At 43.9% G+C, this 72,089-nt stretch overlaps 1 protein-coding gene across 1 annotated transcript; it reads left to right on the top strand.

Moving 5' to 3' along the window:
* Positions 1 to 13,478: 13,478 nt before the first annotated feature.
* LOC147448197 (uncharacterized) lies at positions 13,479 to 62,641 on the top strand. Its single transcript, XM_086524074.1, has 6 exons — positions 13,479 to 13,989; positions 28,771 to 28,852; positions 60,783 to 60,917; positions 61,010 to 61,197; positions 61,278 to 61,426; positions 61,493 to 62,641. Exons 1-6 carry the CDS (start codon positions 13,742 to 13,744, stop codon positions 62,353 to 62,355), a joined length of 1,665 nt encoding a protein of 554 aa, XP_086380200.1. The 5' UTR covers positions 13,479 to 13,741; the 3' UTR covers positions 62,356 to 62,641.
* Positions 62,642 to 72,089: the final 9,448 nt, after the last annotated feature.

The following is a 72,089-nucleotide window of genomic DNA, read 5'->3' as shown; positions in this document are numbered from 1 at the left end:
GTAGGCAGTGACGGTAGAGAATTGACCAACAAACATGGATTGGTGCACTCATCCATAGTGTTTTAGATACGTCTAATTGGTTTCATTCCAGATGCATGTGCCTTGAACTCCGACCTACAGGTTCAAACACCGATAACTTGAACTCCAACACAAGGGTCCAAATTAATTACAAGGAGCACTGTTTGCCCCTCTCTGCCACTCACAAGCCTCTCTCTGGCTGAAGCTTATGGCGACACTGATCTCCATGTGACTAGAAGGCGGGAGATGTTTCCAATGTAGTCACCACCACACCAGTAGCCTCTTTGATGTCCTTCCTTGAGTCTACATCACTGCTTTTCGCTTGATGCTTGCTTTTACCTTTGTCCTTTGTAAAATCTCTATCTTTGCCTTTGGATCTGCAATCCTCGGCCAATGACCATGCTTTCCACAATTGTAACAACGGTTCTTGGTCCTCTTTTTGGAATCCAAAGTAGCAAGTGCTTCCCCATCTCTCTCAAAAATCTGAATTTTGCCTTGAGTTATCATCAGGGCTTCCTCATCAATGGGAAAAGAGTTGAGATCATCAAATTTAAGCTTTTCCTTCATGACTTGTAGTCGAAGTGTCCTAGACACCGTTTCATACTCCTTACTTAGGCAATTTCGTGAGAACCAAAGCAGCTAGTTGAGGACTCGTTAGTGTTGTTCCTCTCTTAGGCTCCAAATTCCACCTCTTTGTCTCCCAAGCCGCACCACAAAACTTCGTCTGCCTCACTCATTACTTCCCTTCAAGCCACTAGGGCAGTCCGACTTGTCCCTCTATGAGGCACATAGATGCCCTATCCACCTCAACCCACATCATTTTAAGGGGGTGTTGGGGGGGGGGGGGGGGGGGGGGTGTCTTTGTAGGGAATAAAAACATTGTGGCCGACAACATTCTAAAATGCAGTGCAGGATTGGTCGCTGGCAGTAAGGGAAGGGGGCACGAGCGCTTCAAATGTTGTTAGGCGTGAGTCACCAAGGCACCACTCTAGGGGCATCACCAATGGAGTTTCACAACGCTTAGGAGCAGTGGGGGGAGACTGAAACCTAGGAGGGGCGATGATGCGGAAGCGAAGAGAGAGAGAGAGAGAGAGAGAGAGAGAGAGAGAGAGAGAGAGAGAGAGAGAGAGAGAGAGAGAGAAAGAGAGAGAGAGAGAGAGAGACTCCTGAACCAATCAACCTTGGCAATGAATAATTGAATGTGTAATACAATGGAGGCAAGGGGTTGCTTATATAGAAATCTCAATAAATTGCCCTACCCAGACTTTGAAAAATAAGTAAAATACATACCTAAAAGCCAAAATAAATAGTGGGATCATATTGGGCAGTTCACTTGAGATGCCAAAACTCTAACATACGCATATACAACTTGAAGTGGTGATTTTCATGTGGATGAATGAGGAGTGTTGTTGTATGCAAATTGAAGCAAGTGAATGTATGTGTGCCAAGTTCCTTGCCTTTAATGAGTGTACATTCATAAAAGATCTAGAATGGTTGATTGATCGCATTGGTTTGTCCATCAGGTTTTGGATGAAATGTAGAAGTAAAGTCTATTTGAGTGCCTAAATTTGTGAAAAGTGTCACCCAAAAAGCAATGCAATAACTTCTATCGTGATCAAATATGATAGATTTAGGCATTCCATGCAAAACAAAAATATGCTTCAAAAACTTTAGAGCCGCTTGCTTAGCTGAGAGAGTCTTCTTACATGGGAGAAAGTAAGCTTGTTTTTTAAATCTATCTATGATGGTCCAAATCATATCATTTTGTGCACGAGCAAGTGGCAATTCAGGAGAGTCAGGATTAGGTAGAAGCATCAAGAAATCATATTGCTTACCATGTTGGCGTTTCATTCTTTGACAAACAAAACATTATGCAACATATGTAACTACTATGTGAGATTTTACTATGTGAATAGTTGTGGTAATACCACAATGGCTTATATAAGGTGATTCATGGCACTCTTTAAGGGCAAGTTGACAAAATGTAATGGTTACACTTAATCGCTTTTCAAAGAATAAATGAGGAACAAATATCCATCATGGAAAGAGTATTGTGCATGAACAAAAGATGTATGGTTACAAAAGTAAGCATAAATGTAAACAAAGTTAAAGTCATGAGTATAAGTATTAATCATTCAAAAAGTTTTCAACAAACACAACAAATTTTTTATTAATTGATGGCATTCAACATATTACATTTGCAACCTGATTGATATTGAATGAGTGAATGAAAAGTTTTAATCAATGATGCCCACTTAATGTGACGATCAAAGATAGTTGGTTGTGAAAGCAAATGATGAATGCTTTGTTGATTAGTTTTGATCGAGAATTCAGATCCCATCAAGTAATGTTTCCATAATTTCAAAGCATGCACAACAAGTAGCAATTCTTCGTCATAAGTGCTATAATTGAGATCATTGGGTTTTAATTTTCTACTTTCATATGCAATGGGATGATTATCATGCATTAATATACCACCAATACCATGCCCAATAGCATTTGTTGTAACAAAAAAGAGCGGTCTTTTGAAATCAAGAATTTGTAAATCAAGGACGAGCGAGAGTGCATATTCGAGTGTCTGAAAAGAATTTTGATGTTGATCTTTTCAAGTAAAATATGTGTTCGTTTTCAAAAGGTTTGTGAGTGCTAAAGCCAAGTATGAAATTTTTTGAATGAATTATTTGTAATAACTACATAAACCAAGAACAGAGCAAATCTCATCAATAGATTGAGGTCTATGCCATTCCTTGATGCATTGAGTCTTCTTAGGATCCACACAGATTCCTTCATAAGAGACAATGTTACCTAAGTATTCAATCTTAGTTTAGAAGAATGAGCTTTTCTCATGATGCAAATAAAGTTGGTTTTCGTGCAACAATTCAAAAACTAAATACAAATGGCAACACAATCTTGATGCTTCAAAAAGATGCAATTCATCATGCGTGAAAATGTACCAGGTACATTTGTTAAACCAAAAGGCATTACAACGAACTCATAATGACCAAATTGTGTTTGAAATGTCGTTTTATGAACATCACTTTCCATCATTGCCACTGGATGATATCCAGATTTAAGATCTATCTTACTAAAAATGGATGCACCACTTAATTTATCAAGTAAGTCATCAACATGAGGAATAAGAAAACAATTCTTTATCATAAATTTATTAAGTGCTCTATAGTCAATGCACAAACAATAAGCACCATTTTATTTTTATTTACTAAGAGAATTGTTGCACCAAAAGGTGAACTACTTGGCTTAATTTAATAATTCCTCAACTTGATGTTGAATATCTCTTTGTTCAATCTGATTTTGACGATATGGTGCGCGGCAAGGTGGTGCACTCACTAGAATAAAAAATCTATTGTGTGGTCTTCTATTCTAGAAGGAGGTAGCCTTGACAGTGAATCTTTAGAACAAATTTCTTTATATTTTATTTTTAAAAATCTTGAGAAGGAGACATTGGTTTTTGTTTGTTTTAATTTCATTGATTGAACCATAAAATTGTGTTTTTTTTAAAGCTAGCCTTTTAATCTGAGTGTGATTAAGAAGAGGTTCTAGTTCTAGCTTTTGATTAGCTTATAATATGAAAGATTTTTTTCATTATATATGACTGAGTGTATGCTTACCATAATCAATCTTTGGATTAAAATGATGTCTCCAAGGTATCCCAAAAATTAAATTTGTGTCTTGCAATGTTTTGCAATGGTGCCACTAAGAAATCTTATGATTCAACAAAGTCTCTTGATTGGTATTGCAAATCTTTTACCATAAACAAACAATTTATTTTGTTCCTTGGAAATCTACTTTTACTTTAAAATTCATGGGAGTCGTATGTAGTTTCAACTTTCAGGAAACACATGTAGAAATGAAATCATGTATGCTCCAGTCATCATGTAATAATTTAAAAGCATCATCATCAATTTTAACTCGCATACGTTAAAGACCATGTAGCTGAGAACTAGGAGTACCTGGGTGATCTTGGTAGTCTAGTTACCTTGAGGTTCTTGATTGCTATCTTCAAAAATGTTGGCAATGTTGACAACCATCTCCATGTTGTGCACTTGGTGGTCACTATCTTCTTCAATCCCCTCAATAAAGTGTGAGGAAAGTGCTGAATTTCTTTCATGACACCTGTTAGCTATATGTCCCATCTTATGACAAGCGTAGCAAACAACAGTCGACTTTTCTATCATTCTTGTTGCCGTTATTGTTGTTGGTGTAACTATGGAGCTTTGTTCTATGACTTCAAGAAAGAAAAAGATGAAGATTTAAAATCATTATTTAAACCATTGTTATTTACCTCCATTTGTCCAAAACCATTTTGCTTGAAATTGCTTGACTGTGGTCGATATTGATTGTGATGTTGCGTCCATCTTTGTCCATTGTTGCCGTTGGTCCTTGGTCAAGTTAACAAACCTTGTATGCTGTGGTGGTGGAAGAGAAGAATAACTCTTTCTAATTGGTTTCCCTTTTGGGGCTGGATGTTTACCTTTCACAGCTTTAGCATCATGAGGAAGAGATAGCTCTTTTCAATATATGAGGTGAAATTTATTGACCTCAACACACAAAGTGTCGTTTGAAAGTAGAGTGAGAAATTTTTTCTACATTTTGAAGAGCAAGTGAAATTTGTGAAAATCTATCAGTGCATTGTGTGACAGTTTTCCATGTCCTAGATTGAAGACTATTCCATGCATGTTTAGCTTTCTCTTTGTATTGAGAAGAAATAAATTACTTCATTACCATTCTTTGAAATTTCTTCCAACTTCGTCATCGTTTGTGTCGTTTGCAAGTCACATTCCATCAAAGAGAAGCACATCCCGTCGTTTGGTTTGCTGCACACTTGATTTTATCTCATTTGCTAAACTTTTCTCCTTGAAAGTAGTTATCCAAGGATGATAACCAAGAGATAAGCATAGTTGCATCCTTGAAAGTAGTCATCCAAGAATGATAACCAAGAGAAAAGCATACTTGCATCCTTTCTTGCAACATACTTTACAAAAATAAATACCTTTTTAGAGATTTTATTTCTTTTTTTCTTTGTTTGAGCATCCAAAGTATGCTTAATCACTTTAATAAGACGCTTGTCTTCATTGTGATCTTCATGATTTCACTTGTGGGAACTTTGCGTTCGTAACTTCTCAAGCTTTTGTTGAAGGAGAGTATGTGCAACTTGTTCCTTTTCAAGCTCTTAAAAAATAACATCAATCTTTTGATCCATAACAAGAGAATCTTGGGTGGTCATAGTTGATTAACTAAAGCAAAAGAAAAGTTAAAATTTAGATGTAAATCCAAAATATATTCAGGAATTAAATTGCAAATAGAGATTAAAACGAATATAAGAAAGCGAATAAGATGATATATGTGTATGTTGAACGGGCTTGAAAATTTCCAAGAAGACCTCCAGTGAATATGCAAAGCCTTTGAACAAAAACAATGGATAGAAGAAGTCAGGAGACCGTCTTCTTGTTTCGTTCATGAATGTAGGCACTTTGATCAATTTTGAGATTGATTTTCAACACTTCGTAATTGTTCCTTGAGAGTGTAAGCGATGCATGAATTGTCTGTGCTTCTTTCCTTCAATTGTTTGTATCATTTTTCTTTGAAATAGGTTGTTTGTATTTGTGATTGAAACTATTGAGATGAGGAAGCTTGTTGTTCTTGCATCTTTAGCAAAGAGAGAGCCTTCCAAATGCTATCTTCTTCAGAGTCATCATGCCAAAATTTATTTGATTTGCCCACAAGTAGCACTCTTCTTTGCTTCTACACACTGTTTGGAGCGTTTTCAAAGCTCTGATATCATTGTTAGCTTCCTAAAATCTTTTCAACACTTTCAATACAACCTTGATTAAATCAAAATAAATTCAACAAAACGATTGATTGAATAATCACAACACATAAAGAGATAAACAAGAATCAAAACACAAGACACCATACTAGGTACCAACCATCCCCTCAATCAATCAAGATGATTGAGTATTTTTCTTGCGCCTCTTTATTTATCTAATGGAGCATGAATTACAATATTATAAATATATGAAAGATAAGAGAGCAAGAGCTACACAATTAAGAGAGTGTATGCCATGATTAAGAGAGAACATTAGCATAAAAGAGGACAAAAGTGTATTTTCTATAGCTTTGCTCTGATGGAGATTCTAATGGCTCCATTGGCTTTGAAAGGGTGGTAAAACAGCAGGTCACTTGTAGGTCACCTGATGAGGATACTCTCGGAGTGCTCGTCTTCCTCGTTTTAAGAGTCAAGAAGTCGATACCTGCTGCTAAAAAAGTGCGATGTGCAAAGATGCTTTTGGGATTCTCTTTCTCTCTTCATGCATACACCCAAAAATAAAAGTGATTACTTTTCACTTAAACTCTCATAATATTAGGTAAATGAGAGTTCTATTTACATTGCTCATAAGCAAAATTGATAAATGTTTAAAAGTAAGAAAAGTGATAATAAATGAGCTCTACATTCTAGCTTCCCAACTCACAAGCTTGGAGGTGCTCATGAGCTTAACGATCCATACGCTCTCCAATGTTGAAAGTTTGTAGGGAAATTATGCCTTCGAGTCCTTACGATTGGATCTACTGTCTAGCCTCGACTACAAGATGGAGTTAAAAAATTCCCATTCTAATTGTTCGTTACCTGCAGCTAAGGGCATTGCCAACAAATAAAAAGTCACCATTATAGAAAGGTAAACATATATACATCCAAAAAAGACAATAAGAGAAAAGGTTATTTTCTCACCAAAGAAGCCAAAAAATTATGTGTTAAGTTTTAGGTCCCGTCGCCGATTATGGCCGGGTGCCCGTCCACTTACTCTTATTCATTTGGTTATAATGTCAATAAGGAATCGAGAGGCATTACTCTCAAAATCTCCACTAAGTACTGTGTGTTCTTGTCCTCCCCCCCTTCTCTCCTTCCCTCTCTTGCACACTCCGCATCTACTCGCACAAGTGGTATGAGAGCCCAAGTGTCTCACCCCGAGCCCCAGCTACCCTATGTGTGCAGCTAGCCTGAACAAGAGGGAATCTTGGGAGCTTTGGAAGCTTAGCAGACAGAGAGTCGGGAGCGAGATCCGAGAAAGAGAATCTTGGCAGAAGGCATCAAATGCAAGTGGAGCAAGACAATACAGAGAAGCATGGAACGTGCCGGCTTGGAAGGCAACGCTGGAGCAAATTCGGATCAGTGAAGCAAATCGGACAGGTGAGCAGGGCTGTAAATCGGCAGCGTTGTGGGAGTAAACCAAGGCAGCTTTGGAAGAGTGTGTGAATGTGCACACACACACACACACACACACAATCAATTGTGCAAATTGGCAGCAGATCCAACGTTGTTGAGAGCAACTGAAATTGAGCATCAAAGCCATTTGGGAGCTGAGGCAGCACGAGCTAGGATTGTGGCAATGCTATGTACGTAGAGGAGATGAGAGAGAGAGAGAGAGAGAGAGAGAGAGAGAGAGAGAGAGAGAGAGAGAGAGAGAGAGAGAGACACTTTGTCTACAGAAGATTGCCGACCGACCACACCTTCCATCCCCACTGCTCGTCTGATCCATCCTGCACATTTTGACAATCAAACAGAAATCAACCAAAAAAAAAACTTTGACTCACACTTTTTCAATGTGTGCAAGGGCTTGCTCCCACAAAGTCCTTGACACCCCGACTCCGAAAAGCTTGAGAGAGAGCAAAGCAGTGAGAGAAAGAGCGAGCGAATGAGAGAACAAGGCTTTGACGCCATTCTCAAACATCAAGAGAGTGCGCCGCTCATCTCAGCATTGGAGACTCCCGTCCGACGGCAAGAAGCGTCCTCGACATCGGCGATTCGCCGTTCCTACACCGACTTCACAGACATCATCTCGACCTCGACATCGACATCAACATCAACATCAGTGTTCTTCTCAACACGTCTCATTATGCTGTGGATTTTTGACATCTGACTCCGACACGAGCGTTCCCACGGACAAGCGATTTCCCGCGGACGACTGTGCTTGCGACATGCGTGTGTGAGGTACCTCTATCATATAGGAGTGACACTCGGCATTGGCATCGAGCGCACCGATCACACTTTACGACACCGTTTTCAACTTCGACTTCTTTGGCGACTATTCGATCAGTGCATTTTCGTCTAGCGACGGAAATCGGCACCGGCATTCCCATTCTGCACCGACACGCAGGTACACAAGGGGTTTATTTGAGCCCACCTATCATAGAAACTAATATCTAATACTCCCAAATGATTTTCTCATGTTAAAATGATCATTTAATATGGGGAAGTACCAGGGGAGTAAAAGCTAGAATATTGGTAAGGCTGCCAGGTCTTTCTTAGGGATCCAAAGGAGGGAAAATAGGGATCCAAAGGGGGACAACCTGCAAAAGAGAAATGTGCTTCAATGGGGCTTAAAAGACCTAAGGTTAAGCTCCATTGAGACTTCCATAGGCTAAGGTTCCAAAAATTAAATCTTTTATCCAATGGCCAAAGCAAGGGGAAATTGGATGGTCATGGGAAGACTAAAAACTCTTCCCACATCCCTAGCAAGGAGGGGGACGAGCCCATATTGTAAGAGATGAGAGAAGGGGATGCATTCTACTCTAACACAATGCTACACACACACACACACACACAACTCATGTGTGCAAGAAGAACTCCATCTCCTTCTCCAAGCATTGAGAAGTAGAGGCCTACATCAACAACTCTTGGCTATGGAATGCAAATCCAACCAAGAGCCAAGCTTCAATGGCATGCTCATCTCCTCTACCATGCTAATTACTAAGCTAAGCTATGCTATTGGAGTGATTATGTGAGGAGAATACTTCTTTCTCGTAAGATACCTCTCAATCTATCCTCATTCTCTGCTAGCTCTCAACATTTTTGAAGGTGTGTGAGGTCTTGAGACTGAGGCTAGGGTCACTAGGTGTGATTTTCAAGCATAATTTGGTGCATAAAGCTTACATCTTCATTGCAACAACGAGTTTTGTCAAGGAACACAAGAATTGTATTGTACAAAAGTCTCCTTTGATGGGAGAAGCTATAATACAAAGCCTTTAGGGAGGGGGGACCGGCTCCATGTAAATATAGTCCTCGTGGAGAGAGCTAGCAGGGAATGAGGGTAGGGAAGAGGAAGAAGAATCATTCATAGGAGAAAGAAATAGTTCCTCACTTATCATCACTCTTCTTGCTTAACATAGTAATGAAGATGAAGAAGATGGCAAGCTTAAGCATTGAAGCATGACTCTTGGTTGGATTTGCATTCCATAGCCAAGATTGTTGGTGTAGGCTCTCCACTTCTCAACAAGCTTGGAGAAGGAGATGGAGCTCTTCCACTTTGCACTCTACACAATGAGAGAATGTGTGTGTGTGTGTGTGTGTGTAAGAGAGTATACCCCCATCTCATGCTTGCTCTCTCTCTCTCTCTCTCTCTCTCTCTCTCTCTCTCTCTCTCTCTCTCTCGTTCTCGTAATATTGAGTTATATATCATTTGGGACATGTGTCCTCTTTTTCCTCTTTGAGAGAAAGAACTTAATTATTTATTTTTAGGCATCTAAATTCTCATTGAACCCCTTAAAGCCTATCCAATAGAATTCAAGCACATCATGAAAGCCACATGTGGAGAATTTTTTGAACATGTGTCTTTTATGCTTCTTAAGTCATTTGGTTTGAATTGATTACTTCAAGGACTTAGTCAATCAAGCATGTGCCTTTTATGATTTTTAAGTCATTTGGTTTGAATCGAACACTTCAAGCACTTAGTCAATTAAGCATGGAAAACGTTCATGCCTCTTGAGAGTTTATCTTTTAATTTAACACTTCAAGGACCTAGTCATTTAAGCATAAAAATCACCTCAAACTTTGGGCAAGGTTTCCGCAACCACTTTAAGTATCTTAGAATCTCATGCTTGGCTAGGATTCCCACTTCAAGGTTAGCCCTAGCTTGCCTAAGGTCATAGGAATTTTTAATACTAACTTTTGGAGGTCTTTAATGAAGTTAACCCTAAAGAATTTAAGCTCCATTAGATGCATGTTGCTCTTTGATAGACTACCTCCTTTTGGACCCCTATTGAGATGTAACCATCTCTCCTCTTGGTCCCTTGCTGAGGTAAATCTAGAAGCACTTACATCCCATGCTTCACATAGAGCATCCCATAAATCTTTGGCGTTAATCTTATCCATTATGGTAAAGTAAATGGATTCACCAAGGTGCAGGTGAATGGTCGTCATGGCATGCTCATTCAAGTCTTCCCACTATTCACTAGTTTACGCATTTTCTTTTCTTTCACGCAAGGGTGCTATCATGCCTTCGTTGATCAAAACATCTTGCATACGCTGCCGCCAAATAGCAAAGTTTGTGCCATCAAACTTTTTTATATAGTACTCCTCTCTTTCGGAAGCACTACTTACAGCCATGACTTAAGAGAATGTGGCCAAAAACTTATGGCAAAATTTTTGGGATAATTTTGGCAAAGTTTTCTCTATAATAGGAGCAGAAATGCAAACCAAAAGTAGTAAAATCATTGTGTAGGAACAGCCAAATCTGCCAAAAACGCATAAAATGGACTCACGGAAACAATCCGACAAAGTCTCCTTTATACAGGGAGCAAACTCTTAAACCCGAAAAAACAAAAGTATGCATATAAACTACTCAAAACGGTTCCACTTGGCATAAACTGATCAAAACCAATTGTCGTGTGACCACCAACTCGGTGTCAAAAGCAAAAGAAATAATCCATATACATATCCTATGGTGAGGATACCGTAAGAGGGGAAATGCAGCTACGTATATCACCAAAGGTATCTCAACATTCGAGAATACCTCAGCTCAAAGAAAACCTCATGCAACGACCCTCCAAGGGATAAAGCAGACTCAAAACGACTAGCTACAATCTCAGAAAGGGCTCTTCCGGTCTGAGTCCCAGAAACGGTTGGAAAAATTGCCAAAGTATCACACCAAATCGGTGCCACAAACAACGTACATAGACAGTGACCGCAACTCAACGTACATGAGTGACTGCCCATGAACAAGCGCGAAGAACTGTTGCGTGCAGTAAAAAGGATCCCTGCAGGGGATATCTGCTCTCAAAAGAGCTCAATAGCACTATGCGTGCTCAAACAAACATGCATCTGTCAACGCATATGTCCGTAGAGAAACTGCTATCAAAATGACTGCCAAGATCACCTGAAAGGCACTTTGCCTGTAAGTGTCTAAAAACTTGGAGAAAATGGTATAGGTGGTGTAACATTTAATGCACTAATAACTTGTGTGTAGCAAAAATTGATAACATAGTGAGCATTTCATTAAGAACAAGTTTCTAATGAGCATAGAGAGAGTACTTAATTGAGAAAGCAACATAGAAATTTACACCTAGCTAATTGACAATACTTGAAAAGAGAGAGAAATAGAACAATTGACAACAATTGATAGCCATCGAGGAATTGGTCCGAATGGATGTGAAGACAACGTTCTTCATGGGGATATTGAAGAGGATGTCTACATGAAATAGCTCGAAGGTTTTGCGCTAAAGCTTGAGAAGCCAACACGGACAGAACTGGTGCTCAAAAAAGATTTGTATGGATTAAAGCAAGGCTCAAGGCAATGGTACATCAAGTTCGATAAGTACATTCAGTTGTAGGGTTACTTATGGAGCCAAGAGGATCACTGCTTGTACATAAGGAGGTTGAACGATGGTTCCCTCATCATTTTGATTTTGAACGTGGATGATATGATCATAGCCGGCAAGTCAAAAGATGAGATTGCACTTCTCAAGGATGTCTTAAGCAAGGAGTTTTCTATGAAACATTTGGGCGATGCACATCACTTTCTTGGTATGCGTATCAAGAAAGATCGCAAACGTGGTATACTGAACTTTTGCAGGAAGAGTATGTTCACAAGGTCTTGCAACGTTTTAATATATACAAGGGGGGAAAGCATTGAGAACCCCAATGGCTGCATACGAAAAACTTAGCAAGCATGATTGTCCCAAATCGATGCTAAAAAGGCAGAGATGCAAAGGTGCTGTACTCTTCGGTAGTTGGCAGTCTCATGTTCGCCATGGTTAGCACACGACCAAACATTGCATATGCAGTGGGAGTGGTCAACATATATATGGCAAATCCAGGCAGAAAGCATTGGGAAGCACTGAAGCACATCTTGAGATCCCCCCCGCCTCTCTCTCTCTCTCTCTCTCTCTCTCTCTCTCCATCCAACGTCGTTTTTTCTCTCTCTTTCTCTCTTGTGCGCAACGTTCTGCAAACCCCCCCCCCCCCCCCCCCCCCCCGCTCTCTCTTTGTGCGCATGGATTATAGGTTGTGAGCATGAGGGTGAGGCTCCCTTCAGGGTCTTTGTGTTTGGGGTTGTGGGGTAGAGGACACAAGTGGTCTTTAAGGTGGGGGCCATGTAAGGCACATGTATGGAGAGGTGAAGGTAGTGTTGGGAGCGGCTCAGCTGCATGCGACATGCTCTCTCTCTCTCTCTCTCGTGTGCGCAAGGAAAGTAGAGGAGGAGACGAGCGTGAGTTGGTTCAGACACAACCGATGCATGTGCGAAGAAGAGGAGGGCAGTGGGGGCGCCGGGAATATTTGGGGGATCCTCATAGAAATATAATTTCTTTTGAGAGGAGTATGTGGTACCCATTGTAAAAGATGAAATTGTGTTGGAATCTTTGGAGATACACTCTCACTCTCTCGTATCCCAACGGTGGTGGCGGTAACAACGTCTCAGGCGCATGCAAACATGAGATTGTGAGGCAATGGGATGTTGTAGGAACGAGACCCCCCCCCCCCCCCCCCCCCCTCTCTCTCTCTCTCCCCCTCTCTCGCTCTCGTGAGCACTATTGTTGTAAAAATGAGGCTCTCTCTCTCTCTCTCTCTCTCTAGCTTCCTCAGGGGCTCTTGGAGGATGGGATGGGGATGCACATGCGTGGGTGTAGAGGACAACCGGGTGGAGGGATGCAAGTGCAGTGCACGACCATGTTGGCGGGATGAAGCGTAGAGAATTGGGGAGGGATGCAAGGGAAGAGAAGAACGATGCCTGGGGAAAGAGGATGGGAGAAGGGAATCTTCGTATTTAACTACTAAATTTAATAAAAGTGAAGTGCAAAGAACAAGTAAGTAGGTAGTATTGGTAATACGTGCCTACGTAAAAAAAAAAGAAAAGTAGACGAATCAAATGCGGATTTTGCGTGCAATGAAAAAACTAAAATGAAAAGGAGGGATCTAGTAGGGCGAAGAGGTCGGCAGGATGCAACACCCGCCTGCCTCAAGCATGGACAATGGTACCCTACAAGGAATCACATGGTGATTTTTTTCCAGAATAATATTGCAGGCACCATCACTGGACACCATCAAGGTAATTATTATAGGCAGGGGGGTATATCATAAAAGTCCATATCCAAAATGACCTACAGGGGTCTTATACATTTTCAAAATCATTAATCGAAAAGGTTTTGTGTAAAACGCTACCCATTCTAGTTATTAGTGTCCCTCCAACTTATTGTTGCTGCTGATTCGTGACTGACAGTTTGGAAGGACGCTGGATGCTGGGTTCGCTACTTAGATCATGGCGTTCGTTTTCCTGCACACGCTACTTCTGCTCTTTCGGAAGGTGCTCGGCAGAGCGAGTTTGGTTAGCTTGCCCTTTTGAGCGCTTTTGGGCACTCACAAATTCTGGTCGAAGAGAGAGAGAGAGAGAGAGAGAGAGAGAGAGAGAGAGAGAGAGAGAGAGAGAGAGAGATGCTGGACAGTCGGCTACAAGACGGAGATACTACCATTCATGTTGACCATGAGATGCTGGACAGTAGACAACAAGGTGGAGATACTACCGCTTGTATAGACCGGAGCTCAAGTTGCTGGCATTTTTGTGCAGCGCAGGTGGACCAGTGCTCTTCGTGCGGAGAAAATGGCATTTCACCCGTACATGAAGCTGCTCTCCGCAAATCCTATTGTATTTTCATGCAAAAGCTTGGCAGGCAGTTGAAACTGTAAGTTCTAAAAGCCCTACTTCCACAATGAGAGGAGGAAGTTTATTCGAAGTCTTGGGTAATAGCATGGAGCGGAGAGTGGTGTTTGTTCATATCTTGGGTTTATGGTTGCTATCAAACATGATTATTCGGATTATTGGTTACTTCTACTTGTAACACGAGAGTAAATTCTCAACTGTGCAGTGTTTGCAACTTTGCATTGTGCTTTCTTTCCCATTTTTCTTTTTCTTTTACTAACTAAGTCATCATTCTCTATTTGGATTTTGATATTGCCAACATTTGGCTAGATGTTGATTGGAGGGATTATTTACTTAGTGTTACATTCTTATTTATTTGATCTGGCATTTTTTGAGCTTCTTTTCTCTGACTATTTTCTCAAATGAAAACCATGGTGATGCTTACTTTTAGCAAAAAAAACAGTAAAGGGCTTGATAGAGGTTCTCCTATAGAAGTTCTAGATCATGTGTAAGTGCATTGAGTGTTATCAGATGTGGATAGGACGTTTGAGTTTTCTTTGTTAGAATAACAAGAAAATTTCATTCTCTATTAAAGAGGGCAAGGCAGCCATGAATTGGGAAATGTGTGCACTCCAAAAGATGTGGATTTGACACAAGAGGCTATCGAGTTTATTTGTTTTCTAAGGTTTTTATAGTTTCCTGTGAACCACACGGTAGGTTTACCATTTTGCATCAAGCTCAAAATTCCTCTTTCAATCTATGTAGGTACTATGGAAGCAAGGATTGAGCCTTTCGTTCCTCTTGAAACTCGCCTCCACTTTTCAAGGGTTTGTCCTTTGAAAAGTGCCAAGAGATTAACAATGTATGTGCAAGGTTGCAATCGTGGTACTTCTGTAAGACGTAGATCGTACCTTGGGTGTGAAGGTTGTCACAACCTCTTTTCCATTGCGGAATCCTTATATGGTCGTAATCCATAGCAGCATATGCCATAGACCCTCATGAGATTAGGAGCATCATGGGACGGCATATCTAGTGCATGTGTACCTCTTCCCACTCCCAAACCCATGGAGATTATGAATCGATGGTGGAGATCATGGATCAGCAAGAGGAGTCTGGGCCCAAAGGTATGGAGATTCGCGAGGAACATACTAGAGGAGATTATGAATCAGTGGTGGAGATGATGGATCAGCAAGAGGAGTCTTGTCCCAAAGGTATGGAGATTCTAGAGGCTCGCGAGGAACATACTCTTTATCGCACAGATGGGGATCCCACAGGATCAGATATCTTTGGAGCGGGAGTTTACTCTTCTCGACTCTCGAGATTGGATTATTAAGGGTGGTGTTGTTAGGCACATGATTTATTCTCATGATTTGATGCACGATCTAAGGCAGTATGAAGATGCATTTTTATTCATAGCAGCTATAATACGCGTACTTTATTTATAAGACGGGACGTCCCATATTGAAACGTACAGTACGTCTCATAACGTTTTCTATTCTAGCGTTTTTTTACTCAAAACATATTCTATTCTAATGTCTTTTGCTAGTTGATCAAGTGTGTTTAGAGCTTCACGGTGTTTTTGTATGCTATGATTAAACATTGAAGAGTCATTGAGGAGGTGCATGACCCGCTTCATTTGTCCTTATTAAAATTATTATATGTAAAAAGTTGATGTATTCTATTTTTGATCCTCAAAAATACGTCTAGTACGCATATTGTATACTGCGTATTAAACGTCTCGTCTCGTACCGTGGCTACTAAGGTTTTGTTTGGAGACAGATCAGAGGCTCTTGTACAAAGTGGGGGGCTATGGAGCTTATTTCACACTATGTCCAAGGATCCCCATTCGTGAACTATGAACACATCACGTCCAAAATACTCCAAGATAATGAACTATGGAACACACCCTGTCCAGATGCATATGCCTTGAACTCGGACCCAGGGGTTCAAACACCAATAACTTGAACTCCAACACAAGAGAGGGGCAAGAAGTGCTACGTATAATTAATTAGGACCCTGCCACTCAGAAGCCTCTCTCTGGCTGAAGCTAGTGGCGGCAGTTGCCCTCTTGACTAGAAATTTGGTGTCGTGGCCCTTGTGGTCGCCACGACATGTGCCATGCCGATGTAACAAACTTGGACACCCCAAGTCAAGATTCTACCGCGACACAGCAGAGATTCACTTCAAATTAGTTCATAGTTCACAAGAGAGACGACATGGCCCGACGTAGTTCCGCGCCAAGAGGTATTGGCCCTAAAGATTGGCGCCCCTTTTCGTATGTATTTTTATATTAATCTTTGAGTAAAGTACAATTGAGCCTGCGGGTGCTCACTCTCAGACTTTGCGTCCAGATGCTCTGAGAAGTGAGCCCCTAAGGCCACTTATAAACATTACAAGGGATGCTAAAAGCAAAGCCCCAAAAGCTTTTAAAAATAAAAAGAAATTGTCCCAAAATAAACCGATTAAAAATCTGCCAACAAAAGCTGTCAGCACAATCTACGGAAATCCATACGCTCTGCCACGTCAACAAGTCAACGCAAAAAGCGGGATTCCATACGTTGCTGGCACATCGGCCAGCCTGCAAGGTGTGTTTGTGTCTGGGTGGCTCTGCCACGTCACCAATTTGTGACATACCCCCCTCTTGAAAGAATTGTAATCGCCCTCAATTACGTCTGCGAAACAGACAGAGCCATATACTGTCTTAGTAGACACTGACTGTTAGTATTGAGGTACTAGACACGACACAGCTAGCACTTGCACCAAACGACAGTCACCTCACAGGACATCACATGACAAATCACAGAAAAATTCATTCCAAAACTCAGACCATGACCATCGGCAACGTGTTTAGTAATCGCATCTAGATCCGTTCCGGACCTCACTGATGCCCGATTAACTAATCCTTATTGCAATCATGTCTATAGAGATTTATGAGACCGAAATGTTGTAGTCATTTCGTCTTTCAGTTCCTGCACTCAAACAAGTCAAGTACAAATCAATCATATTCTTTTTCGGGAATTCCTGTCATAAAGTCATACAACAGAATACTAGTCAGGCCATTAGTATCCTTGAAACTCAAAGAAGACATCAGTGACCTTATTCAAAAATCGGGGTAATCTGTTGACAAAGGAGCGGAGTAACTCCCCTCTTGTGCAAACCCGCTGCACTAGATTCACCCTCGCTGAATTTGGGATTCTAAGTCGTCCTCCATCCACTTCGCATCCAATGCAGGATAGTTCTTGAATTTAACCAAGAACCGCCGAATCACTTTACCTTTCATCTTTCTTTCCTTGTGTGCCAAAATGTGTTCTGGAACGAGTATCTCCTCGCTTTCCTCCACTTTTGGTTGCTCATCAGGCTCCCCATCAACTGGCACATGCCTTTAAAAGGCTTCAATAGACTCACATGGAATGCATTGTGAATCTTCCAAGTATTGGGCGGCTTGAGTCTAAAGGAGACATCATTTATCTTTTCTTTTATCTGGACAGGGCCATAATACCTCATGCTTGTCAAAGTCGACGATGCGGAAGCGTAGAGACTAGGCACACACACAGAGAGAGAGAGAGAGAGAGAGAGAGAGAGAGAGAGAGAGAGAGAGAGAGAGAGAGAGAGAGAGAGAGAGAGAGTCACCTGAACCAATCAACCTTGGCAATGAATAACTGAATGTGTGTACAATGGAGGCAAGGGGTTGCTTATATAGAAAGCCTAGTAAATTGCGCTACCCAAGACTTTGACAATTAAGTAAATTAAAAGCCAAACTAAATAATGGGATCACATTGGGCAGTTCACTTGCGATGCCTAAACTTTAACACCCTCTCTGCAACTCATAGTGGACATAAATAGTGAGACCAAGTCGATGAAGAAGCTACCATGGACACCCCAGCACTGGTCGGGATAGTGGATACACCTCGGTGTTTCTCTCCTTAACTTTGTACCTGAAAGTAATGCCATCTTGAGCATTGGTTGTCTTTGTAGAAACTTTGAACTGTAGACCATACTACGTCCAGTAATCCCCATTCGTGAACTGTGAACACATCACGTCCAAAATATAAAACTCCAGGCTAATGAATTGTTGGAACACATCTTGTCCATAATTTGACCAACAACAATGAATTGGCTAGCCCATCCATAGTGTTTTAGACGTCTGATTGGTTCCCTGCCAGACGCATGTGCATTGAACTATGACCTACGTGTCCAAACACCAATAACTTGAACTCCAACACAAGGGTCCAAATTACTTATGGGGAGCTTGTGATTACCCCTCGCTACCACTCACAAGCCTCTCTCTAGCTGAAGCTAGTGGTGACACTTGTCATTTGACTAGAAATATGATGTCGAGGCCATTGTGGACACCGCCACGTGTGCCATGTCGATCTCCTTTGTCAAATCTTTACTACGGTAATCTCTGTCCAGTTGCCTTTGTCCTTGTCTGTCTGTGAGTTCTTGCTTTTGCCTTTGGCTTCAAACTCCCAAGCCAAACAAAGTGTCGAATCACAATCATGACTAGTGTGATTGTACCTCTCGGGTATCGAGGCAGCTAGTTGAGTACTGGTACTGCCATCGGTGTCCAACTGACCTTTGCTGTTGTCCTCTAGCGAACTCCTCTATTTGCTTTTGATTTCATAAACTCCAGCCAAACAAATTGCCGGGTTCCTTGAGAACTGTGTTGGTGTACAAGCAGCTAAATGGATGGTTGACGATCCGTTATCCATAGCTTTTAGTTGGTTGTCGGGTGTCCACACATTCCTTTGCTGCTCTTCCCAAGCCGCTCCAACAAAACTCCTTTGCCGTGCCACCAATTCCTCTCTGTCGCCTGTCACGCCCTCTCACTAGACAATAATATCCATTGAAGCACCGGTCCCACTGAAGGTTCGGACAACAGACTTGCCAATCTGTGCATGCATCGTTGCATGTGCATTTTCACTACCAACACTCCCCAAAACCGTCATTGTTTTAGGAGGTCAAGCCTATGCCAAAACAAATCCTCAATACTTCCTTTCTTTATGTAGCGTTTCAAAACGCAAATCAGGAGGGGGGGCTCGGCTTTGTTTACTGCAGTGTTTTTCAACACGCTAGGGTCAAGGGGAGCGAGACTGGCTGCTTGAGGCAGCGTTTGAAAACGCGCACAGGCAGTGGAGGGGAGGTAGCATCGTCGGCTGAGTGTGAAAACGCTGCTAAGCCAACGTGACACGTCTCAAAACGGAGGAGAGGGGACAGTAGGGGCTGACGGTAGAGCGTTTTGAAACGCTCGCAGGAACAATGTGGAGGAGACTGGCGCCGGCTTGGGGCACTCGCAAATGGCCAGCGGACCGGCGCCGGCTTGGGGCACTTACAAACGGCCAGCGTTTTGGAACGCTAGCAGAGAAAGGGTTCTTCGATGCTCTTCTCTACTTTGCTCCACCAAGCCAAGGCCTTCAAGGATCACCGACTTGCTCTGATACCATGTCAAAGTCGACGATGCTGAAGCGTAGAGACCAAGGCGAGAGAGAGAGAGAGAGAGAGAGAGAGAGAGAGAGAGAGAGAGAGAGAGAGAGAGAGAGTCACCTGAACCAATCAACCTTGGCAATGAATAACTGAATGTGTATACAATGGAGGCAAGGGGTTGCTTATATAGCAAGCTTAGTAAATTGCCCTACCCAAGACTTTAACAAGTAAGTAAAATAAATACCTAAAAGCCAAACTAAATAATGGGACACATTGGGCAGTTCACTTGAGATGCCTAAACTTTAACAATGCTAAGCTTTGGAAAAAGCCGCTCCTTTCCTTTTCGTTTTCCTAGGCGTGCCTTTTCAAAACGTAAGAGCACCCAATCGTCTTTCTTTAATTACAAATCTCGTCGATGTCGACCTGCTGCCTTCTTGTGTCGTTTTTGAGATTTCGCTTAAGCCTCTCGGACCTTGGCAAAAGCAGTGTCCAAGTCCCTGGTGTACTGGTCGGCTTCAAAAATCTTAGCTTTAGTGCTAAGGAAGGGTGGAACCTTTGGAGCACCTTCAATGATCTCAAATGGCGCCTTCCCCGTCGAAGAGTGAATGGTGTTGTTGTAGGCAAATTCCACCAAAGGCAAATATTTTTCCCATTGAGTCTTCTGATCGGAGATGTAAGACTTCAATAAATCCAGAACAACTGAATTTGCAATCTCAGATTAGCCATCTGTCTGCGGGTGGAATGATGACGAGAACTGCAACCGTGTGCCAATGTTCTCCCAAATAGCCCTCCGAAACAAACTCGTGAATCAAAGATCTCTGTCGGAGACTATTTTCTCAGGCATGCCATGTAGTCGAAAAATCTGTGCAATGAACAATCTTGCTAAATGATCCGGCTTGATTGTTTTCTTCACTAGAACGAAGTGAGCTTGCTTGCTCAATCTGTCGATGACACTCCAAATGCCATCATGCCCACTCTATGTCTTTGGGAGATCAAAATTGAAATCCATTGCAATACTTTCCCAGGGGCAGGTGGGAATGGGTAAAGGTTGTAGTAATCCCCGTGCCTTATGCCTGTCAAACTTGACCTTCTGGCATACTAAACAACTGCAATCAAATTCATCCACATCTTTCTTGAGTCTCGGCCAAAAGAAGTAACACTCCCCACCTTTCAAGGTGGTGTCGATGCCGCGGTGACCCGTAAAAGGTGGACAATCACACTCTGTCAAAACCTTTTCCCTCAACGGTTGTGTGGCGCACAACATCGTTTTCTTCATCAAGTAGCCATTCCGTATGGAATATCGTGGTACTACCTTCCCAGTCTGTATTTGAGTGAATACATCGGAAAAGTCCGGATCTATGGCGTATTGATCAACCATGTCCTTGAAGCTTCTGTGATGAATCATGGAAATAGCCAAGACCAGGGGCTTCCGAGACAATGCATCCGCCACCAAGTTTTTTTGTCCCTGAACATGGACAATCTGGAAGTGAAAGTGTTACAAGATGTTAGCCCACGGCATCTGCTTTTCCGAAAGCTGCTTGTGTGACAAGAAGTAGCGTAAACTTTGATGATCAGTAAAGACCGTGAAATTGATTCCGAGTAGGTAATGTCGCCACTGAGTAAGAGCAGGATCACTGCCAATAGCTCTTTGTCAACACTAGTCCAGTAGTCAGTTTTTCTTTAAGTGTCTGAAAGGCAGTCACCTCTGTCGGTCCCCACAAGAAAGGGACTCCTCTCTGAGTCAAAATGTGCAAAGGAGAAGCTACCTCTGCAAATTTTCGAATGAAATGCCGGTAGTAATAACACAAGCCCAAGAAGCTTCTAACTTCATGAACATTTTGCAAATCTGGCCAGTCACGTATAGTGTCAATCTTGGCCGGGTCCATCTGTACTCCAGTTGCTGAGACGATGTGTCCCAGAAAGTGTATCCCCGGCAAGAAAAATTTACTCTTTTTGGCATTGATAACTAATTTGTGATCACGCAATGCCTGAAAGACCTGTAGCAGATGGTGTCTATGTTCTGCTTCATCCTTGGAGAAGACTATAATGTCATCAAAGAAAGTGCTGACAAAAGATCGATACTCTCGGAAAATCCTATTTATCATTCGGTTGAAAGTCGCTGGAGCATTGGTAAGGCCAAAAGGCATCACCAAAAATTTATACAAACCGAAACTTGTTCGAAAGGCTGTGTTGTAGACATCTCTCGGAGCGATTTTGATCCGTTGATATTTGCTTTTCAAATCAATCCTGCTGAAGCAAGAGCATTCGTGAAGTCGGTCGAGAATATCATCGATCCTTGGAATGGGATATCTGTTTTTGATAGTGATTTTATTGAGAGCTTTGTAATCAATGCACATTCTCCAAGATCCGTCTTTCTTTAATACCAACAACACCGGAGAGCAGTAGGGTGAAGTACTCGGCTGGATAAGACCCTTTTCAAGGTCTTTCACTTGGTTCAGAAGCAAGAGCATTCCTGAAGTGGGTCGAGAATATCATCGATCGTTGGAATCGGAAATCTGTTTTTGATTGTGATTTTATTGAGAGCTTTGTAATCAATGCACATTCTCCAAGATCCGTCTTTCTTTAATACCAACAACATCGGAGAGCAGTAGGGTGAAGTACTATGGATAAGACCCTTTTCAAGATCTTTCACTTGGTTCATGATCTCTTCGTTCTGGGCTCGGCTAACACGATAAGGTGGGCGGTTCGGTGGTGTGCTTCCACGAAACAGATCAATAGTGTAATCCCTAGGACGAGATGGGGGTAACTTGCCTGGCAGGCCCTCTGAGAAACAATCAGCATGTGTGTGGAGAAAATTTTGGTGTTTTTTGTCAAGTTCAGGCATGTTCGTTTTGTGTTCATCATTCAACTCTTTCAAATAGATCGAGTAAACAAAAAGACTGGATTTCATTAATTTGGAAATGGTCGAAGCCGATACAATAGGGACGGACTCGCCCTTCAGTTTTTTACATCAAGTACAATTTTTCGGCCCTTTTCATTCGTCAAGGTTGCTTTCTTTGCTAGATAGTCGACCACGGCGTTGTTCTTATGGTACCAAGGGACTCCTAGGAAGATGTCATAGCCTTCCAAAGGCATGATGTAGAAGTCCTCGTACCCTAAATAGTAAATACCCCCGACAATGCAACTGAAGTTTGCCAATGACAGGTGCAATGGCTATGTCCCATTCGGGCGTCGCTAGAACTGCCTCTGTTGGTGGTTCCATCCTGTCGGGTGTAATCTCGAGCCGCACCGCCAATTTAGGTGAAATGAAGTTGGCCTTGACTCCTCCGTCGAAGAATACAAGGGCTTCTTGATCTTTCACTTTGCCCCAAGCTCGGCAAAGTTCTGTACTATCATCTATCAGGCTTGGGTCAGTATCCATGCAATCCGGTACCAGTTCTGTTTTCATCCCTTTTATGCCACGTTCCTCTGTTGCTCTCGAACTCTCTGGCCTGTCTTCAATCGTTCCTTGTTGTGCCTTTTTGGGGCACTTTCCGGAGATGTGCCCTTGTCCCCTGCAACCAAAACACTTTCTCTCTTTGATATAGTTTACCCTTTCTCGAAGAGTCAGTCAGGGTTGTGTATCCTTCTTGTCTCCTGAACTTTTTTTCTTTCTACTTTCGTTGTTGGAGGTCTGTCTGGTTCTCTGAGTCAAGATCTCATCAGTGGGGTAAGTCAAATTTCCCGAATGTATCGAGAAACCCCATTTCGCATGACCCATTAATTCTTGAAAAGAATTCGACTTTTGTTCAAGGCAGTTAGTAGTCTCGCTTCTCTATAGGGAGTCCGCAACAAAACCGCTCAATCTGTTCCTTAAAGGTGACCTTAAATGAAGAGGTTGGCAGAAAAGAGTCCCAAAACCTCTCGCAATAAGGGTCCAAAGAATCTCCCTTGGTCATCCGAAGATGGTTCTAATCGGTTCTTATAGCCGGTTCGTATTTCCGGGTCAGCCAAGAAGAATGAAGAGACTTTTAAATGTGAATCACTTGACTTGAGCTTCTTTCCTTAGAAGAAGAGTGGACCACCATGTTCGAGCATTTCCTTTGAGAAAAGATGCAGCCCTCCTAATCTTGGAGTGCTCTAAGTAATGCCCTCCAGAGAAGGCTATGCCAAACTGCTGGATGAAGGCCAAAGCCCTCGGAGCATCTCGGAATCCAGAAAAGGATTCAAGTTTTATCGACTGTCCACCTTCTTTAAATTCTTTTGCTTTCTTGTTCTTGTCTTCAAGGAAGTCATATTGGTTGGCTCTGTAGAAGTGCTTCTTCTTTGTATAAAACATATGGTCATCGGAGTCCGAACTGTCAGAGGATGACTCCTCCGTAGAGCTATCAAAAATTGGGCGGAATTTGAGTTTCTTTGCCTTTTTCTTGCCTTTTTCGAAGCTTTGCTTTTTGCTTCGCTTTTTGCCCTTTCTGTCCTCCTCGCTAGAGTCAGAAGAGCTAGAAGAACTGTCAGAAGAAGAGGAAGAAGAAGAACTGGGTAGTGCTTCAAAGCGTACACGCTTCTTTTGCTTTCTTGCAAATGCAAAAGAAGATTGACGGCCCAAATAACCAGGGTAGTCAGTCCCCTTCTTGCGCTTTTTCAATTGCTATTTGGATTGATTTTTCGCGTCCAAAAGCTGACTGATCTGAGTCTGAACCACCTCTTGAAGTTCTTGTTCTGTAAACATCCTTTGAGAAAGAGGTTTCTTGATTGCCGGCTTGATTGGTGGTTCGGGGGCTTTCTGCCACTGAAGTGTGCACTTCAGCGATGGATTGCTGAGACAAAAATTTTGCAAAGTGAGGGTCTTTCCCAAATTTAATCATTTGCTTTGTGTACTCGTCAACCTGCTGTCGACGCTACATCTCTTGAAGGTCATACTGAGTAGGCCGAGGTGGCCCGTACTTTTCCTCTGTTAATCCGTTTAAATCTTTTGCGTGGTCTCCTCCCGCATCAACGAATGCAGAAAAAGTCGATCGATTCTTGTCTGAATCCATAAGTGTCGCGAGAAAAGGGATCTGATTTCTCGATAGAAGAGAAATCGGCCGTGCTCTTATACCACTGTAACAAACTTGGACACCCCAAGTCAAGATTTTATTGCGACACAGCAGATATTCACTTCAAATGTGTTCATAGTTCACTAGAGAAACCACACGGCCCGGCTTAGTTCTGTGCCAAGAGGTATTGGCCCCAAAGATTGGCGCCCCTTTCGGTATTTATTTTTATATTAATCTTTGAGCAAAGTACAATTGAGCCCGCGGGTGCTCGCTCTGAGACTCTGTGTCGAGATGCTCTGAGAAGTGAACCCCTAAGGCCACTTATAAAGATTACAAGGGATGCTTAAAGCAGAGCCCCAAAAGCTTTTAAAATTAAAAAGCAACTGTCCCAAAATCAACTGATAAAAAATCTGCCAACAAAAGCTGTCAGTGCAATCTGCGGAAATCCGTACGCTCTTCCACGTCAACAAGTGAACGCAAAAAACTGGATTCCGTACGCTGCTGCGACGTCAACTGGTTATAATGCATTTTTTGGGCGTTCCGTATTGGCTGCCATGTCAGCCTTTTCGTACTCTCTGCGACGTCAGCAGTCAGCTAGCCTGCAGGGGGTGTGTGTGTGTGTGTGTGTGGGTGACTACCACGTCACCAGTTTGTGACAGCCGATCTCCTCTGTCAAATCTTTATTACCGTAATCCCTGTCTTGCTTGCCTTTGTCTTTGTCTCTTTGTGAGTTCTTGCTCTTGTCTTTGGCTTCAAACTCCCGATTCAAACAATGCGTCGTGTCACATTTATAACAACTGTGGTCGGACCTTGTGGGGACCGAGGCAGCTAAGTGAGTACTGGTACTAATTTAAGCTTGCCTTTGCCATTGTCCTCTAGCGAACTCGTACATTTGCTTTTGGCTTCATAATCCCAAGCCAAACAATTTGTCGGTTTCCTTGAGAACTTTGCCCGTGCATAGGCCGCTAACTGGATGGTTGATGTGCTTTCCATAGCCGATAGTTGGTTTTGGTCGATGTCGTTGGTGCTCGAGCAAGGGGGGGCATACTTAAGTTGCAAGATCTTGAAATCTTTGGGTTCCTTCTTGCACTCTAGGTGGTGGCCGCAACAATTCCACTGCCGCAACAATTCCACCAAGCCACTTCGCCTTGAGCCAATCCACTCTCACACCTCTCCTTCCAAGCCGGTACAAAACGCCACCTCCCCAAAGCTGCTCTAGAATCCCTCCTTGCAAGCCACTATCCTAGGGAGAACTTTTCCCTCTCGTCGTTCGTAACCACCCTCCTCTTCCACATCTACAACGTTTTAAAACATTGAGTCTTAGTCAAGAGACGTGTCATCGCTGCGAAGAATGGGGAGAGGGTTGTCGTCGTCCATGGGCTTGCCGGAGACTAACATATTAAAACGTTGAAGGGTCCCTGTCAGTAGCGCTGCCTCCTAGCGCTGCCTGCGTTTCAAAACGCAGCATGTAGGGAGGATTAGAGGGTCCTGTTGCTGTCGCCCAAGGACCACAGCCATCGGGCGTTCTGAAACACAAGGCCATAGGGGCGGTAGAGAACGACGCCGTATGGGGAGGTGGTTTTGCAGTTAACATTTCAAAACATAGGCTACTGCAGGGGCAAAGTTTGACGGGGTGGGCAGCAATAGAATAAAACGCCCAGCGTTTTGAGAGGCCGTCTGGTAGAGGAGGATGGACGCCGCCGGCAAAGAGTGAGGGCTTTCTCGGTTTCTTCTCAACGATCCACCTTGCTCCACCAAGGTCACAGAGCACGAAGCTCTGATACCATGTCATAGTCGACGATGTAAGACCAAGGTGAGAAACCACGAGTCTCCTAAACTGATCAACCTTGGCAATGAATAACTGATACAATGTACAATGGGGGCAAGGGGTCACATATATACCCACCTCAGTAAATTGCCCTACCCAGACTTTGACAAATAAGTAAAATAAATACCTAAAAGCCAAAATAAACAATGGGATTGATTTAGGCAGTTCACTTGAGATGCCAAAACTCTTAACAAATATCTCCCAAGGTCTGATCTTAGGAAAGTAAGGGCTGTTTTGTGGCTGCGCCTGGCTTATGTGAGGTGGCTTTGTCATTTTGTGTCTCATAGTTTGCCTCTTTGTGGCCCTATGTTGGGGGTATTTTTCCAGATACCCTGTGCCTTTGATTTCCACCTACAGGGCCCCGTTTTTATTTTTTTTAGGATTGTGGGGTTTAATGGGGAGGTTGGGCAATCTGGGTCCCTCTATGTAGGGAAGGGAGGGGGGGGGGGGGGGGGGGGGTGGTGTCCACCCCAATTGTATCATTTTTTGTGTACTTGCAATCAGAGCCAAAGTTTTTGGGCCTCTTTGTATCTCTGTAGCGTTTTCTCTCTCTAGCAATGCTTTCTCTCTCCAACGTTTTTCTCTCTTTTTTTCCAAGATCGCCCCCCCTCTCTCTCTCTCTCTCTCTCTCTCTCTCTCTCTCTCTCTCTCTCTCTCTTTCTGGGTCCCTTGTGTTATGGATCTCTCTTCTCCTGCCCTAGGCGACTCCAAAATAGCACGTACCTTGCAGATCTAGGAGATCACAAGATCACTGTGACGGGGTTGCTCTCGGAGGTTGCTGCTGTTTGCTATTTTTGATTCAAAAGGTTGTGCACTTGTTCCCACTGTTTTTTAGCCATATCCGTCCCATCTTCCACTGCCACTCTTGACACTTACTATATCCATTGAAAACAGCTGGTTCAAATCCAAATCTAGGTAATATCTAGATCTCGGGAGTGAGGGCTTCTCTGTAGCCGTTCTCCCTTGGTTTGGTCTTTGACATGCTCTAAGGTTGTGTTCCGTTGGGGTGATTTTCAGTAGGGGCAGGCAAGAGGCTGTTAATATTCCCAGCCCATTTGTTTATGAGTTATCTTGTATACAGCCGCCCCCGCCCCCCCCCCCCAACCACCACCACGCGCCCAAGTCATATTTTCTATGTACACCCCACTGCATGTAGATATTCCATTGGAAATTTATTGAATAGACTAACAAGGTCTGATTGGAGATTCTTAGGAGCGATCAATGGCTCCAAGATGTGATGTAAAGTACCCATGAGTCATTCAAGGTGCAGTGCGGTGGCATATTAACCAGTCAAAAATTGCAAATAGAATCACCGAGCAACATTTCAAGTCTAAAAGCGTCATGATACAAGCTGATCAAGCCTGAGATCAATTTAGTCCATGAACTTTGCAAGACACCTCTAGTAGTCTTCTCTCAAGTGTCTGATCCTTTTGGGCAAGGATTTGCTTTTGATTTGAGACTGTTTTATTTCTTCAACCTCAGGTTGAGTGCCTAGAACTGTTTTTTTTTGGCCCCCTTTGAGTGAATTCACATGGTAATTGTCCAATGGTCTGGCAATCGAAGTTTAGAATATACTTCATGGATCTTCTCAATCACATAAAAAGGTCCATGATAGACTTGAGTTGAAGTTAGGGTAGGGTCATTCTTTGCCTTTCATCTCGGAGTCTTGTCTTATAAACTTGAATATATATTTGTCTTATGAACTTGAATATTTATTTGTGGATGGTTCTTGCCCGCAGCATTATATTACTTCTCTTGAGGCTTAAGAAGAGTCTTTTTAACTTTGGCTTAAACAGTGTTTGGAGCACCTGGAGAGCTATCATTTCTTTGTACTCGCTCTCATTGTTGTATCCAGCAGTTTGTTTCTCTCCTCCGAGCTCTGTCTATCTAGCACATCAAGTAATGAATTATCTTGAATGAAATCAGGTTAGTTATAAGCTAGGAGTTAGCCTTTGCAGTATCACAGTTAATTGAGAACTTTGGTAATGTGCATGTACCACTCTTCTTAGAAAGGGGAGTGACTTACTAACGTTACACGTAGGTACAAAATCGAATCAAGTACTCCGCAGGAGATAGCAAACAAATGTGTGTGTGTGTACTTATTTATTTGTTTACACATGGGACACATAGAAAAGGGTCTAGCTGTCTAATAGACAAACCTAATGCATGAGCACATATAGAATAAAAAATCTGATTTGATCATTAGTCACTAAGCTGAGATGCACTTTGGAAATAACTAAGGACAGCATCTCTACCAGGGTTGCATGCAATACGATGGCAGAACAGCCAAGTATAGTGTGAAAAAGTGGCATGAACAACATAAGAACTGTTATTTGGCAAGTAGTCCTTTAATGAGATGTTGGGAAGGTGCAGGTAAAAGAAGGATGTATCACTTTTCTGTCACATTTCTTTTTGGTTGTGCATGAAGCACATGCAAGAATGTTCCTTGAAATCGTGCATGTGATAGAAAGATAGAAACAGGATGTGGAGTTTCAGCTTTGTTAAATTCCTCTTGGACAATTCACAGGTAGAGCCCAAAAGAGAGGGTAAGGGTCAGGTTTAATCATTGACTTGCATTAAATTTTTCTTTTTCCAGGCCACAAGTCACAATAGCTACTGCCATCATATTCTGCCACCGTTTCTTTTTACGGCAATCTTTAGCCAGGAATGATAGATATGTAAGTTTTTTCTCACTTTGCAAAGTCCTTTTCACTTTTGCAAGGGTGATGATGTGTTTTCATCTGTGTTTGCTTGGCTTGCTCTTACTTGATTAACCAAGAATTTAAATAAAGTGGATTTTGTGTCATCATGCCCTAGGCAGATCGTGGTATTTTAAGGAGATTTGGTTTTCTCGGTTAGGCCTTTTTAACTGTGTGCATTACACTGTTTCTTGCTTATTGCTTGTTTGAGAAGTTTTGGGTCACTCTTTTAAAGTGTGTAGTGTGCCAATGCTTGCTTATATCCATGTTATGTGTGCTCAGGGCTCTCTCTCTCTCTCTCTCTCTCTCTCTCTCTCTCCTCGAAAGAAAGGGCACTCATCCTTCGTTTTCCCTCCATGGAAGCGAAGGACTTTTTGAAGAAGAGACCAAGTCTTAAGAAGACGGGCATCTTTCTCGGAGATGACCTCACCCTCTTGCAGATCGCTCATATGCAGGAGGTAATGCCGAATATTAGAGCAGCAAGGGCAAAAGGTAAGATTGCTTTTTACCGAGATGGAAAAGTGGTGATATTGGAACGACGCTCCACATGACGGTGCGACACCTATGGGACCGCACTCAAAGTTGCTATTTGGAATTGTAATGGATCTCTACGCCTTGATGTGGATGCTTTGAGGATAGTTTTACTGGGAGGGACATCATTTTCTACTCTGAGACACATCAAGCCCCTGGGCAGTCTATGCCAACTGTTAGCGGATACAAATGGGAGAAAACTTGCAGAAAGGAGACCTGATCAGAGCATAGAGGACGTGGCTCAGGGGGAGTGTCAGTTTTATTCAGGGAGGAGTTGCAGCCATTGATACATATAGCCCGCAGGGATGAGCAAGCTAGGTACATGTGGGTGAGATAAAGGGAAGAGACAGGTAGATATCTCTACATTGCTATTTGCTACTTTCTCCGAGTACGTTAGTATATGCACCACCTAGGGGACAGTCCCCCTTTTCTACTTTGGATGATGACATATGGGAGTTCACTAGAGATGGTGAATGATCATCCTAGGGGACTTCAATGCTAGGATTGCCCATCACAAAACAATATTTTATGATACTTCAGAGGAGATGTTGAGGGAGCTGGATGTTGTAGAGATGGGCCTGTCTAGATTATCACAGGATGTGGAGTATACTGATTATGGACGACACTTGATAGACATGGGGACTGCACATGGACTGGCCATCTTGAATGACCTACAGAGATTTCCCACAGTGGGAGGTTTTACATGCTTTCCACACAGACATGGAGCTAGCACAATGGATTATGTCATGGCACAGCCGAGCTTTATCTCTAGTATCCAAGATCTCACAGTTGAACCTAGACCTGTGGGTGTGGCAATAGATCATGCCCTTGAGGCTTGTGTCGATGACCATCTCTTTCCGGTTTAGTGTAGCAGACATGCCACGGGGAGCAGCCCTTACTTGTTACACCTTCACCATGGAGAGGGACTCTGTATACATAGATGGGACCTATAGATGCCTGTGCACTGAGGAGCCAGGGCGACCTTTGGAGGAGCTTACTACTGTACTGACATAGACATTGGATGATGCAGCAACAGAGGCATACCCACACACCCCCTTTGATCAGAGATGACGTTTTGGGAGCAGGCCCCAGAATAGCCGGTATGATGAGGAGTGCCGTGAGACAAGAGCCAGACTTTAGAGGGAGATGCTTTTGGCATAGTCACAAGGGACGTGTCCCAAGGAGTGGGGACGAGGTACGGGGCTCAAATGGATTTTTATTGTAAAAAAGAGAGTGAGACGGCAAGTGGGGACGGGAAGCCCAAAAATGGGCGTCCCCTATGACTATGGCTTTTGGGGGACATACTCACAGACAGTCACGGATTGCCTTCCGACCAGAGTTACCCGGAACGCGGAACGGGAACGGCGACGGGGACCCTCGCGGAACGGGGGAACGGCCAGGGGTCCGGAACGGGAACGACGCGGAACGGGAGGCATAAAAAACACCCAAATAATGCTCGAGAAGGGAATGGGTGTGAGGGGGTGCATTTTAATTTTTGAGTCCTTGCACACTAAAAAAACACCTAATGTTCATTGCAAATTTGCAAAAAACTGCCTATTTCTTCCCATTTTTGAGAGTTGGCCGTTTCGGGCCGTTCCGGTATCAGGTGGTCACCCGGAACGGCAAAACGTTCCGGGGCGTTCGAGCTTGGCAGAGGGGGAGGGAACGGCGATCCGGCCTTCTAGGGCCTGCGGAACGCGTTCCCCGGTAACTATGCTTCCGACGCCTAGTGCGGTGGAAGAAGAGGGCATTTTTGGCTCGACTAGAGCAGGATCTATACGAGCTATTCTTGAGTCAAGACTCAGGTGAGGCATGGCGACTCTTCCATGAGCACTCCCCCCCCCCGCCCCGTGCCATTACTTATACAAAGGCGTTGAGCTAGTATGCATCATCTTTGTACACAGCTCCTGGACAACCGCATCTTCCCGCCCCCCCCCGCTAGCCATGCCCACACACATGTGCTTTTTTCATAGCTGAGATGGTGAAGAAGGCCATTGATAGGATGAGGATTGTGATAGCATATGATCATGATGGCTTAGTGGCTGAGCATTTTATACATGCCTGGGATCTGCTCGCAGAGCTCCCGCAATGTTCAACCGTGCCATGTATGAGGGCATGCATGATACTTGGAGCTTATCTACTATTGTACCTATCTTCAAGTAAGGAGATCCTATGGAGCTTAGGAATTATCGCACTATCATGATTGGACACACATTGGCACGGTTGTACGCATCCATTCTTGAGCAGCAACCTAGTAGATGGGCAGAGAGGGAGGGTATATGCGCAGTTGGGCAGGCAAGGCTTCAGAGAGGTTTTTCTACTCTTGACCACATTCTGACACTCAGAGCCATTATTGAGGAGGGTAGATCACATGGGAGACGGATCTATTGTAGCTTTGTGGACTTCTGCAAAGCATTCGACACATTGCCCAGAGCTAGATTGATGTGCAAACTACAAGAGATGGGAGTATGCACAAAGCTGATTTGGGGGATCATGGCATTATAGAGGTCAATAGTGGGGCATGTACGCGCTTCAGAGGGGCTATCTACATTAGTTCACTCCACTGTTGGGTGAAGCAGGGCTGCCTTGTCTCTCCTACTCTATTCGGTATGTATGTGGATGAGGACTCGGAGAGCATATGATCATGATGGCATCAACTACTTGATTATGCTTGCCAGCAATGAGAGCAATATGAAAATGAAATTGCGAAAGAAAATTTGCCCACATCATTTGTTTGTCGGAGAGCTTGGTCTGCGTCATGAAGTACTTAAGACTTTGGTGATCCATTCGCAGAATGAAAGGAGTCCCCAATAAATAGTGCTTCCATGAGTCTAAGGCATGTAGAACTGCAAGGAGTTCCTTTTCATATATGCCTAGAGCTTGCTCAACAGGGTCGAGCCTACGACTTTCATAGCCTATGGCGTGCCCTTCTTGAAGCAAAATAGCTCCAAGGCAATCACCACAAGCATCACATTGGACCTCAAATGGTTTTGAGAGATCCGGTAGTGTTGAGAGATAAGCTTTTCTTTAAGCTTTTTGAAAGCATTGTTCTCCTTAGCAGACCATGTATACCTAACGCTTTTCTTTGTTAGGTCATGTAATGGTCCCGCAATTTGTGAGAACTTTTCTATGAAGCGTCTATAGTATGCACACATACCTATAAAGCTTCTTAGTTCATGAAGATTCTTTGGTGTAGGCCATCCTTTTATTACCTCTAACTTTGATGGATCCATTTGGATGCCATCTTGAGAGATAATGTGACCTAAATATTGAATCTCTTGCAAGAAAAATTCACTTTTCTTTCGATTAACATAAAGTTTATTCTCTCTTAAAACTTGAAATATTACCTGGAGGTGTTGCTTGCGTTCGTTTAATGAATTAGAGTAGATGATAATATCATCAAAGAACACTCCAGTGAAGGAGGCTTCCTAGGTGTTCTCTCGTCATGGTGGTGAGCTTGGAGAATCCCATGAGCATGGAGCTGCCGTTGCACTTCACTTTAGAGGGATGGATTGCCCATGGCTTGTTGAAGCCTAGAAACAAGATAGTTAACAAGCATCAGAGCATCATTAGTAGCTTGCTCATTAGCAAAATCAAAGTTATCAACATTAATTCACTCTCTTTACTATTGTCAGCCATTCTAAGAACTTTTAGGTGTAAACATTTTAGGTGTACTTTGGCACTTCAAGCCCTAGTTGCTACTCCTCTTTACCCCTTTAGAAAAAGCACTCAAGCTAATGTACCCGTGGCTCGAATACCATTAATTGCAAGGAATAGAAGAGAGGGTCGTTCAACACCAAAACAGCACCGGCTCCTGTCAAGCTTCTAATAGCTCAATAGTGGTTAAGCCGTAGGCAAGCCCCGTAGGACTCCAGTATTAAGACCATAGCTCTCAATGGTGATGCCCCGTTAACTGCACGAAGGCAGGCGCACTGCAAGGCTGAAAAATCCGTATTCTACTTACTCACAGGCAATTAATAATACCAACCATTTATAGCTAGCTTGAGGACCTCCCTTCTTGAGCAAGAAAAGAGAAACCTTGTGCTCTGATACCAATGTAACATTTAATGGCCTAAAAACTTGTGTGTAGCGGAAATTATCATGAACATAGTGGGCATTCCATTAGAATAGATTCCTAATAAGAATTACAAGAGTGCTTGGGTGGAGAGAGCAACAAAAAGCATAACACCTAGTTAGATAGCATGAACAATACTTTCAAAAGAGAGAGAAATTAAACTATTGACAACAGTTGAGGATCGGATTTGTATGGAGCCGGTCCCCCATCCAAAAGGCTTTGTATTATGGTTTCTCCCATCAAGAGAGACATTGTACAATACAATTCTTTGTGTTCCTTCAAGACTAGCTAGTGCAATGAAGATGAAAGCTTCATGCACTAAGCAAAACACTTAGCAAACACAACATCAATTATCCTCGTTCTCAGACCCAAGACCTCACACACCTTCAAAGATGGTGAGAGCTAGCAGGGTATGAGAGTAGATTGAGAGGAAGAAGGAGTATTCTTACGAGAAAGATGTACATCTCCTCACTTAATCACTCATATTAGCATAGCTTAGCTTAGTAATTAGCATGGTAGAGGAGTTGAGCATGCATTGAAGCTTGGCTCTTGGTTGGATTTGCATCACAAAGCCAAGAGTTGTTGGTCTAGGCCTCCCTTCTCACAAGCTTGGAGTAGGTGATAAGCTTTCCATTAAAGCTTGAGGAGAGAGAGTCTTCTTTACTTCACACATGAGATTGTGTGAGTGTGTGTGTGATAATGCCTTGCAAAAATCAGTCCCCCTCTCTCTCTTGGTCGACCCCTCTTGCTATTTGCTCATGCTCTACTCTCATTGGACCTCCCCAGGCCAGCCAATGGGATAATTAAGCGTATAAGTGATAGCCTTCTGAAATGTGTCCCCCTTTCCCCTTTTGTGAGAGCTTTATGTAATTTAATAATTCAACTAAACTCTCATTGGACCCCTTTGCCTCCTGGCCAATAGGAATCACGCAAGCCATTGGGCTGCTGAATGCTCATTGGACCCCTTGGGAGACTATCCAATAGTCTTCTAGAGGACTTAATTCTCATTGGTTCTTTTATTAAGTGTTTTTAAATTAATTAAACTAGATTTACTCTAGCCTAATTCTCATTGGTCCACCTCCAAGGCCATCCAATAGGAATTGGGTACACCTTGTGGGCATCTGGGCTACGGAGCTGACATGTGTCCCTCATTCCCTTTGTGTAAAGGGAGCTTGTGTGTGTGTGTGTGTGACTTTCTCTCTCATCCCCTACAAGCTAGGCTTGCCCCCTCCTATGTAGGGATTTGAAAAGACTTTTGGGACACACACAAAGCATCCAATTCCCCCCATGGTTGACCTTTGGACACAACCATTGAATTTTGGAACCTTAGCATTTTGGAAGTCTTAATGGGCTGAACCTTAGGGTCTTTTTAGCCCATTGTTGCTTAGTGGCTGAGCATTTTATACATGCGAGGGATCTGCTCGTAGAGCTTCTAGCAACGATGGTCAACCGTGCCAATGAGGACCTGCCTGATACTTGGAGCTTATCTACTATTGTACCTATCTTCAAGTCAGGAGACCCTATGGAGCTTGGGAATTATCGCACTATCATGATTGAACACACATTGGCACGGTTGTACACATCCATTCTTGAGCATCAACTGAGTAGATGGGCAGAGAGGGAGGGTATATGCGTAGCTGGGTAGGCAGGGTTCATGAGAAGTTTTTCTACTCTTGACCACATTCTGACACTCAGAGCCATTATTGAGGAGGGCAGATCACATGGGAGACGGATCTATTGTAGCTTTGTCGACTTCCGCAAAGCATTCGACACAGTTTCCAGAGCTAGATTGATGCACAGACTACAGTAGATGGGAGTACCCACAGAGCTGATCTGGGGGATCATGGCATTATATAGATCAGTAGTGGGACATGTACGCACTTCAGAGCAAGCTAGTATCGTACGTACGTACGAATGCCATCCGTACAATACGGATCAATACCATATGGATTGCATCCGTACAGGGGAGTCTTTTTTTTTTTATAAAGATTTCGGCAGCGCGTTGCAAGCCTTCTAGGCGTTCGATTAAACGATAGGGCATCGCTTTATTTTTTGGGCAAAACTCTCTGGATTCACTGCAGAGAGTTGTGCGTTTCTGTAAAAGTTGCAGAGTAGGTCTGTGAGCGGCCTTCTTGCGAAGAAAACACCATGCCTCGCGAAGCCAACCCCCTCTGGAACATTCACACCAATGTCATCGAGATTGTGAAGACTCCAGGGCAATCCGGATCAGGTACGCGACGTTGGCTTTGTAGTTGGCATCAGACATCAGTCATGATTGATATGTCATTCTCATGTTGGGATGATTGTAGTGTTGTGTTTTGTATTTGCAGTATTTTGATAATCATTGGTTAATCTTTGGATCTTCACTCTTGTATGATCTACATTGTCTCTTACCTTACAATGCTATGTTGCTTTTAAGTTTATGGTATTGAGTCTGTCATGCTATCATTGAAATCTGGTATCGTGTCCCATGTTTGTATCATGGACCATGGTAGGTCACTTGATTGATGTTTAATGCAGGTAGGCCTTCTCATTTAGCCGTAGAGAGTGATAGTTTATATATTTGTAGGCTTCTCTTGTGAAATTTCATTTTTTTCCTAATTTTTAAGGGTTTGTTACCAATAACGCGCATTTTTACATACCTTAAAACCTCAATCCATACAGGACCGCGTACCTTACATACTGAATACGTACAGTATTTTACGCTTGGTTCCACCTTGCTTGAGAGGGGCTATCTACACTCCACTATTGGGTGAAGGAGGGTTGCCTTGTCTCTCTTACCTTATTTGTGGCCAGCTTTTTCATTGAGGAGAGCAACAACGACTAGAATGACCAAAGCCTATGCAGCATTGTGTGGATTGGAGAGGATGTGTTCACATATTCAATTTCAGGAACCTCGGACAAAGTTGTGGCTCTTTGACACTTTGGTGGCTTCCGCACTGCTCTATGGAGCTCAGATATGGGGGCCTTCATTGGACCATCATGGGAGGTCGGGTCGCATTGATGGATGGGGGGACATGGAGAAGTCTCTGGCCTCTATGATCTCGTGGCTTATTAGAGCCAAGGCTTCAGTACCACATGACATTATTCGAGGAGAGCTAGCTGCCTCCCCACTAGTGGTTTAGGCGCTCACCAGATCAGTCTCCTTCATAGACCGCTTATGGGACCTTTTCAGAGACAGATATGCCCGCCTAGCACTTGAGTCCTCTCGAGAGTTAGCTATGCGGGGAGATAGAACATGCTGGTATGGGGAGATGACATCATGGTTTCAGGTACATGGGTTCAGCATGGATAGATTGCCCCCCTTCGAGTACTCATTGGATGCACCCTCTCAGACTCTTACACAGTCCGAGATCACCAAGCTCATCCGCCAGGCTTTGACTCAGCTAGACACTAGGAGGACTTGGATACAACCGGCACACGAGCTGGCATGAAGATGGCTTTCTATAGAGAGCATCTTCTGCAGCTTGCGGAGGACGGCTTTGTGACGAGACCCAGATACATGGACACCCACTTATCTCATGGGATACGATGTGCTATTGGCCAGATACGCACATCTTCACACCAGCTTTGGATCGAGACTGATAGATACAACGGAGTACCATCGGAGGCTAGGACATGTCCCCCATGTCACATGGAGCTTGAGACAGAGTTGCATTACACATGCCACTGCCCATTTTACTATGAGATACGAGGCCGCTTTCACTGCTTGTTCAGAGAGAGCTTTGGACCACTCTCTAGAGTCATGGGGTACGAGGACCAGAGATGCCTGGCATTGTTTTTGCTCGAGATTCACAGACACAGAGAGAGCCCCATGAGGGGAGAGGCTAGCCAGTTTCAGAGACGTATCACAAACTTCTTTAGAGCGGACACTCGGTAGCCAGAGGAGCAGCTACCACAGCAGAGGTCACATTCTCTTCACACCAGAGGCACGTTGATCGATCGAGCGACCAAGCTAGGAAGATCCAGATGCCCACGACTGCGGAGGACTACATAGCATTGATGGAGGTTGCATTAGAGGATTCGGATCACTTTGGCCCGACATGCACGACGCCGAGCTAGACTATTGACCATGGAGGAGATTGATGAGATCCGCCAGAGATCGATGTTGGATCTCCAGTGATTTAGCTCTCTTTGAGGATACACCCACATTGTGTTGTATTAGCCCCCATTCAGTACTTTGGTACCTTGTACCTTTTTATTTATTTTTGGTACTTAGACTTTGTATCAGATCCACCACATTGTAACTTTTTGGTCTCATAGGTCACTTTGGCCTTTTGAAGACGTTAATATAACATTTCATTTCATTTCTCTCTCTTTGCCCTGCCCGTTGCTGCTGTTGCCGCCCGCACCGACACTACCACCTACCAGCTACTGCTCTCGCTCCCCCTTTCTCAGCCCGTGCCACCCATTGCTGCTCTTCTGTGCGTGCAACCCCCCCCCCCCCCCCCCCCCCCCCCCCCCCCCCCCCCCCCTCCCCCCCACACACACCCCACACCACACCCCACACCCCACACATACACCCCATCACCATGACACCCACACACACTTTTTGAAGGCCACATTGGTCGTTTCAACTCAACATGGCAAAAGGCTTCACCAAAGAAGAGGTGGCCAAGAGGGAAGAGAAGCTACATGCCACGATCAAGGACAACAAAAAAATTGACGAGTTCCGCCATCAACACCATCATCAACCGCCTCTCCAAGCTCGAGAAAGAATTGGAAGCCTTGAACAAGGAGAGGGAAGAAGGTAAAAAGGAGAACGAAGCTAAAGAAGAGAAGAGAAGGAAGGAGCTCGAGGAATGGAAGGAGGAGGAAATCAACAACCAAACGAAAGAGGCCATCAAAGAGGAGCTCACCAAGGCCCTCACCAAGAGTTTGGAAGACAAACTTGAGGCCACAAAAGAGGGGTGGGTAGCAGTGGCCAAGAAGAACCTCAAAATGGAAGCAAAAGAGGATGAACACAAGGAAGAAGTCCTTCTCGTACACACCACACTCGAAGAAGAAAAGATGCGGCAAGCTCAACGTCTTAATGTTCGAATCATTGGTATTGAGGAAGGGAAAGACTCTACACCCGAGAAAGATGGCAAGGTTTTATGTACCGGATACAAGGTAGAGGACCCAACCCCTTTTACCAAAGCTTGGAGAGCCGACAAAGATCACACCAAGAAGAGACCTCTCATCCTCCAACGGAGGAAGCACGTACTCTCTTCATCCACAAGAGGGTAATTTTGCGAGGTCTCACAAGACCACCCATCTACCTTGATGATGATCTCACAAGAATGCAAGTAGAGCATAGACGAGCATGCATGCCTCAAATACAACAAACGCACAAAGAAGGGAAACGGGCCTCCTACTGTGATGATCGAGTCTTCATTGGTGGCAAGGCTGTGGCATAGGGACTCGCGTCCTATGGGACACTACATGAGGAGACACATATAGTAGTTTGGAACTGCAATGGCTCTTTATGGACACACCTAGGGAGACTAGAGAAGGCGATGCATGACCGAGACCTTATTCTACTCACAAAGACACATGCCAAAGTACAGTAGCGCAACGGGAATCTCCAGCGACGGAAAGGCTGAAAACTGAAAACAGTGGCTGATGTGATGAGAACTGTAGGCGCTAGGGCTGGTGTTGCAAAAAACGCTGGCTGATCTGGCTTAAAATGGCTGGGCTGATCTGAAGCAAAACGCTAGGGCTGATCTGCTCCTCAAACTAGTGCTGAAAATTTGAGATAAAACACTAAGTTGAGTGCTCCCTTTATAGGGCTGAAATTTGGGTTATAAACCAACTAAGGGTTAGGTAGGGCAAACTGTCCACCAATCCAACAAATTAAACCATTAAATGATTTGTTAATAAGTTTGGCCAGTGGGTTAGTTTCTAGGTGAAACTGTCGCACATCTACCCACCCGGGAATCCGAGCGATGCTGGGAATGGCTCGTTGGATTCCTCTAACTTAAAAACTACATGCACGTCATGCGAGATGCCCACCGTAGTGTAATAACATTTGTCAAAACGCGTGTACAAACCATTTATGGAAGACGGTTCCTGTCACAAAACGAGAGCGCATAACAATATAAAATACATTCGGATAAATAGGATTTATCACTTATTACTGAAGCCAGAGGATATAGAGAGAAATAAATAGAGAGAGAGAGAGAGAGAGAGAGAGAGAGAGAGAGAGAGAGAGAGAGAGAGAGAGAAAAGATCGACACAGTACTGGGGACCAGAAGATGGGCTGGTCCCCCCCCCCCCCGTTAAGAGTATTCTTTTATTCAGGGAGAATTCGTATACAAGCATGAGAACCCGAGGAAACCCCTCCGTTCTGTAATCTTAGACCCGAAGGTCGTGCTTTCCCGTAAAGGGCTTGGGCACAAGGCCGTTCCTTCCCTTAAGGGACTTAAGCGCGAAGCCGTACTTTCCCGTAAGGGACTTAGGCGTGAAGCCGTACTTCCCGTGAAGGGCCTTCCCGTAAGACGGGAGATTCCTGCAAAACAAACCACACAAACACGCGACAACAATTTGTATGGCGAATCCACAATAGATACCTGTCGCTCTTGCGCGGGAAAAGCGACTTCCGTGCTTCGTAGTCTCGCGATCTCTTGCAGCAGAGTCTTCTCTTGCTGATGTGGGTACCTCCCGTGAGTGAGGGCATGTGGTGCTTTTATAGCTGGCCACGGCACGAATAACTGCTCGCGTAGAGATCGTGGCCGATTTTTTTTTTTTTTTTTTTTTTATAAACGCTGTTCTACCCGAAATAGGGAGAGAGAATTCGCTGGCTGGTTTTGTTGCTTTATCTTCTAAGTGGCTGCCCACTTATTAAGTGGGCGGCTGGCATATTTTAAAATTGGTGTGAACCTGCCCAAAAACTCAATAAAACCTTATAAGTTAAAACCAATGCATTTAACAACACTTCCCAGGTGTCCCTGGATGCAACCACATGCACGAATGCAATGCAAACATAGATTCCTCGCGGGAAAGCGTTTGCCTTCCCGCGATTGTTCCTGCTTTTCGTAAAAAGCTTCGTAAAAAGCTTCGTTGAACCCATCTTTATTCTTGTGCTTGTGTTCTTACGTGTATTTTCTTACTCAGTTCGGATTTCCTCCTTAGCCTACGGGATGCCCCCTTACTGATGCACCCGTCACCCATCACGTGACGCATCAGGGGCACTCGTAACTCGGCTCTTTCCACCGAACTTACGGAAACTCCTTCACGATGTTTACCGTCACCCATCAAACGACACATCATAGTTGTCCGTTCCTGATGGCAGTTTCAATAGCTACAATCTTTTAACAGTTCTTAGTGCACATAATAAAATATCCTAAAAAAAAATTAATCATTAAAAATAAGAAAATAGTCCAATTAGCAACAGTTCCAAAATTGGTTGTAGAAGTCGATGAAGCATGTCCACGTGGCTCATAGAGCCATGTGCATGTGACGTGTACACTAGAATTGCATCAAATCTTAGGAACTTGTGTCAGGGGTATAGGTTGGAGCTCCACTGCATGTACACCATGCTGGGATGATATTTTGTCAGTAGCTAGGAATTGTAGAAACCTAGGTAGGAGATCGATAGTACCTTCTCCAGGAACAATTCGAGCCAACTTGCCATAAAACAACTTTCAATGCCGGGAGCCAACATAAAGTGTTCCATGATCGAGGATCACAAAGATGTAGAATCTTTGCCTTGCCCACCACACCATTGTCAAAAGACTAGATAGGTTCTCTAGAAGCAGCAAGGGTTTGAGCTAGGGTATAAGAAGCTCATTTTATTAGCCAACTTCTTCCTCCGGTATGATGGCACCTTCTATGGTTATTTCAAAAGATCTACAACACAAGATTGGTGATTGTATTGAGGTTCTTTCTCAAAGAGGGGCTGTCGACAACCTGGTGGGGGTGTTCTTATGCTTGTGTCAACGTTCGAGAGTGGTTCACGTGCACTCTAGTTGGTTTGGATGAAGGCAAAGTGGAGGACATCATTTTGCTTGGCAGAGGTACTTTAATTGCTATTTTCTCATTAAAAGAACTTGCCTCTAGAGTCGTCAGCCGTAGTCCTCGGCTTCGGGGAGAGATTGGTTTTTCTACATCTGTGGTACAAAGATTTTACATTAGCTACTTTTGAGGACAGAGGCGAGGTCCCAAAGTATTTAATAAGAATAGCTTTTCCAAAGCTGTCTTCATAGTTTTGGTTGCGAGCCATGTTGAGAACTTGAGGCAGATGGGTTCCATCTTTCGCATACCTTGCATGCGTTCAATGCAGATCCAGACATATGTGCCATCTATAAAGGTGGCTACTATCCCTTCCACAATATTTTCAGATACGATCACTTTTGAGTGGAAAGGGATGCTACACTTGCAAAAGATTGTGGTTAGGGGTAGATTGAACTAGTGCCTTAGATGTCATGAGATGGGGCACTTGGTGATGAGATGCTACACTCGCAAAAGATTGTGGTTACGTGTCGACTGAACCAGGTGTCATGAGATGGGGCACTTGATGGGATTGCCTTAGAGGGTGAAAACAAAGTCAGACTGATCGCAGGATGAGACCCTCATAGGAGGAGACGATCCTCACAGACCCAACAGACCCAACAGAGTTCAACACAGCAGTAAGGCCCTGTGCAGAGTCGGTAGCAACAGAGCGCTCAATAGCAGCACACTGCTGATCAGACACATAAACAGGGACAAAGACAGACCGGTAGAGACGTACAAGCATAGCCTATCCTTATTTACAGACTGGTAGTGAGACAGAGGTTGGTAGAGGCAGAGCAGTCCCCACAAAGACCAGATTAGGATCGAGAGGAGGTACCAGAGCAGTTGGACAGAGGAATAGAGGAGAAACAACAGACGGTGGCAGTCTAGGAGCAGCATGAGTCGCCCCAAGATTGGCCAATGCAACAGACTTTGGATCTCTTGGAGATTTAGTCATAGGTGCCTCTCACAGTAGGCACTATTGAGGGGGAACATGAGAGTGAGTCTTCATAGTTTGCAAAGGATTTTGACTATTCAACAGGCGTGGCATCTCTAACAATTGTCTCTCTCTTTGAGATCTTGTGTGCACGGTTTTTTGTTGTTGGTCCATGGAGATCTCCTGTTGTCTTTGTGAGGAGCGGGCCACTATGTGTCGAGATTTTTTTTTGCAGTTGTAAGGAGCACGTCACAATTTTCTTGGTCTAGAGAGAGTTCCCATGGTTAGATTTAGAGTGTAAGTTTTACATGATGACGCCTTTTGGACGAGGGAGGTTGTCTTATGATATCATAGAGGAGTAGACAATGGTTGAAGCCAATTACTTTATGGATATCAGACAGTTTGCAAATTTGGTTGAGAGTCAGTTTAGAGAGGCCTTAGGGAAGTTGGTGTGGTCAAAGAAATGTGCATCTTGGTACCTTCCCTTGGCTTTTGAGGTGGACAACGAATGGGTCCCTCTTGCTTCTTTTACAGTTTGGTTGTGCCGTAGATCCGCATCCTTTTTTGGGGTACATCATTAAGAAATGTTATAGTGGATGCGAATGATTTTGGAGGCACGACCTAGGGGTTTCACTGTCCCTTGGCTTTTGTGAGATGGTACATGGGGTTTTATAGCGGATGCTTTCTATCAGTCAAGTACATAGCATTGAAATTTGTGGTTTTCGCTACATCGCTTGAGGTGGATAGAGCTTTGGGCAGATTTTGTAGATTTGATCACAATCCAGATAGCTATATGGCTTTTGTGAGCAGCTACAAGAGGTTTTTATTTTCTCTTTTCTCTACATCATAGAGCTTTGGGCAGATTTTTGTAGGTTTGATCACAATCCAGATTTTGTGGTTGTCGCTACATTGCTAGAGGTGGATAGAGCTTTGGGCAGATTTGTGTAGACTCGATCACAATCCAAATAGCTATATTTCACCACTTGATTAGAGTATCTTCATCCCTAGATGTATCTTGTGGTTTGATTTGGGATTTTCCTTCATTATCTCCTTGTATATCTTTCACGCTTTTTTCCATTTCTTGTATGATGGTCGATTTTATTTAATGCAAAGGGTGAAAGTCCCACTTTTATTGCCCCACCCACCCACCCACACACACACACACACACAACACACCACACACACACACCACACACACACACACAGATATTTTAACGTCTATGAAAGGCCGAAGTTGGCCTATGAGACAAATCAAAGTACTTGAGGTGGGTGTCCTCTATGTATCCGTAAAGGATAAAAGGTACAAAAGTAATGACTGGGGGAGGAAAGTGATACAAGGGTGTGGATGGAGCTCCAAAACTGAGGAAAAGATGCAATCCTATATGCTGGGGTAGAATGTACAATCATAAGATGAAATGCTATCCTATCTCTAGCTCCATCCAGTACCATAATCAGGGTGTAGTACAGGATGCATGGGCGGTTAGGGTGTGTACAGTCGTCGTAGGATGGCTGCTGGATATGCAAAAGCCCGGAGGCATCTCTCCTCTAAAGATCTATAGTAGTGCTCTTGGATCTCCTGGATCTCGCTATGATGTAGGCAAGGCGCCGCGCCCTACATCCATGGGGACGTGGGCCTCTGCGAGCTCGGGCCTCCTCAGCCTGCTGTAGAGTCACTCCTCTCTGGATGGTCGGAGGTGGTGGTGCTGCTATGGTCCTCTGAAAAAAGTCAGTGAGCTGTGTCTAGCGCTCGTCTCTCACAGCTGATGCTACCTGGAGGAGGGAATCCCGATGTTGCTGTATCTCGAGGAGAAAGTGGCCGAACTGTCGCTAGTCTTTGGACTCAAAAGTCTGATGTAGAGTGGGTTGATCTGTAAACAAGGTCGGGTATCTGCCTCTGATCTCCTCATATGCTCTACATCTTCAAACATACTGCTCCTCGCTCTCAATCTCTATCCTCTCTGCTCTGGGGACATGTGTAGCGCGCCCTGCCTCAACGCTCAATCTCTAGCCGGTGTGACGATACTCCGAGCTGTCCGATGGCGACCCGTGCTCTATGTGGCATGTAGATGTCCGTGTATCTTGGTCTCTAGATGAACCCATATGCTAGGATGCTCAGGAAGTGATCTATGTAGTACTGCCTCTTCGTGGGGAGAGGCTCTCTGGGTGTGGTCCATGTCTCCTTAATGTAGAGCTGCCAGAGGTCCTGTCTGAGAACACGATTCCTCTCAGTGTGTGCAAGGAATCGTGTGTGAGAGGCGTATATGAGGAGAGCCAGGATCATACTGAAAAGGAGGCAGGTCTATGATGTCCAAACCATGGGATGTAAACCACTCTATGACCTGCGAGTACCATGTCTGTGAACACGATTCCTCTCAATGTGTGAGAGGCGTATATGAGAGTCAGGATCATACTGAAAAGGAGGCAGGTCTGTGATGTCCAAAGCATGGGATGTAAACCACTCTATGACGTGTGAGTACCATGCTCTCGTGTCACCCTCCTGATGCAGCCGTATCGATGCCTCAAAAGCTCTACGGGTGAGTTTGTCTGGTGGCCCTGTGGGAGCTCTCGCATGCGCTGAATGAAACAAATCGTCTGGAAAAGGGCCTCTACTAGCATCGGCTGTGTGGCTAGCTCTGCTCTGATGATGTCATGTGGGACTGAGGGTTTACTGTGGAGCAAACGAGAGAGCATAATGATCTGTGGGTGCTCTATCTGTGTCATAGAGGTGTTGAGAGTCCTGGTGCCCATACTGCCACGTCATATGTCATGGCAGGTGTGACTAGAGTGTCAAAGAGCCACCCCTTGGTGCGGGGCTCCTGGAAGTGGGCCTGATGGCATTTGCGCTCTAAGGTGTCCAACGTTGCATATCCTCGTGTAATCCGGTCTCGAGCTGCTTGGGCCATGGAAAATCTGTCGGTGGTGCAAGTAAAATTCACCCCCAAGTAAACATATGAATCGACCACCTCGACCTTCCGCCTGCTGCTGTAAGTACTACTCTACTACGAACTGTCCTAGAGGTATGGAAGATCATGACCTTGGTCTTGCCAAGGTTCACTGTGAGCCCTCTCTGTGTGCAGAAATCATCTAAGGCTCGTAGGTGGCTCTATAATCCCTCGTGTCTCAGAAACAAGGACAATATCATCAACATAGAGCATAATGTGGAGTGGTATACTTGCCAAGTCTGAGCCCGCACCGACTGCTCGTAGGATGTAATCTGAAATCTCGTCGATGTAGAGACCAAATAGAGTCGGGGAGAGAGGGCATCCTTGCTTCACACTGATGGTGCTAGCAATGGGATCCGATAGTCCATCAGGGCATCGCAATCTACTTGTGACCTGTGCATACAAGGAATGAATGGCCCATATCATGTCAGAGGGTATCTGTAGCTCTTGAAGGCGTTGAAAGAGTCCGTCTTTGGGGATAGTGTCAAATGCCTTGCGAAAGTCCACAAAGTAGCAGTAGAGTCTCCTCTTCCGTGCCGTCGCTCCGTCTATTAGACAGCAAAGCACGAAAATGTGATCGATGGTCGAGAAAGTGCGTCTGAAACCTGCCTGTCCTGGTGCTGATGCCTCTGCATGTGTGCTAAGCTCTGTCTCAAGAACTGCCCCGTATAGTTTGGCCAGTGTGTGGCCAATCATGATAGTCTTGTAGTTCCCTGCATCAAGGGTGTCGCCAGATTTGTGGATAGGCACAATGGTGTGCAGAGTCCACTCATCTCGTAGTCCCACAACCAATGCGCGGTTGAAGAGACGTGCTATCAAGGGGGAGAGAGTGTTTGCCGCATAGCTCAGGTGCTCACCGTGTAGGCCGGTATGATGTGCTGAGTGGCCGTGCTGTAGGCGCCGAATGGCCCTCTCCACCACAATAGATGTAAAGAAAGTCGAGGTGGTAGGTCGAGGGTCGGATGGCTTTGGGATCAGTGGCTGCCCAGGTATCTGGTATAGGCGCTCGGCATAGTCATGCCAGGTCTGAGGGTCCTCTAGTGGGGTAGTAGGACGTGGCTCTCTGAGAATCCTCCATGCTGTGGCACAGTCTGTACTCATGAGAAGGTGGTATAGCTCAAGCTCCCGCTCCTCCTCGAAGGCCCGCCTTTTACGGCGTTTAATGGCCTTCATCTGTCTCTTGACCTTGCTCTCGAGGATCTCCTCTAAGGCTTGTTGAGCCCATAGCTGTCTGTATAAGTCTCTGCACTCCCTGTATACCATCTGTTCTAGGGCATCGTCCCAGGGGTGGGGTTCGGCCACTATGAGTAGTGTGTGGGAAGCAACTGAGGGCTGAGGTGTGAAGAACTGCGGAGAGCTGGCTAGTGAGTGTAGGGAGTGGTGTATCTGGATCGAGAGCATAGATCCCCTCATATACATGTGATGAATAGACTCTGGCAAGCTCATGTGTGAAATGTATGGTAGTGTGTGGTGTGGGTGTGGGTGGTGTGTTTGAAATGGGTGAACCAGTGAAAGAGAGAGCAAGGTATGCGTGGTCAGCCCCGATAGGTAGTGGTGGGATGGTGAAGGATGTGAGCAGATGGGCTACCTCTCTAAGGCCGATGATGTAATCCACTGTACTACCTCCGCCAAATACCGATGGTGGTATGCAAGTCAAGCCTCCAGATGATGGCCATTGCACCATCCCGTTATAGATAACGAGAAGGTGCTGTTATCCCAAACGGAGTATGTGTCTCCCATATGGTGTGGGTGTGGTGGTGTCTCCGGAGGTCCTCTCTGCCTCTGTGTTCTCCATGGTGGAGAGTAGCTCTGGGTCATCGAAGTCGTAGATGTTACACTGTCTACTTTGTGTCATGGCGTTGAAGTCCCCCATAAGGAAGACTTCCCCTAGTCTGCAGTATTGCATGATCCCCTCCCTGAGACATGTATATGGTGATTGTGTATCATCCTCCTCCTCTCCTACATGTGTATGGGTCTCCTCTACCCCTGCTCCTCTTGCATGTGCAAACCTAGAACCGCTAGGCGCGAAGTAGCAAATGGAAATGTATAGAGCGTGCTCCTCCGATAGCTCAATCCGTATCCACATGTAGCGTGCCTCTGGGTCGTGGGACAGGAGACTATCTGTATCCTGCTATGAAGTGAGCGGTGATAGAGGATTGGTACTCCGCTAGATCCTCTAGAAGTGTTGTGCCGTGTGCACTTCCTGTGTAGAGACACCCACTGGTAAGTCCTGTACTCGAGGTAGCCTCTCTCGTGACTCAGCACGTTCCTCTGAGAGTGATCAATGGTGCTCCTCGTCATGCATCCCCTCCTCTAGTCTCCTTGGAATGTGTCCAAGGAGAGCCATTGCAATTCCATGGAACTGCCATTTTGTCTTTACCTCGTATAAGTCCCCTATAGGCCACGAGTCTTTCCCTTCTATGCTACGGCCTTGCCATCAATGATGGACATCAATGTCTCGGTCATGCATCACCCGTCCTCTAGTCTCCTTGGATGTGTCCAGAGAGAGCCATTGCAATTCCAAACTGCCATGTGTGTCTCCTCGTATACTGTCCCATAGGCCCACGAGTCCCTATGCTACGGGCCTTGCCATCAATGATGACTCGACGACCGTCTCGGTAGGAGGCCCGTTTCCCCTCTTTGCGTGCTTCTTGTACTCGAGGCATGCATGCTCTCCTATGTTCTACTTGCATCTTTTGTGAGGTCATCATCAAGTTAGATGGGTGCCCCTATGCGGCCTCGTAGGATGACCCTCTTGCCTCTTGCGGATGAAGAGGGTACAGGCTTCTTCCGATGGAAATTGGAGGATGAGGGCCCTCTTATTGGTTGGGTCTTTACTGACACTCCAAGCTTTGATGAAGGGGGTTGGGTCTTCTTCTTGTACCCAAGTTTTCCTTGTGAGCGTCCTCTTTGGCTTCTTTTTTAAAGTTCTTCTTGACCACCTCCACCCATCCTTCCTTTGTGGCCTCGAGCTTGTCTTCCAAGCTTTCGGTGAGAGCTTTGGTGAGTTCTTCCTTGATGGCCTCGTTGGTTTCATTGTTTATTTCACCTTCCTCGGGGGTGAAGGATGCGATTGAAGCATTGAGGATGGCCATTTGTTCTTGCATCTCCTCCTCCTCCTTTTTCCATCCTTCTTGGGCCTCCTTCCACATCGCGAGCTCCTTCCTTGTCTCCTCGTCTTTAATCTCTTTTTCTTTGACCCACTCCTCTTTCTCCTTATTCAAGGCTTCCACTTCCTTCTCAAGCTTGGAGAACGGTTGATGATAGTGTTGATGGCGGAATCCGTCATTTTCTTGTTCTCCTTGATTGTGGCATTAATCTCTTTTTCTTTGACCCATCTTTGATTCAAGTTCCACTTCCACTTCTCAAGCTTGGAGAACGGTTGATGATAGTGTTGATGGCGGAATCCGTCATTTTCTTGTTCTCCTTGATTGTGGCATTGAGCTTGTCGTCCATCATGGTTAATTCCTCCTTGGTCACTCCTCCTTTTGCCATCTCGGAGCTTTCTTGATTTATTCGTTTGTCTTTCGTGACTCAAGTGTTGAGGGGAGTCATGGTGAAAGATAGGGGTATGGATGGATGTGGGTAGGTGTGTATGGATAATGTGCAATGAGGGGGCAAGACGGGGGTGGGGGGGATGTGCAATGTTCAATGTGGGTAGTGGGTGATGTGAAATTGCAATTTGTGTATGTGTGTGTGTGTAGGGGCGGCATCAGCAGGGAGGGATAGGGGTGGCAGCACTGGTGCAGGTGCAGCAGCTACACAGCAGGTGGGACTAAAGTGGGGCGGCAACACTGGTGCAGGTGCAACAGCTACACAGCGGGTGGGACTGTAGTGGAGCCGCAGCACTGTGGAGGAGCAGCGCGAAGGTAGCAGCAGGCAGGGCGCATGTAAAAACAGGCAGGAGTGGTGGCGGGCGTTGCGCGAGTAGAGAGAGAGAGAGAGAGAGAGAGAGAGAGAGAGAGAGAGAGAGAGAGAGAGAGAGAGAGAGAGAGAGAGAGAGAGAGAGAGAGAGAGAGATGTACTTTGGGTGGGCATCCATGATGGTTTGTGACGTGGGGGGCAGTTGCATGGCCGTGGTCACAAACCTTTTTTCAGGGCTTGCTGACAGATCTGGTCTTCCTGCTTATTCCCTGAGGATATAGACCAGGTACTGTATGGACGATACCAGATGCAGGTCATGACTTGGATTTTTGCCACCTAGACTCAGTTTTCCCCACAATATGCAGCATCACGCTTTGGACCATGTGGAAGGTTTGTTGTGCCCACATTCTGGGCTCTCAGTCCTTCTCTACGTCCACCGTTTTGATAGCCATTTGGACAGAGCTGCTGCATACTCTTCGTAGTCAGTGGGATTCTTCAGTCGGCTCCTCCCGGCCAGCGGAGCAGCATCGATACGTCTTTCCTCACAGATGGGCGAGATCGTTAGTTCTTTTTCGTAGAGATCATGGCCACATCACAACTCGCCTTAAGAAATGGTGGATGTAACAAACTTGGACACCCTAAGTCTAGAATCTGTCGCGACACGAGAGAGATTTACTAAAAACACTTCACAATTTAATTGAGTTGACATGGCCCGGCGTAGTTCCGTGCCAAGAGAGATTGGCCCCAAAGACTGGCGCCCCTTTCGGTATTTCTTTTTGTATTAATCTTTGAGCAAAGTACAACTCCCAGGAGTCCTCAGTTCTCAGACTTTGCGTCCAGATGCCCTGAGAAGTGAGGCCCTTGTGCTTCTTTTATTCTTACAAAGGGATGCCAAAAGCGGAGCCCCCTAAAGCAATGAAACTAAAAAAAAGGAAAGCAACTGGCGCTAAAATCTTCCAAAAGCAGCCAGCGTGAATGAGTTCCGTACAACAAGCCAAGTCAGCATGTCAGCGCAAAAAAGTGGAAATTCGTACCCTGTGCCACGTCAGCCTGTCAATGTGATTTACGGGAATTTGTACAACGTGCAGTCAGTCTGTCCGTACTTTGTCTGCCACGTCAGCAATCTGCTAGCGCCTGCCATGTCACCATTTTGTGATATACCCCTCTCTTGAAAGAATTGATTACGCCTGCAAAAACAGATAGAGGCCACAAACCAATTCAACAGACACTGACTCTAAATATCGACGCACTAGACACGACACATCTAGCACTTATACAAAGACGACAGTCAAATCATGTCAAGTGATATCATAGGACATCACATGACAAATCAAATCAATCACATAAAAATTCATTCCAAATCTCAAACCATGACTGCCGGTGACATAATTAGTAACCGCATCTAGATCCATTGGTGGACCTCACCAATGTCGGATTAATTAATCCTTATTTCGATCACGTCTATAGAGATTTTCAAGACCGAAATGTTGCAGTCATTTCGTCTTTCAGTTCCTGCACTCAAACAAGTCACATGAGAGAGTACAAATCATTCATTTTCAATTTCGGGAATTCCATTTCATAAAGTCATATAGCTGAATGCTGTCAGCACAGCAATATCCTTGAAATCCGAAGGAAAATCAGTGATTCTATTCCATCCAGGCAATCTGTGAAAAAGGAGCGAAGTAACTCCCCTCTTGTGCAATCCTGTCTGCACTAGATTCAACCCTGCTGATCCACAGGATCTTTCGGACACAGCTAAATCGAAAACCTCAAGGCAAAATCTGAGGAGTATCTGCTAGGTCCTCCTCCTCCATCCACTTCTCATCCAATGCCGGGTAGTTCTTAAACTTCACTAAGAACCGCCGAATCACTTTACTTTTTACTTTTCTTTCCTTGTGTGCCAGAATCTGTTTTGGAATGAGTATCTCCTTGCTTTGTTCCACTTAGGTTGCTCATCAGGCTCCCCATCAACTGACACCTCACCCTTAAATGGTTTCAAGAGACTCACATGAAATGCATTGTGAATCTTCCAAGTGTCTAGCAACTTAAGTCTGAAGGATACTTCATTTATCTTTTCTTTGATCTGGAAAGGGCCATAATATCTCATGCTAAGCTTTGGAAAAAGCCGCTCTTTTCCCTTGCGTTTCCTTAGGCGTGTCTTTTGCCGTGCTTGACACTTCTCTAGAGCCTCTCGAATCTTGGCAAAAGGAGTGTCCAAATCTCTCGTATACTGATCGGCTTCAAAAATCTTGTCTTAAGTGCTTAGAAAGGGAGGGACCTTCTTAGCACCTTCGATTACCTCAAATGGTGCCTTCCCCGTCGAAGAGTGAACTGTGTTATTGTAGGCAAATTCCATCAAGGACAAATATTTTCCCATTGAGTCTTCTGATAAAAATTGTAAGACTTCAATAAATCCAAAACCATTGAATTGGCTATCTTAGATTGCCCATCTGTTTGCGGGTGGAATGATGACGAACAGATACCACTGTAACAAATTTGGACACCCCAAGTCTAGTTTCTGTCGCGACACGAGAGAGATTCACTAAAAACACTTTACAATTTAATTGAGTCGACATGGTCCGGCGTAGTTCCGTGCCAAGAGATTGGCCCCAAAGACTGACGCCCCTTTCGGTATTTCTTTTTGTATTTATCTTTGAGCAAAGTACAACTCCCGCGGGTCCTCAACTCTCAGACTCTGCGTTCAGATGCCCTGAGAAGTGAGGCCCTTGGGCTTCTTTTATTCTTACAAAGGGATGCCAAAAGCAGAGCCCCCTAAAGCAGTGAAACTCAAAAACAATGAGTCCCAAAAGCAACTGGCGCTAAAATCTGCCAAAACCAGCCAGAGTAAATTTCGGAGTTCCGTACACCAAGCCACGTCAGCATGTTAGCGCAAAAAGGAGGAAATCCGTACGTTGTGCGCCACGTCAGCCTGTTAGCATGATTTACGAGAATCCGTACAGAGTGCCACGTCAGCCTGTCTGTACTCTGTCTGCCATGTCAGCAATTTACCAGCGCTTGCCACGTCACCCATTTGTGACAGTGGAGGTCTCCATACCGTTATGAGTCTTGGCCATGCAAGGATTTCTGCTCTTGGCTCAAGGAAAGTCACAGACTAATCTTCGAGAGACTATCTATCCCCTCGTCGGCGCACCCGCATACAACACCCAATATACAATTGGTTGCTATTTTCCGATGCTTAATGCACACGGTCCCACGTGCTATGACATGTATCACCGAAGGGCTGCAAACACAACCAAAAACACAAGAGAGAGAGAAACTTTTTGGGGACTAGCGGATCAGTGCAAAATCTTCAAAGCTTTGATACCAATGTCAGGTGCAACAGAATTGAAATGGTAAAGATCTAGGTCTTACGCTTCCACAAATCTTATACTTCTTTCCTTGCGTTAGTGATTGCTTTTAGCATGGATGATGGTTCTTTTTATTTGCCTGAAGAGAGAGAGAGAGAGAGAGAGAGAGAGAGAGAGAGAGAGAGAGAAGAATAAGAAGAGAATGACACCCACTAAGTTCCCAACGAGCCCTTCAAGGGCCCCCCACACCGTTGCCAATGTGGTATTTGCTGTTGATTATGTAAATGGAATGTACACACATGCAATACCTCAAGTGCAAACTCTAGTGACTCGAATGGGGAATGTCCCCTCGGTAAGTCTTCAAAATGAAGCACCTCCAGGGCTGATTTGATGTAGGAATGAAGGGCTGAAAACGAAGATCTTGACGATGCTGATGACGGGAAGCAACGGGAGCACTCAATGCGGCGAGGGAATGACCGAGGAGAAGCTCAATGGACTGCCGAAGCACCGGACTGCAACAGAAAGCTAGCGAAGGCAGATCCAAGACATTTCCGGCGAGGAAGATCGGCTGAAATCTGAAAACACTTGCTGCATTGCTCAAATCTGCAAGCGCTAGGGCTGATATGGTGATTTTGAGCAAAAACGCTAAGGCTGATTGCTGTTGCAAAACGCCAAGGCTGATCTACTACCAAAATGCTAGATGATTTGGGGCGCCACTGCAACTGATGCAAACGCTAGCCAAGCTGCCCCCTTTATAGTGGAAAATTGGGCTTATGAACTTTTGAAGGCTTAGGTAGGGCAAAAATGGAAGACAAAGTTCTGCAAATAAATTCTTAAAATGATTTATTAATACACTCGACTTCGGCAAAGTTTCTGGGTGAAATTGTCGCACATCTGCCCACCCGGAAATCTGATTGACATGAGGAATGGCACGTTGGATTTTTCTAACCTAAAACTATATGCACGTCATGCCAGATGCCCGTCGTAGTGTAATAAACACACGTACAAACCATTTATGCAAGAGGGTTCCAAAACTGGAAAACCTAATCTAATGGACCCGTTTGGACATGCGGGTCCTGCGAACAGGCTCACAAATTGTCAGTACCAATCCTCCTAGGATTCTAGACACTCCTATCCTGGGATAGGTGGAAAACTGACTCTAGAAGTCGATGAAGCATGTCCACGTGGCACACAGAGCCATGTGCACGTGACAGAGGCCTACAGACTGGGAGACACACCTAAAGACGGATCTGAGTGTTCTTTCATTTAGAGAGTAAGCAGAGACAAAAGCAACCAGAGAGGATGGATACGGGGCATATCACTAGGAGAGGTATCATCACTAGGAGAGGTATCCTAAGTGATCGAGCATGTGAGCTGGGGAGATCTAGGAGGCCCAAGATGAGGGGATCCTCCCAGCGCCAGAGGAGGTTGCACTATAGGATCAGATGCATATTAGCGAGACATAGGAGACGCCCTGTGCGGACTCTCACCATGGAGAACATCAACACGATCATGCACCGAATGATGTGAGCTATCACTGGTTCGTGCTACCCATCTTTTACAGCTCTATTAGTGTTCTTGTTTGTTCCTTTATCCAAACTTTGTATCGGATTCACCATGATGTAACTCTTTGATCTCATAGGTCATTTGGGCCTTAGAAGATGTTATTAATAAAATATTTCAATTCATTTCATCTCTCTCTCTCTCTCTCTCTCTCTCTCTCTCTCTCTCTCTCTCTCTCTCTCTCTCTGGCAAGAAAAGGGGTTGTACTTTGCGTACGTAAGTGACCTTTGGAGATGCACAATGGCCTGTCGCCCAGAGAAAGTACAAAATTGGGCTAACAAGGTGTGAACTATATATACATCAAGGTGGCCTATATGCACTGTGGGGGTGCATAATGCCAAAGTTCCACCTACGGATCCTCTCATGAGTCCTCCCCCTACCCCTTCATCCTTGCCACCAAATCCCATGGATTCCATGATGCGGATGATGATGGAGATGATGATGCGGCAAGAAGAATCACGTCGAGTAGAGCGTATGAAGCGGTGGAGTGAGAGGAATGTCAATTGGTGGTCGAAGCCGAGGCTCGTAGACAAAAGTGTGAGGAAGACGTCGAGGCTCGTAGGTAGGAAAAGGAAGCCGTGCAGGATCTCATCACAACTTTGGCGGTCCGTTCCTATATCTCTTCTTTGGAGCCAGATTATAAAAGTCTTGCCAAGACCATCGAGGAGGCAACCAATGCTACACGGACGATCAGCGAACCCATTCCCGTGAAGATTAGGTTTAGTGAGTAGGACGGTAAGATGGATACTATTGTCATTTATTCTTGGTTGCATCAATTTACATCCTTTTTTGCGGTAGGCTTTCCATGCATCTCACGGGTGATCCCATCACTTGGAAGGATGAGTGGATAGAGAAGTAGGGGGAAGCCTACAAGACGGTCCATTCTGCGTCTCTTCTCGTTCCCCCTCTTGAGCTTAATTTGGGGAGTTCGAGGAGGATTTAAAGACGCGCTTCTTACCTCCACAATATCTGAAGCGATTGAAGAAGAATTTTCGGGTTTTGTCTCAACAAGGTAAACCTATGATGTCGTATGCTAATCGTGCGTCTGAGTTAGGTCGACAATTGAGGAAATTGGATGAGGAAAGGTTAGAGGCCTTTCTCTTTGGATTGGACCAATCAAATCAGGTTTGAGGTGGAAGCTGGTGATTCAAAGACATTGTAGGAGGCGATACGCTTGGCTCAACTCCAAGAGATGAAGCACAAGGGTAAGCTAAAGAAGGCCTCAGTAATGGCGACTCTTTCTCTCATGATTCCTCTAAAGAGGAGGACAAAAAGTCTAATGGAAATGGTAAAAAGGAACGCTCCAAACTCTCAATCTAATTTTCCATCTACATCTCAATCTAAGAGCGACAAATCTAAGGGTAAGGATAAAGGAAAATCTGATAAACCTTAACTCATATTTGATGAGAAAATTGCTCAAGGAGTCAAAGATGGTTAATTAAGGAGAGAAGAACATACATTGTACGCAAAGGAACGTAGGTGCTTCCATTTTCATGTAGTAGGTCACTTGAGAAAGGATTGTCCTAAAAAGAATCTAGTATTGCGTCAACTTCTACTCTATCTCTCAAGTGAATGCTATGAGTGTGGTAGAGCAAGAAGCTAAGCAAGAGGACACTTTCAAAGAGGATGAACTCATAATATGTTGTGGACATGTTAATAGTCAAAGGATCATTGTGTTGTTTGATTCTGGAAGTTCTCATGATGTCATAAGTGAATCGCTTGTGAAACATGCACGTCTTTAGACTTCTCCTATCCCCACCCTCTCGGTGCAGGGGTTTTCTAAAGGCATGGATGCTTCGATCTCTCATTCAAAAAAACCCGATTCACTCGTCGTTTTGTATTCTCTAAACTTGCAGGATGTGATATCATTTTGGGCATTAAGTGGTTTCGCAGGTTCAAGCCCATTATCGATTGGGAGAAGTTTACGCTTCTCATCACTGATATTATGTTGCAAGTAGTCCTCATTCGAGGGGAGAGCGGTATTCCCTCTCCCCCTCTCATCTCTCACGTCTAGGCTTAAAGAGAACTACGTTGAGGATCCCAAGGGGCGGTCATCTATGTCAACTTCACATCAAGGAACGTATTCTTGGTAGGTATGGTGAGTTGTTTGCCAAGTTTGAGCACTTGTTTCTCTAGGATGATCTTCCCCCTATACTCCCTTCCGAGTGACCTGAGGATCATGTCAATGACCTAGTGGGCGGAGCACAACCTGCAAGTAAGTTTCCATATCGTTTGAACAAGGCTAATGAAGAGGATCTAGAGCGCCAACTAGGTGAGTTCTTGGATAGGAGTTTTATACGTCCTTATGTAAGTCCTTTTGCTTCTCCAATTCTTTTTGTTCGTAAGAAAGATGGCTCATCGCAGTTATGTGTGGATCACAGGGCTCTCAATAAGATGATGGTCAAGAAACAAGTTTTCCATGCCTTGCATTGAGTACATTTTGAAGCGTCTCAATGGGGATTGAAGATCGACTTAAAGAGTGGGTATCACCAGGTGAGAATCGCAAAGCGAGACATCTACAAGACTGCCTTTTTGACTGAGCACGGGCATTACGAGTTCATTGTTATGCCGTTTGGTCTGACGGGTGCGCTTGATACGTTTAATCGTATGATGATATGTATCTTCATTGATTTGGTCGTAAAGTGTGTTTATTTTTTTGGATGACATTCTCATTTGTCAAATTTGAGGGAGCAACATGCTATAGATGCTATAGTTGCGTCATCTAATTTTACACATGCCTTTTCTAAGAACATTTTTAAGTTAATAATGTTTTGTTTTATTTAGTTTTGTTTCGTAGCAAACTAAGTGATTTAGTTTGTTTGTTTGTTTGTTTTTGTTTTTCTTTTCTTTTCTTGTGTCCCTTGCTTTTATTGTTTTATGAGTGCTTTATTCCCTCTTATAATTCGTGAGTTCAGACTATTCTGAACTTATGAAGGTATATAAAGTTTTGGTCCGATTGGATGCTAACTGTCTTTCTATTGCAACAAAGACGTCAGAATTTTTAATGACTACTGTGTGCTACTTGGGCTAAATCATCTCTCTCAACAGCATTTGGCTCGATATTGCCAAGGTAAGTGTGGTAAGAGAGTGGCCTATGCTTGAGATAGCATATGATGCTCGCCCATTTTTGGGTTTGTGTCTAGCATACAGTTCTCATATGAAACACTTCGCTCATATTATCCTACCATTGTTGGATTTGTCAAAAGGTGTTAAGATCGCCGTCAGTGCGTAGTCATGATCGATGTTGCTAAGAGTGCTTTTGAAGCGCTCAAAGTAACAATCACAGAGGCACCATACCTTGTCCTTGGCTCTTGCGAGGAGCCTTTTGAGGTTTGGATTGACGCTAGCAGCATTGCCATTGACGCATTGTTACAACAAAACAATCATTCAATGGCATTTCTCTCTGGTAAATCAAATAGTATTGAGAAAAATTATTTTGTCTATGATAAGGAACTTCTCTTTGTCATTCATGCATTAAAACATTGGAAGCATTTCATTTATGGACGTGAGTTTGTCGTTCGCAGAGATCACCAAGCCTTTAGGTGACTTCAATATATGCCTAGTGCACATTGGAGTGAGAGACAAGCATGATGGTCTTACATTTTTTAGCAATTTGGTGGTATGATTGAATATGTCTCTGGCATCCAAGGCGTTGGTTTTGATGATGTAAAAGAGAATTACATGGGTTCAAAATTTGAAAAGCATTGGTTACAAACTCTTAATGTACCAGGTCCGTGCAATTATGTCATTCGTGATGGTTGGCTTTTCTTTAGGAACCGTTTGTGTGCGCTATCTTCTCACAGAGCACCTATTCTGCATGATGCATATGATGCATTTACGGGTAGTCACAAAGGTATCAATGCCACATTAGAAAAAATTGAACGATTTTTCTATTGGCGAAAGATGCGTAAGGATGTGTACAACTATGTTACTACGTATGCTGCATGCCAAAAAGTTAGTCTCTCATGATAAGCAGCACGAACTACTCATGCCGTTGCCTATCCCTGACGGATCGACACGAGTATGGATTTTGTAACTAATCTACCTCCTTTCTCATCTGCAATGTCAAACTATCGTTGATAGATTTAGCGAATTTTGGATGTTAATCCCTTGCAAGGCCGATGTTACTGCAGCTCATAAAGCATTGGTATTCATTATGTGGTCTATCCAAATCAATTGTGTCTGATCGTGATACAAAGTGCAGATCCCATTTTTGATGTGCTTAGTTTGAATATTTTGGCTTCATCCACAATCTGATGGACAAATTGAAATATACAACGAGTTGGCATTTGATGTTCTCAAAGTGTATGTTGATGATAAACAATCTAAGTGGGAACAATATTTGCCATCAGTACATGCTGACCTAAATGATTCGTTCTCTAGTGCAATTGGTCGTACTCCATATGGGGCAGCGTTTGGCCGACCTTTTCACTCTTTGTTGACAAGGTCCATTTCCAAATTTAATGATGCTAATTGTATTAGCCAAACCTATGCGGATGTATTCCGAGAGTGCTAAGCTTCAGCTTAGCAAGGCTCAAGAGTCCTATTCTAGACATGCTAATAAGCATCGACAGGATGTCTCATTCAAGGAGGGTGACTTGGTGGTTTTAAGGATTGTGAAGCAACGTCTTAAGCAAGTTGGACAAGAGGTGTCCTAAACTCTCATTTCGTATGTTCTTGCTTTTGTAGTTCTGTGAGTTTTTTATCCCCTCTTACAATTCGTGAGTTTAGAGTTTGCACCAACTTATGGGACCCCGTTCAATGGGGCTTGGGGACCTAAAGATAAAATAAAGCAAGATCCACACACATAGAGAAGAATTGCGTGGAGAATTGATGACGTGGCATGATTGTACAACCATCCCGCAAATTGCGCTAGACTGTTGACGTGACATAATGTATGAAATTCCGCGTTTTACATTGATGGTGTTGACGTGGTAGAGTGTACGGATTTGCAGATTTTGGTGCTGGCAGCTTTTGGGACTAGATGCTTTTGACTTAATGCTTTTCATGTAATTCTTTTGGACCTAGGGCCTTTAATAAGACCCATGGGCTCTCACTTTGGCAGTCTACCGTGGGAGATGCAGATCAGAGCCATGGGAGTTGTATTGAGTTGAAGCAATATATACCAAAAGGGGCGTCAACGTTTGAGGCCAATGCTCTCTTGGGGTGGAACTCCGCCACTCCCCGTCTTGTGTGTCGTGCATCTCTTTCAGTTCAACTGTTATTTGAAGTGCTTAAAGTTGGGCAGTCTGTTCTTTTCTGTTGGCAAGGGGTGCCCGATCCCATTATAGTGGTATCAAAGCTTCAGGAGTGTGCTTTTCTGAAAGCATAACAGTCCTACCAAAGAGCAGACAGAGCAGGGTGGCGCTTCCAAGCTTTACCGAAAATTTTATCAAAGAATATTCGTGTCCCGACCTCAGACTTATTAGCCATTCCCACCCTTACTCCATCGCGCATCGGGCGCGCTTCCGTCTTCATCGCTTTGTCCATTGTTTTTCTCAGAAGCAGTGCCATGCAGTGGTGGAAGTTTATAGCTACCAAGCCGGACACTCCAAGGACTTGGCAAGCTTTCAAGAAATTTTTTGCTCAAAGTTACATGCTTTCTGACATCTTCCTTCGGAGTGCAGCTTGTGGCAGTGTGGGGTATCCTGAAATGCTTGCCACGAGAATCCTAGCAGATTACAACTTGAAAATTTCTCGACATCTCTCAACAAGTGTCTCATCTCAAACCGATAACCTTGGTGGTCCAATGTGATTGCTATGTCTTGGGACTACATCACCACCACAGGAACACTATCTTTCCAAGAGCTATTGACCATGCTGCGGTCGACTACAACCTTATGGAAGAACTCTCACCCTAATTTTGGTGCACATTTCAAGATGGAAGCCCTGTTGAATTTCGAGATCAATTGATGTCGAGAATGCTGTGATTTAGCAGCTTTTTGAATTTTGTTTGAGAACTTGTTTGGTGATCCTGTTTGAAACGGATGGTATCTGTTTCAAACCTGTCTTGGTGCAAGTGTCTTGTTGTTGGAGATTTAGGGAGTTTATCTTTTAAGGGCACTGCTAATTTGCTAGAGTAGGCAAAACCATTAAGACGCTTGAAGCTATTCACCATTTTGGAAAGCATTTTTAAGCGTGCATTTGATGGGCTAGATGTAGATTATTCTTCAAATAGAAGTCGTATGCCTTTAAGCATATACGGGGGAAGATGATGTGTATGCTTACTGCCTTACGAATGCTCTTTTTAAGTAATCTCTCTTAATTCATTGTCTCTTTCCTTCTAAAGATACTTGTGGGGCTCTTGATTGTTGCGTGTTTTGTGCATGTGTTTTAGCCCTTAATATAGTTTAATTGTTCAGACCTTTGTGCCGTCCTGAAGGTATATAACCTTGCGATAATTTATCAGAGAGGGGAATACAAGGGAGCACTTTTTGAAGAGTTGGATTGTTGTTTTAGATGGTATCTAGCATTCCTCCACTTTTTAGTAAAGACTTTGTAATGTGGCCGTGTCTTGTGAGAGATAAGGGATGGTCAGCCCAGTTGAGAGTATCATCGTGGTTCTTATTTAGTATTTCCGATCTTTCTGGTTAGGCCTTTTGTCACTGTGGGGCTTTCAGTTGCTTGTATTCTAATGTGGGACATTCTAATGTATGAAATTTACCTGTTTAATGATCAATCTGGCATGGTGAGGTAACCTTCATGGCATTATTTGCAGATTATTGCAACTGTATGCATGTTCCTTGCGGGAAAAGTTGAAGAAACACCTGAAAGGTTACAGAATGTTATTGTTGAATCATACGAGCTGAGAAACACAGAAGACCCGGATGCTACCTCACGCATAAAGCAGAAGGTGAATGAGCAGCATGAACCTGAGGAATTTTTGAAATATTTCTCTCTAAACTGTCTGCCAGTGTCAAAAAAATAAGATCTTCTCTTACTCAGGAAGTATATGATGAACAAAAAGAGCTGCTTCTGATGGGGGAACGTCTCGTGCTTGTTACTTTGGGCTTTAACCTCAATGTGTCCCACCCTTACAAGCCATTGATTGCTGCCATCAAGCGTCTCGTGCTTCCACAAACTATTTCTCCATCGCAACTGGCCCAAATCGCTTGGAATTTTGTTAACGATGGGTATGTTTTTCTAGTTCCACATCGGTATCTTCAAATAAACCGGCTTGAAAAGGCTTATGGTCAATACTTTTGGTGTGCAGGTTACAAACTCTTCTGTGCCTTCAGTTCAAACCTTGTCATGTTGCTGCTGGAGCTCTTTTCCTTGCTGCAAAGTTTCTCAGGATCAAACTTTGTGATTGGGAAGAACTTTTGTCAAAAGAGTTTGATATTAGCCTTCAACAATTGGAGGGTGAGTAATACTGGGTCCTCTCTCTCTCTCTCTCTCTCTCTCTCTGACAAATATCATTGTCTGTAGATGTAAGCAATCAAATTCTTCAGTCATACGAGTCCCTTGCAGAGCCATCTGCCAGTGGAGGTTTAGGGCTTAACAAGCTCATCCAAGTGGGAGCAAATCTCAAGAGAAGAGCTTCAAATGAGACTTCCACCTACTCAGTCGAGGACTTCGGTACAATTTCACCATTTGCCAAATATGAAGGAGATTATCAATGGCGTTCGAATAACAGTAAAGCAAAGGTGGAAGAGGAGATAGAAACTACTGTAGTGCAGAAAACGCACATTGCTAGATTTGATGTTGAAAATGCAACATGCCACACGGGACACTCAGATTTAACTGAGGAGAAAGAAGTACAAGATCTGGAAAGGAGCTATCTTCCTGAAGAACATGACTGGGAGTTTGATGGTGTGCGTTCTCATGAGGAGTTTGATAGGAGTCATGGCTATCGTTCTCCAGTGGGTGTAGATGGACGGCGTATAGGGAAGAGATGGCTTTTTGGAAGGGAAAGGAAGTTGAGAGGGGTTAGTAGAGACAGTTCGCCTGATGAAAAGCAGAGAGATAGTACCCCAGTGGGCATTAGCAAGCACAATCCATGGATTCGAATCAGTAGCAGACACAGGGGCATAAGACAAGTTCTTAGTAGGCGGGAGCCACCGGTGGGACCTTTTGGCATGAAGAAGGATGCAAGAAAACTTGTCACCAGACGCGATTTCCTCCTGCGGTTAAGCAATAAGAAAAAGCCATCAAAGGGTGGATTGACCACACCAGATCGCCAGAATGTGCGTATGCAAAATCGACTCAAGTTACTTCGCCAGAAGGATGAGATTCTTAAAAAGCATTGTAGTTGGGGTTCAAGAGAACATCGTGTGAAACGGCCAGGGTAAAAGTTCACGAGTTCAAGGTGGTTTTCATCTGTTAAGATGTATGTCAGCTACTCCCCACTGTGCTCTGTATAGAGGTATAAGAATATTGTTAAGCTACGGTTATTTAGGGGAAACGGCTGTGGTGGAGACCCCTTGTGTGGCGAAGCCTATTTGCTAGTTACCTAGGGAGCTATTGTATTTAATGAACCTTCGTAGTCTGGGTGGTCCAATGTCTCTCTCTGTTGCTTTTGTAGCATATGATACTCCATTATGCGGCAGTAAGCAAATGGATCCTGCTTCAAGTTCATCTGCTTTAGCCTGGCTTTGCTATTGTGCTCACATTTTACTGCAGCTCTCTTCATATTTCGCATGACATTTGAAAAGCACTCGCAGCATTGTTAAGAAAGATTTTTCTGGGGAGACTTTAAGAAGGTATGCATGCAACTGTTGTTTGGGGACGAAGGAAAGGAGAAGGGCATTCGACCAACATTGCACTTAAGCTGCTTTGTTAATGCACTTGTGTTGCCAAAAACTGAGCTGACACTCGTATAATTATCCCTGTATCTGTCCCATAGAGCAGGGTCTCTCTCTCTCTCTCTCTCTCTCTTGCGCACGTGCGCGTTGTGTTACTTTAGAACTCGTAGCTTATTTTTTAATTAACTCACTCCAAAATAGACCACACATGAACCTAGCACATCTATTTGAGACATGTTGAGGGGTGGTATATATATATTTTTCTGTCAATGACAAACACAATTTTTTATCACGGGGCCGCTTAATTGCTTGGGATTCCACTAAAAACTATTGCCTTTTATCTCCACCATGGGGCATAGCCTTTGTAGTTAACTAAAGTGTTGTATCATGTTACTACCTCGGGTGTGCCCGATCGTGAATACGTTTGTGGGTTCCTTTTCATTACACTTCGAAGGCGGTCTCACCATCCTCGCTGTGGATCTCCCCACTCATAGATACCTGCGCGCAACATGGTAACCGTCCTCCTTTCCTCCATTTAAAAGGTGAGGGCGCATCTCTAGCCCTCACTTAGCTTTATGTGTGCTCATTTTTTTGCATAAAGCGATTGCGTGATTGTTTCTACATGGAGCTCTCAACTCAAATAACACAGGTAAGCTGGTTTTTTTCACACTTATTGTATGACAATATTTGTGCTGCTATGTTAGAAGGCATGATATTTTAGGGAAGACTCTTTGACATCACGTTATGTTGCAAAAGGGTATATTTTCCACAAATGATTTGATCTGTTTTGCGTTTTTTCTGTTGATGAGTCGTATTGAGTGTTTTTCTATGATACAACGTATTGTCGACTGATATGAGTTGAGAACTTGCTTCTTTATCAAAATGCAAACCTTTCTTTTTTTAAGGTTGGATCACTTTTTTGGTTAGGGCTTTTTTACCCGGGGTATTGATACAAATATACATGTGACCTAATTTGTTTGCAGGTGGTTGGCTTACTGGTACTACGTTATTTCGGATATGGCTCTATATCTGGTTAAAACTGGTTAAAACCATGGTTGTTCACTAAATGGTAAGAATGGAAAAGTAAGTTGAAGAGAGGGATTGTTTTACGTCTACATTGGCTTTTTGAAAAGGGTTTTTTTGCCGTGTTACTAGGCTTTGCTATCACTCAACTGCCAGTAACCGAGCCTAACTTGGGGGTTCATTGAGCATAAAAAAAGCTGCGGTATTTTACTTGATACAATTGTTTTTTCTACGCTGTTAGAATACCATCTATAAGTTGCACTGACTGGCCTTGAGTATGGTGTCGCCATGGGTACTTACAAGGGTTTGAGGTGTTTATTGCGCACTGTTTAGGATTGAGTGGTTACACATAGAGGGTGGTATTTGTTGTCTCTTACTACGTACTGTTTTGGTTTTTAACAAATAAACACGGGCCTTTTTTAAGGTGTGATGCCTTGTTGCACACTATGGAAATTCTTGGTCTCTACATAGGTAAGATAAGGTTTTACATTATAGCTTTTTTCATTAACTCGGGCAGAGGTTGCTCTCATTATAGCTTTGGATATTGACACTTTAAACATGGTATATCTTTCTCCTAAAAAACTTCTGGGATAGAAGTAATGCCTGGTTTTCAGCAGTGCTCCTTGTTATTTGGATTACTTAGTGAAATACATTGTAAATGATGTAAGAAATGGAGGGATAAAGTATAGTCTATTCACAAAGATAGGTATCTAACCTTAAAACAAGTTTTAATACTTGATACTTCATTAAGACCAGAATTGAAATTTCTTCTTTAAATGGTAGTTTCATAAACTGATAAAAATTATAAAGGGGGTGTTTCAGACACTCGGATTGGAAGGGGTGATGGCCTTCTAATCAAAATGATACATTATTTTTTTAAAAGAAGGGAGAATATATATATATTTTTTTCAAAAATACTATGGACTTAGCTTGTAAAGTTCTAAAAAAAGTTTGTAAGATGGACATGGATAACAACTGGTATGGTCCGTTGATATCTGTAAAACACATCCAAGGCTAACTGACTTGTTGTTTTGTTTGGATGGATGCAGATAAGGACTCTTATCTTATCTTGGAAGGTTTTTTTTTGACTTTGGTAAAGCTCTTCTACATTGGATTGCACTCACTTACTATTCAAGAAGTTCATTTGCTATCTGTTTACTGGAATTGGACCTCATTCTTACAAACATTGTACAAAAATAATTCTAAAACTGAGTTGTTTTTGTACTTATCTTTTTGTTTTTCCAAAGCCAGCTGTCTTTTGAATGTAAAAGTTCAATTATGTTTTATTATTTATGTTTAAAACAGCTACACATACATCTTATACATAAGGTTTTTTCTTTCTGAAAAAATTGGGATGTTGGCTTGAAACTAATTTTGAAATCAAGCTCTAGGCTGGACCCAAAGTCGGTAATTCCTTTGACTGGTTGACTGGTGTTAGGTGGTCCTTCTTAGACTTTTTTTTTGGTCTCCTGCTCACGGCTATTATAGTCTTTGACTTTCCCGGTTTAAGATTACAAGACCAAACTATAGTAATTGTTTTTATTCATTTCTAAACTGTTCCTTTTCAGGACTATATATCCTTTAGAAAAACAGCCCGCATGAGCACTAAACACAATCCTGAGAATCATGAAAAGATTCTCGAACAGATTGAGTTGTACCTTAAAGACCATAAACCAAAGAATGCTTTGGCAATTAGAACCAGAACTTTCCTTTCTAGGAAAGCCAAAAATTGTATTTCTTACTATAGTAAGAAGAAATAACCTCAACCTCCCTTTTTTTTTGGAGTTATTGTAGACTCTTGCTCTCTCACAAGGATTGGAATTGCCCACTGAGCTTCTTTCAATAGCCACTTCTCTTGTCTTCACATGTATTAACATCTTGGATGCATCTCAACTAATATATGACTCGGCTCTTTCCTCTGACAAGAAATTGTCTATCTTAAATATGCTGTCTTTTAATGATTGGGTTAAAATTTTGGCTACCCTGGACAAGGACTCCAAGGAAAGGGTTGATTTGATTGCCATGTACATAACCCAACTTCCCATACTTTCTTCACAATACCAACTGAAGGGGATCGGGGAGCACCACAGACAGAGAGTGAGAGAGAGAAGAAGGAGACACACAACACAGATATGGGTGGGGAGACTCCAAAGAGTGAGCAGCCCCCTATACACTTATGCTATGTATAAGGTATACAAGTCAGTGGGCGCCCAGACTCTGGGCGGCCGGGCAAGGCACAGACGCCTATACCCCAACAACCTCCCACTTAAAGGCGACTGTGCCTTTAAGCAAGAGAACATAGTCTAAAGACTACAAAAGGCGAGAGAAAACCGCTCTCAACCGATGCCCACTGGCTGGCTGTGATCGTGTGCATCCGGCTGTCCTGCTCTCGTGTAAGTCCATACACCACCAGAAGTATCGCACATGTACTGCAAGTATGTACACAATACCTGCATATCTCCCTCGTGCACTATGCCATCATCAATCAACAAACGACTGACAACCACAACTGCAAATGCTCCCACTGCAGCTGCGATATCCGGTCTCAAGATCAACATCTCATACATGAGACCACCGAATGCCGATGCAATGCTAGCGGGCCCTGCTAGCTCTACGGAGCATGCATCAACATATATATCCCTGGCAATAGGCATCTCTGACTGACAAGGCGTGTCAGCCACATGCATCTCCTGACTGTCCGCAAAAGACGCATCAACCTGTCGTGCAACCTCAGAGCAAACCAGCTGCTCTAGGTGTCTGCTGGAAGACATATCCTGCACAACTATATCCCCATGCTCACTGTCGAGCATAGAAAGGAATGACTGCATAATCGCTGACATCTCAGCCTCCTCTGCAATCATCCACTGCAAACATGACCACTCAATCTGCTGTGACTCACTAGAGCTCTCATGCTCTAACTCCGTATGCATAGACTCTTGCACAACGTCCTCCTGTCGTGACTCACTAGAGCAAGACCGCTCTACCTGTCTATCCTGCATAGAAGTATCTCGCACAACTGACTCTCTGCTTTGCTCAGTCACTAGCAAAGCATGCATGTCTGACTCTGTCACCTCTCTGTGTGACTGCTCAAGTCGTGCCTCAACTGTGTGCACAACGAGCTCACTACTCTGCACTCCATGCAAAGCATCCTGCAACCCACAAGCAAAAGAGACTCGCCTGCTCTCTCGCTGTCTACCTGGCTGTGTGATCACAGAGACAACATCGTCTCTCCCGTGATCCACATGCAATGGGTAACCTGTACCACTCCTGGCACCTCTCGCAATCACTAGCGAACCCAAATGCATCACAAAATCTCGCTCTCGTAGCGAAATCTGACATCCACAATCTCTAAGCTGACCAATCGAGATCAGACTCACTGTCAAATCTGGTACATAGCGCACATGTCGTAACAAGTAAGATGCACCACTCGGTAATGGCAGTGTCACATCTCCTGCACCTGCTATCGCATGCACCGATCCATCGGTCAAACGTACACTGCCAAGCATCCCGCTAGAATAGCTACAAAACCATGCACGATGCGGCGTGACATGAAACATAGCATCTGCGTCTAGCAACCACTGCGAAGAGAGTGCACTATCCACATGTATAGCATCTCGTGCATAGCTCGAGGTAAAAGTGACATCCCCGTCACTAGTATACTCCGACACTACATGTGCCTTAACTGTCAAAGCAACTGAGTCCATGGCATCACTACATACATCTCTGAGACTGCCATGTCTCCTACGATGTCGCATACGACGAAAACAGCGCCGTCTAACGTGTCCAGAATGACCACAATACCAACATGTTACCTGTCGGCGTGTTTGTGAATGTACATGTCTCACACGAGTCCGTGATGACTCAGATCTATCATACATATCATGTAATCTGCGCCAAAGTGCTCTCGAAGTAGTCTCATACATAACAAGAGCATATACAGATTCCGCAAGGTGCAAAGAGAGCGTAGATAGTGCCATCTCCTCTAGCTCCTGCCACTGATCGTCAGACATGTTTGAAGGTCTACCTGCATCACCACTCAATGGTCGATGCAATCCTCGCTGTGTCAATGCATCAAGCATACACTCTCTCCATGCCGCAAAGTCTGACCCATCAAACACGCGCATCTGTGAGAGGTCACAATCTGATCGATCACTTGTCTCTGCCATGAGCACAATGTAGCAAACTAGAAAGCAAAACCACCTCACCAATAACACCTGGAAACTGTCTACCAATATGGCCAGAAACACAATGTAAAACCTGTGAGACACACTCCAAAATAGAGCTCCCGCAATGTCAATACAAGCCTCGCCTGCTCTAGTATCACACTGCAATCTGTGAGCTAATCACCAAGCCCACACTGTGCGGTATCGATGCATACACACGCACAAATCTCCCACCTGCAGAGAACACCGCACGCAAATGCTGAGTGCAACCCGCAATCTCTACCTAGATCGCATAAATGATGCGCATAAAACTCCTGGGAAAATTTCGCCAGAGTTTCGTCAGTAAAACGGCCACAAAATCAGTAACCAAACTGACTGCACGCTCAAAACCATGAGCAACCAAAGCGCGTCAAATCACACTCCAAATGCATGCACCAATCTCCACATTTTGCATACATCATTGCAAACACCTGCAAATCTAGTACACAAATATCTGCTCTACCTGTGACTGCCAAAAAACATGCTCGAGGCATACATTGTCGAGCTCAAAATGCAATCACATTAGTCTCCCTGAGCATCAAACCACATAAGGCATACATCGTATCCTCCCATCTGTGAGGAAACTTGCAGCAAATATCACTCTCACATCTGAGAGCAAACCATGTGTGGAATCCTCGACACACAATAAACAACTGCTGCTGCAGAAAATTCAGCGTTCAGAATTTTAAAATTCTGATATGACGAGCGCGTCCGGAGCATGCCAAAACCCCAAGGTAGACTCCTGGATCATATGTATCCGAGTCCGGGTGTGAAAGCTATGCCAAAAACAGTGTTTTTGGGACCCGAGAGTGCACAAATAAACTTGCTGCTGTACCTTCTGTAATTCAAAGCATAATTTCAGCAAATAGACATCACCATCGCGTCCGGAGCGTGCCAAAACCCTGACCTAGACTCCTGGATCATGTAGATCTGACTCTGTATGAGGGAGCTACGCAAAAAAACTGCGTTTTAGAGCCCGAAAATGGCAAAAACGAGTTGCACACAGTCTTGAACCTGCTCCTGCTCCACTCTGCGTGATGCAATGTCCTCTCAATGCAAGCTCCAACACAAGAGCTCTGCCACAACAGCATCCAAGCACTCGAATGTCAAGCTCTCCTCCGCCGAGCACTTCTCTAACGAGCTCCACTAAGCTCAAAAGCTCCTCTCACCAAGGAAGCCGCAACCGCCTCCTCGACCAAGCTTGACCACACCAAGCTCCTAAGCTCCAAAGACAATGCTCCTCAAGCTAAAATCGCTCTCCGTGAAACTCCGCGATCGAACTCCACCGTCGAGAGCGAGCGAGCTATCGCCTCGAAGCTCTCAAAGTCGTCGTGCTCTCCGCGGTCACCATAGCTCTGATACCAATTGAAGGTCATCGGGGAGCACCACAGACAGAGAGTGAGAGAGAGAAAAAGGAGACACACAACACAGATATGGATGGGGAGACTCCAAAGAGTGAGCAGCCCCCTATACACTTATGCTATGTATAAGGTATACAAGTCAGTGGGTGCCCAGACTCTGGGCGGCCGGGCAAGGCACAGACGCCTATACCCCAACACCAACAAGAGCTTGTCCTATTCTCTTCCTCTAGTGCTGATCTATCTTTCTAAGGAAGCTATGCGGCCTCAATCCATCTTTTGTATGTACACCTGCTACCCCTTCTATCCCTCAAACTGGTCGTATCTTCTGTAGGGATAGTGCGGCTCTTGAAGCATTGAAATAAATTCAGAGTAATCTTTGTCTCCTCAACGACTCTAACCTCTTGGAAATGGTGCCAAAAATCTCTAAAGTTTTACATATCTTACCTGTAAGGCAGATTGAAATAGAATCTTTTGTGTTGACCATCAGCTTTGGGTTCTGCCCAACAAGGCCTTCCTAGTAGCACCCATTCTGAGCGAAACATGGGTGTACCTCTCCAACCTCTCTGCCTCTACAATGGAAGACTGCAGATTCAAAATATTAAAGGGTGGACAATTTCTTGACAAAGGGGATCTCATCAAAGCACCCCCTTCAACTTAAATCTCATTGACCATTCTAAATGCCCTTCCAATACTGGCCTCTACATCCGCACTAAAGGAAATATGGAATTTGCTAAAAGTAACCCGGACTTTTATATTGAATCCCTCTGGAATGTTTTTCGGTCTGATATAAAATGTGCCTGCAGATTTCTTGACCCTAAAGCCTCTTGTGAATCCAGCATCATGCGGTTTGATCATGCCATTTGGTTTATTCTCAACCATCTCGACCTACTGTTCCCAAAAAAACCAGTGGATTTTCACCTTTCTCTTATTTGCTCTTGGTTGGGTGGCCAAGCAAGACAGATAGTAATTGCTCAGATTGCTTCTAACATTTTCCGGGGATTAATGCTGCATATCTTGAAAGAACTAAAATCTGATGAGCTTGGGATCTACCTTACTACTTATGCTAACTACAAAGACGTCAAACTTATCACTAGCTTACTCAAGCCATGTATTGATGATGATGATTCCCCTGCTTTGAAAAGACCCAACTCTCTAACTACCCCCAACTTCTTTACTTCTTTTTTAACTCCTACCTCTTCCTCTAACCGAGGGAAGACTTGTAGGCACACTAGGGCAAGAGGCAGCAACTCCCCTATCATGATTTTTCTTGAATTGTAACCTTTGATGATACTGCAGGTTACTACAAGTTCTTGCGGCAGAAAAACTCTCAACAAAGTGGCTCCTAACAAAGGTTTTGTCTACATACACTGTCTCTTCCACAATGTACTTCTCGATTGGATACAACCCAAAAACCTTTTTTGTGAGTGCTTCGACCTTCTTTTTGGCAATCACAAATTACTCAATAATATACTCATTGGATGGAAGTATTAACAACATGTGAAAAACTTGTTTATAGTAATGATTTTCTTCGGCAAGAATCTGTTCTCGTATGTACATGCTATCAATTCAACACATTTTGCAAAGACTTTGATACATATGGCAGGCATGTTTGTACTTGTGATCTTAGCATCATTGAAAATATTAATGTACGAAGAATCGTGGCCAATGGGCTCAATCATATACCTAACTTTCCCAAAAACCCTTACCTTGGTCTATCAGCTGTACTAAGCTGCCTCACTGACCTTGTCAGTGCTCTCCAACTGGAGATGACAGTCCTATCAGACTTAACTAAAACTGTAAAAGAATGCAAATTCCCAGAAAATGGCTTGCCTCTGATGAATCTTGGATTTCATCACGACTTGCTCCGGATTTTCAAAATATCTCTAATAAATGGTTTATAGTCGGGCTTGACAAAAGCTCTAAGTGTCCCACTCTTATTTGCAAAAACCTTGCTTGGAATGTTGCCCTTGATTGGGTATCTGGTAAAGAATTCTGTAGAATTAACTCTTCACTACAAACTGTTACCAACAATATTTCAAAATACTTAGGGAGTCTAGTCTATTTTGTACAAAACACTAAACTACCTATATTGTTTCCCACCTATAAAATACATAAGCACAAGTTCAGATGGACATCTGATGCTTCTAATAGTATCTTAACTGATGTCACCAAAGATATCACTCTTTGCCTTGACCTTATATTGGTTGAGTTAGAACTTATTTGTGCCACTAAACGGAATGTCTGTCATGAATTCCTTCAAATACAGTACAACCCCTTTTGGCTAACAAAAAACTCTACGGAAGTCTCACTTAACCTCCCTTAGCATATCTTCCACATTTTTATAGCAAATATCACACAATGCTATGAAAACATCCCTCTTGATGGGGATCTTGGCCTTAAGACTGTTCTAGCCAAGGTGATTAAGATGGCTTTCCTCAATGCAAGAAAGAAGGATCTTTTTTACATTTCTCTATCCAAAAAACCTAGGTGGATTAAAAAGACTCATTCGGTACACCCCCTACACTTCAATGAAGAGAAGCTTTGTCTCTACATTTCTTGGTTACTTAGTAATTGTACTATAGTTTTTGGTGGACTCTTTTTTAATCAATGCTTAGGCATCCCTATTGGACTCTCACGCTCTCCAGTTATGTGTAATATTTACCTAACCTTCTTTGAGTACAAGTGATTTCTTGAA

The sequence above is a fragment of the Adiantum capillus-veneris genome, chromosome 11, assembly GCF_014529385.1.
Source record: "Adiantum capillus-veneris isolate H3 chromosome 11, ASM1452938v2, whole genome shotgun sequence".
NCBI classification, from domain to species: domain Eukaryota; kingdom Viridiplantae; phylum Streptophyta; class Polypodiopsida; order Polypodiales; family Pteridaceae; genus Adiantum; species Adiantum capillus-veneris.
This window is presented reverse-complemented; position numbering and strand designations above follow the sequence as displayed.

Coding starts and splice junctions, on each gene's coding strand:
- LOC147448197 (XM_086524074.1), top strand. CDS start 13,742: ATGCTGGACAGTCGGCTACAAGACGGAGATACTACCATTCATGTTGAC. Junction 28,853..60,782: donor TAGCCAGGAATGATAGATAT/GTAAGTTTTTTC, acceptor CATTATTTGCAG/ATTATTGCAACTGTATGCAT. Junction 61,198..61,277: donor TGGAATTTTGTTAACGATGG/GTATGTTTTTCT, acceptor TTTGGTGTGCAG/GTTACAAACTCTTCTGTGCC.